Below are 72089 nucleotides of genomic sequence, written 5' to 3' on the forward strand. Positions count from 1 at the left end.
ATTGGGATGCTTGTATATCATTTTTAGATGATGTTATTTTATTTGACGCATTCCCTTATTATGATGTTTAGCATATGATTAGATGCTGTGAATTGTTGTATTAGCATATTTGTTGCTTATTGTTGTTTAGCATGTGATAGGTGATGTTATCTACTGTAGGATTATCTTATGCATTATCACTAGCATGTTAGATTTTCTTATGCTTATATTGTTACATATTTTAGTAGTGACATCCCTATTATGACAATACTGACGGTTTGGTTGGTGGCTTGGGATGTTACGCGTGGGGGATGGCTAGGACCCACGATGGTCTTATGATGCTATTGACAGTTGGGAGGAACCGCACAATTAATTGGTTGTTTTGTTCCTGAGATGTATTTCTGTTCATTTCGATGTTTCTTTTGTTCTCTTCGATGTTTATTTCAGTATGTTCTTTGCTGCTGTAGTTTTGTTGGTTAGATGTTCTTCTTCCTGTGTTGTTCTTGCACTCAAGTGTTCTTTCCTCGAGCCTTTGTGGATCCGGTACTCCCTGGTGTGGAGGTTCTTTGCTCTATTTTTGGTCCTTTTTGCTTCTGGGAGTGTTTTCGTGTTTCTATGGGTGACCTTTGTTCAGCATGGTGCGACACTTTAAAAAGTATCGCACGCCCATGCAAACTATGTTGTATGACACTGTAAAGTATCGTACGCCTTCTTGAGAAATGTCGTACGACACTGGAAGAGTGTCGCACGCCTTCTTGAGAAATATCGTACGATGCTAAAAAGTGTCACAAGCCTTCTTGAGAAATGTCGTACGACACTGGAAGAGTGTCGCACACCTTAAGGAGAAGTGTCGCCCTCCCTTAGTAAAAAGTGTCGCACGATTTTTGTGGAAAACTTGCGCGTGCTATCATCGGGCACTTTTCTTCGTGATTTGTTCTTTTTGAGAGTTGTTTTGGATACCCTTTTGGGCATTCTTCGACCCTATGTTGTTGCATTTTGAATTCTGTTGGTTTCTCTTGAATGCAGTTTTCGTGTTTTTGTTTTAGTCTCTTGGGGTTTAAAATATATCGTTCAAGTAATACTTAAGATATATTTTAATATATGCGACGAAATGTTTGAGATAGGTTTTAGACCTCTCAAAGATAAGTTATGGATTCTAGGAAATTTCAGGGCTTCAGAAATCCAGACTTAGCCAATTTTTAGGGCTTTAGGATTTCAGGCTTAGCCAAATTTCAGGTTCCTGCATTTTACCCCAGCTTGGTGTTTTGTTGATGAGTGGTTGTTTCTTGTGCCCTCATCTTGTTTGTGGTATTTGTTGGTTTTGTTTGGGTGTGTCAGTTTGGTAGTGGCGTTTGGAGATTCGTTGGTTGTCAGGATTGTGTTGAAGTCTTTCGTTGCGATCTTTGTGATCCCTATATGATGTTGTCATGTGCATTCATACTTGTAAAAAAAAAAAATCTTGGCTTGATTTGAATCCTTGTTTCCAAGGATCTTCGGGCGGGGCATTACACATCACATCTTTGAGCCCTGATTATTATTGATCATAGTGCATGATAGCATAAACCATGAGGATTTTGTGAGAGCATATGAAGATTGCTAGGTAGTTGATAGGATTTTGAAATTTCGTATGAGATGATTATGTTGCTAATTAATACTGACAAGGACATTCAACTAAGAAGCCTTAGTGAAGCTGATTCAATTATGTAGTAGACACATGACTAAGATTTTACGATCTAATAACATCTATGCAAAAAATTGAAAGGGAGTAAAGATTTAACACATCTTTTATAGGATTATAACAAATTTCAATAAATTAGGTTTGGAATGAGAGGACAAAATAGGGATGTAGGATTTAGCTAAATACAATTTTTACAGATGTATTGCATGTAGAATTAAATACATTTTTACACAGATGTAGTGCATGTAGATCTTAGTTAAGTAAAAGATGTTGTTATATTTATTTCTTATTAAAAAAAGGATTACAATAAAAATCCAATATAAATAATAAAATTAAGAAGGAAAAATTACCTTAAGAACTATAATGGCACCCAATTATACTGATTTGTAATTAAAAAAAAACATTAGTATGCAATCAATTCATCTTGGTAAAATTAACAACCATAAACTGCATTTCTCTAGCAGATGAAGCAATACAGAGTCCTAGTTTCTGTGAGATTGTAGAGGACTATGAAAATATATAAAAAATTCTTAATCAATAGGTTAGTTGACAAACCACTAGCTACTTTCATGGAGAGTGATAAATGTTAAGAACATAAACAGATTTTGTTAGATCTTCATTATTACAATTCATAATGTATTTAGGAAATAAAGTCACATAATAGATACAAATGTGAAGTTATGCATAAAATATTGTTTTTATGAAGAACATCTTTAAGCTACCATATCATGACAAAATTGAGAGCGAATTATTGCAAGCAATTCATGGAGTTGACATATAGTCTTTGTCTTGACCCTGTGCTCTATCTTGCAACATTTTCAAAGAAGCTAGGGTTGAAAGATATAAACAAATTAATTAATACATTTAGAAATTCCATCTTTAGAGGATTTTTTTCAAAATAGGAAACTTCAATATCTAATGGAAGCTTGAGAAAGGTGAGAAAATTAGAAATTTCTAACATCCATTTCTTTTTTGTTTCTATTTTAAAGATACCCACAAAGATTCTGATAGTATTGATTTTTTTTCAATTAATTATTATACATTTAAAAAACATAAGCATGTTTTTGCTGCTACAACTAGAAACATGCCAGTTTTAAAAGTAAATTAGAAAATGGTCATACAGTTAGAAACTTCAAATCACTTCAGTTTATAATTTATAAGAATAGAAAGTTATTTAAATGAAATAAAAAAGAAATGAAAGGAAATTAAAATAATCAGAAAACAATTCAAACTAATCTAAATTATATTTTACAGCAAGAGGTTGACAATTTTCAAGGAAATATTTATAAAATCTAGGAGCAAAGCTCCCACATATAAGCCTATTGGCTTAATGACTCCATAAAGATAAAGACATGCACATCTTTGAGTTGACTAAGGGCAAGTCCCCATACTAGTGCTTGGCTTATTTTTGCTGGCATCTACCACTTTTTTGCGGAACAATTTGTGGAGGAGGAGAATAAGAAATACATTAAAAATATATGATGAAAACATGCCTCATTTTTTTTCACAACTTGTTGTCAATTCCTAAACAATAGCTATTTCTAAGGGAGGGGAAGATTTCAAATAAATCCTTTTCTTCATATTAAAATCTTACATAGAAATAGTCCTTAAATTAAGGAAAAATTGCACTAAAGTAGCTATGTAGAAACATGGGGCAAGTGGTTGACACTCTTTTATTATGATAACTAAATAAATAACTAAACAAAAGAGCAAGACAAGGTTCCATGAGGGGGGCTTAGGCTCTATTCTTTTAGGAAATAGTGACCCCATGAGAATTTTTAGCCCTCTTAATTTTAATGGATGAAATGAGGTGGGGTTGGAAATAGCCCTGTCAGATTAGGAAAAATTTCTTCCACATGTCCAACTTTCTTAAATTCAAGGCTAAATTTTTTAATTGTAGTACACTAGAAGCTGCAAACTTTTCTGCTTACAACGATAAGTGTTTAATAATAAAACTACTAGTCATTTGTTTTTGTGCGTCCAACATGAACCGATAGGAATTTTGATTTTTTTTTAAAGGTAGAATGTGAATTGAAAAATTCCATCAATTCTAATACAATTTTTTTTCAAATATAGAAGTTACAAATTACTAATAGTTGAAATTCTCCTAAATTTTAAATAAGATATATACTTTCTATTTTTAAAATAAATGTTTCTATTTAAATATTATTATTATTATATTTTCTCTTGAGAATTAATATCAAACATCAAAATAAATATTTTTAATTATTTTTTCATAAATTTAAATTTTTCATTTATTAAAAAATATTTCTATTATAAAGCCTTAAAAAAATTAAGTATATATAACAATATATAAAAAAATGTTTCTATTGTAGTATATATAACAATGAAGATTGCTAACATAAATCTAATAGTTATTTATTTATTTATTTCATTTCTCTTGGATTCAATTTTTTAGTTAAGACTATTTATGTTAAATTTTTCTATAAGGATATGTCATTGCCATCAAAATTAAAAGTCTCAAACAATTATACGATGAAATAGATGATAAATTGTATATGAGCTTCAAATATTTATCTTTTTAGAATAATTTTATTTTCATTTAATTTTAATTTTAAATATAGTGAAAACAAAATTTATAGAATATATTTTATATGGTTATCAAGTTTATAAAAAAATTCCACCTTATTCAAAATTTATTAACATCTTGTTTAACATATTTAGCTCTCTATTTCTCAAAATTTCTAGGGGCTAAAACTGTTGCTTATAGTTCCAAAAAGTTGACCATGAACTAATGAAAAAAAAATTATTTCATTTTTAATAAAAAAAAACTTCAACTTTTTATTGTGAAGATATATTTTTAATATAAAATTATTTTTGTTTAACAAAAATTTCTAATTTATGAAAAAATGCTATAAATTTATAGAAAAATATATATTTTAGTTTCTTTTAATATTATGAATAATCTTTTTTTTTTCTTTATCGGTAAGAGGCTGAAGCCAAGATTAATTATTAATTATTATTATGTGTTGTGATTAATTATTCTTAGTATTTATTAAGCTCGAGTAGACTTGAACCCAAGACCTCCCAAATAAGAGGCTCACAATTTACCATTGTGTTATAAGCTCATGCCTTATTTTGAATAATCTTTTCAATCATATGAATCAAAAAAATAAAAATCTTTTCAATCATCAAATATAAGAAAGTGAAATATATTCTATCATAAAAAAAAAAATGCTAAATTTTGGTAAATTATTTTTAAAATAAAAATATATTTTCTTATTATAAAGCTATTTTTAAAAATATAGATCTATTAAAAATCTTTCAAAAATTTAAAGTTTCCTTTTTGTTAGATTTTCTAATTTTATACATATTGCTTCTATTATTAAAATATACAAAACATTAAGTTATATTAATGATCTTTCAAAATCTGAAGTTTCCTTTTTATTAAATTTTCAACATTTATAAAATTTGTTTTTATTATTGAAATATTAAAATATATAAACATAAAACACACTGTATTTAAAAATTAAAAAAAATTCAATTACCAAAATATATTCAAAATCTTCTATTTTATAAATTTTATAATATTTTTGTATATTCAAAATTATTTTCCAAACCTAAAAATTTGGAGAAACACTAATGAGAAACATCTTGATAATATATACATAGGTTTGAATCTATTGCATTTACTCCACTAAAGTCACCCCATATATTTTTAGGTATTTATGTAGCAATTTATAGTAACTAGATTGGTCATGTAATACATTTCAATTGACTATGGAGAAATTGTGAAACAATATATACAATAAAGTAAGGAAGATACAATCATTGAGACATGAAGACTAAATTAAATATACAACTTATTAGATATCACATTTGACATCAATAGGTCTACATGCCTAAAATATATAACTTATTAGATGCCAAAGATGTAATGAGAACCCCACTTTAAATTTCTAGTAACATTTGGAGCCTAAAAGACATAGACATTGTATATTTCACCAATAACTACGTATAATATCTTTAGTAGTTCATGCCTACACTAGGAAACTATAACATTCAATGCACTTTTACTTTTTAATTTGTTTGTCCAATTAGAACACTTTATTATTCAATTACTTTTTGAACTACAAAGTTCTCATATTTATTGTATTTAAAATAATTCAACACAATATATTTATTGACAATTTGAGTGGTTTCTTTGTGTTACAACAATAAGGAGTGCAACTTTTTCCTTTTTTTGTTTGTCCAATCAAAACAATTTATTATTCAATTACTTTTTGCAACTATAAAGTTTTCATCTATATTATATTCGAAATAATTCATAAAAATATATTTATTGTTGTTTTGTAGGGCTTTTATTTTTTTATACACAAAATGCAACAAATTATTTTAGAGTTACTATTGCATAAAATTTATATTATTTTCAAATTGTTTTAGAGACTTTATACATTTTACTATTGCATAAAATTCATATTATTTTTGGAACTAGATGCTTTGCGTCCTTGTTATGCTATGCGATAAGAAAACACATAATATTTAGTTTTCATAAATTTGATCAAAAAATATCAATCCTATAAAAATGCACAAAATATTAACATTACAAAAATGATTCAAAGATTCCATAAACAAACTCACAAAATTCATATAGGAGACTTACCTCGAGTTTTTGCATGAATTGTCTCATGTTGTCAACAATGTTGATCAAGGAAATGGATAGAGAAACCCTACCCACACCTCAAACAATTTTAATAAACACAAATAAAATATATTTGCAATAATTTTAAATTAACAACAATAATTTTGAATTGCTCTGCAACTTTCACTTATTTTCCCACTCCTTACGTAATTTGAATTTGGATGAGTGGGGATGGCCCCCAGGGGCTAGGCCTAGTTCTAGATCCCTGTCGAGACCTACAACTCGTATTAACCTCATTTGGGGTAACCCAAGGAAGTGTTGACACTGATCGCTCTAATGGTGGGGTACTAGTGGAGTCAACAATGGCACCAATAGTGGGCCAGGTGGATAATACAAGTCATGCTGTGGCTCTTGACTAGAAGGATGTAGTCATTGGGGAAAAGACGAATCATGCCTTGATAGAAGCCCCCAGGATGATTAGTGGTGATGAGGGAGTGGAAATTGTTGTTCCAGACAGCTTGGTTGACAATGTCTTGGCCAATCTAAAACTTTTCCTAATTGGCAGGTTTGTTGCCTTTCGCCCATTGATTGAGATGGTGAGGAAGTGGGTTGGCCAGAGATGGAAATTAAAGGGGAGTGTGACAGTTTTGGCCATGTCAGGGTGGGGGGGGCAGGTGTCCAGTTGTTATGTTTTAGATTCACGACTGCTGAAGACATGACAATGGTTATGGTTGAGTCTTGGTCTTATGGAATACATGGTCTGGTGGTGGCTAAGTGGCACCTAACATTAGATCCAGCGAAAGAACTGAATAGAATGACATCAGTCTAGGTAAGGCTCCTGGGACTCCCACTCAAGTTTTGGGATGAGAGGATCCTAAAATCTATCAAAAACTCTTTTGGTCATTTTTTAGTTGTAGATATAGTAACCATGTAGAGGTTTAGGTTGGTGTTTGCGAGATTTAGTGTGAATGTGGTTGTGAGTACTTCCCTACCTGAGTTAGTTACTTTGAGCTTGAAGTGGGGAAAGAAAGTGCAACCCATCATTTATGAAAATGCAGAACTATTTTGCTAGAAGTGCTCATCATTTGGGCATGTGATAGTTGATTGCAAAAAGATAAATAAGTCAGTTGAGGAGGAGAAAGTAGGGGAGAAGGAAGCAACATTTGTTCCTTTGGATAGAGGGAAGACAGAGTTGCGGCTCTAGAGAAAGGAGTAAGAGAACTAGAAAGGAAGGAGATGATTTCTTCAGCAAGGAAGGAGCTAGAAGATAAGAGAGTTACTCATCAAGGAGAGAAGGAGAGTGTTAGAACAATAGAGAAGGAGCCCATCAAAGCTGAGGGGGAGTCTAGTAGGACAATGGTTTCTATGAAGACCTCTAAACTAGAAAGGTAATAGGGAGAGTTTGAGGAGGGGAAATTGTCTATGAGGAAGTGAATCTTCCCTTTCTTCAAGGTATTGAAGAACTTCTCAGTACGCCTTCGAGAAACATGGTGATTGAGGAGGTACTTGGGAATGACATGAATAAAGGATTGAAGAGAGGAAAAGGGAAATAATCAAAGGGGGAGATAGTGAGAGTACTTTTTTGGAGTGATGAGGTGCCCCCAATTCCTAAGAAGGTGGAATTACTAGCCTTGATGGAAGAAGAGGAAGGGAAATTGTAAACATAGAGAAGACAGCCAAGAGTATCGAAGAAATCTGAGGTGGTTTTAGAATTAAAGATGGATGTAGGGAAGTCAAGGAAACAGAGTAGAAGAATGAAGCAAATGGCAATGGAGGTGGCTAGTGGTAGGTAGCCTACCTTGGAGTCCTTGGAAAAGGGTAGAAAATGATTATTTTATCATGGAATATGAGGGGGTTGAATAGCCCTCAAAAGCAATTTCCTCTTAAACAACAACTTTAAATATTGATATCCTTTTGATCCAAGAAGTTAAAATCACTATGTCCAACTTGAAAAATATAGCTAGTTATGTTTGGCCAGGGGCTAATTTTTGTTATAGTGAAGTGGAGGGGGCATCAAGAGGAGTGGCTACCTTCTAGAACCGAAGTGTTGGTAAAGGAAGGTTAATCCATTGTTCTATATACTATCTTATTACTGAGCACATGAAGGGTAATAAGATATGGAATATTATCAATGTGTATGCTCACAACACTAGGCAAGGTAGATATTTTCTCTGGGAGGAGATGTTTGTCTTTGTCTCCTACAATAAAAATACCTTTTGTATGGGTGATTTTAACTCACCTTTGTACCCATCAGAAAAGGTTGGAGGAATGGTGGATTTCAATGATAGTATGAAGGATCTGGTTGAATTCATTAATAAAAATGACTTAATGGACATGGAGATGCATGGAGTAAAGCTCACTTGGTCAAAAAATAGGAAGGGAGTTGACCTTATCCAAGTCAAATTAGATAGACTTTTGGTTCTTGTTGGTTGGGAGGACCTAACTTCCTCCTCTCTCACCGGATTACCCAAGACGGTCTCAGATCACACTCCCATCTTTTTTAACTAGAAAGAAGAGTCTCAGAGGGGCCTAAGACCTTTTAGATATGAGATTATGTGGCAATCCCACCCATATTTTAGCACTAGGGTGGCAAAGTGGTGGGGGATTTGAGTGTAAGGAACTACTACGTATAGACTTGCTGCTAAACTGAAAAATGTTAGAAGAAATGTGCAGCCATGGAAGAAAAGATATTTTGATGATATTTTTAAGACTAAAGTGAAGGTGGAAGAAAAGCTAGAAGAGCTTTAGAAAGCAATGGGGGAAGGCCTCACCTCGAAGAATATGATTCAAGAGGAGGATAAATATAGAAAATTCTGGAAGGAAATAATGATCAAAGAGGAGACCTTTTAGAAGTAGAGATCTAGGGTGTTATGGCTCAAGGTGGGTGATAGGAATACAACATTTTTTCATAGATTAGCCTCAATTCATAAAAGGAGGAATACGATTGATAATATCAAAAATAATAACAATGTAAAGCTCAATAAATTGAAGAGATAAGAAACTGGGCGACAAATTACTTCAAGAACTCTTATTTGGAAGAGCAAAGAAATATAAGGGAAGAGGATAGATGATGGTTGATTAATTCCATGCCTACTATGACCTTGGCTGAGGAAAATGAGGAACTTGCATAGTTGGTGACTGAGGAGGAAGTCCATAATGATGTCTTCTCTATGAAAACCTACAAATCCCTAGGACCCAATGGTTTCCCCACGACATTCTTCCAACATTTTTGGGATGTTATTAAATTGGATCTCCCTAGGGTAGCTCGTGACTTTTTTCAGAACTAGGAAGCTTCTCAAGCAACTTAATAAAATGTTTATTGCCTTGATCTTGAAGGTTAAAGACCCAAGGGTCCTCTTTGATTTTAGGTTGATTATTCTAAGCAACACTACTTATAAGATTTTCTCTAAAATTTTGGTGAACAAGCTAAAATCGATGCTGCATAAATTCATTAGGAAAACCCAGAATGAGTTTGTCCTAGGATGCCAAATTCTTGATGTTGCCATAATAACTCATGAAGTCTTGCACTCTATGGAGAAGAGTGGGAATCTAGGTATGCCTTTGAAACTTGATATATCTAAAGCCTATGATAGGATTAATTAGACTTTCCTGTATGAAATTATGGGTAAAATTGGTTTTAGTGAAAAGGTTATAAAGATGGTAAAATTGACAGTTGAAACTATCAACTACTCGGTGATGGTGAATGGTTCATCTTGGGGGAACTTTGGTGGGGAGAGGGGACTAAGACAAGGTGATCCTATGTCCCCCTATTTGTTTATCATAGTTGTTGAAGTTCATAGAAGGGCATTCTTGAGGAAAATAGAAGGGGGGTAATTAAAGGGGTCAAACTGGCATCCACACTTCCACTCAAGGTGATCCAACAGTTTGTGGACTACACCTCCCTTAGTAGGGAATCCTCAGTGAGTAAAGCCAGAGCTTGGAAGTCTGTGTTGGAGATATATGTAGCTAATGTGGGATAGAAAATTAATTTGGACAAAAGTAAAGTGTTCTTGTTTAACACCCCCTGGATATACAGAGAAGGATCGTTAATATTCTGGGGGGTAATACTGTTGTGTTGCCAGACACATATCTGGGCCTCCCCTTAATGGTGAAAGATGTAAGTAACAAATTTTGGAATAGAATTCTAGAGAGGATGGAAAAGAAGTTGATAGGGTAGAAAGGCAAAACATTGAGTAGTGTGGGTAAACGTCAAATTCTTGTTTCCTCCCTCTAGGGATTACATGTGTATTTCCTATTGCTATTCAAAATTACTTAGACTATGGTAGAGAAATTGGAGAAAATATAATGTAACTTCCTTTGGTTGGGAGGAAATGAGAAGAATAGGTCGAGTTTGGTGAATTGGGATACAGTTTGTAAACCTAAAAGAAGAGGAGGCCTAGGAGTAAGGAAGATATTTGATTTGAATAATGCACTACTCACCAAGGTGGGGTGGAACCTCATGAAGGGAGAAGCAAACTAGTGCAATATTTTGAAAGCAAAGTACTTAGGGAATCTAAAATTCTCTCACTACACCTGGAGGAATGATCTCCCTATGGGATGTAAAATATGGGGAATTATTGTGAAAATAGAACTCTGTTGAAGGAGGGTGTTAGGTGGTTGGTGGGTAATGGTAATCAGATTAACTTCTGGGAGGACTCGCGGCTGACTAATAAACCGTTAGCAAGAACAAAGTATAGGTCCCTTTGGAACCACCTCCAGGAGTATGGGGGCATGGTTGTTTATTTTATTGGCCTAGGGAGGAAGTGGAAAAAGGTGGAGTTGCAATAGAATGCTTCGATTGGAGGGGACCTGGTGGAAGAGCTAAATGCTTTGCTTGAAGGGTACAGAATCTCAGGGATGGTTTAGAATGATGAGTTCATTTGGAAGGCCATTTCAACAGGGGCATTCTCTGTTAAATCAGCTTACAAACTAATGTTTAATAAAACCTTGGAACCCAATGACTAGGGAAAGATATGGTTCAATCATTTAATCCCAAAGATTAATATATTCTAGTGGACCACCATCCATGGGAAAATTCTCACTATTGATAACCTAATGAAATGGGGTTTGTAATTATCCAATCGATGCTATTTGTGTAAGAAGGTGGAGGAGAATATTATTCACTTATTCCTTCATTGTAGTTATGCTTCTTGTGTTTGGAGGAGGTTTTTATAGAAGCTGGAGGTGAATTGGGTGTTTAACCAGGATTTGGTGCAATTTGTGGAGAATTCGCAAGGCCCCTTTGCCCACCCCCTCCTTGTCAATTTGTGGAAGGTTATCCCCCCACATTCAGTTGGGGTATCTGGAAAGAAATAAATAATAGAGTGTTCAGGAATAAAGAAAGAAGCAAGGAGGTTGTCATGCAGAAGATCTACAAGCTAATGGTTGAGAATATGAATTGTAGCAAGTGGAGAAAACTGGCATTTCCCCCTACCATATTGGATGCCAGAGTGGCCAAGTGCTAGAACTTGGAGGAGGGGATAATGGAAACTGATAATTCCAATTTGTTGGCTAGGAAAAGGACACGATGGAAACCCCTACTTGCAAATTGAGTTAAGCTCAATTTTGATGGTGCTACCAGAAAGGAGGATTTGGTAGGAGGAGCTATGGTCAGAGATAGTAAGGGAAGGATGTTGTTGGCATATTTCAGATAGCTAGGGAAAGTGTCTAATAACACTACAGAAGTGATGGCTCTTTTTTGGGGTTTAAAATTGGTAATAAGTGTGGGATGGAGAACTATGGAGATTGAAGGTGGCTCAAAAATCATTATAGAAACTATTAAAGGTAACATGAGGGAAGGATGAGCCATTAAACATTTTATAAAAGACATCAAACACTTATTAGCTAATTTGAACAAGTTTGATTTAAATCATATCTTTCGGGAGGGAAATAGTGTGGCAGATGGGATGGTGGTGTTAGGCCTAAAGCTGAAAGGACTAAGATGTTGGAGGGACTTAAATGCCTTGTTGAATTGGGTAAGTGATTTAGTAACTCAAGAAATTAACCATGATGAATCCTAGCTAGAGAATTAGTTTAAAATTTTGCGACTTGCTGTTGAGTTGGTGGATAGGACAAAGTTATGAAGGATAGATGGCAAGAAGGGATGAAATTTGTACTAGTAATGATAAATTTGCATGGCCTGAAGTTTTGAAGTTTGATATGAGGGGTTTTAAAATTATTATTTTAAGTGTGTTCTTGTACACTAGGATGAGAAAAGATTCAAATTTTAAATGTTTAGTATACATTGGGAATGATGGAAAAGATTGGGAGAAAGATAGAGGTGGTCAACATGTGACATTAATTTCTACAAGGGACACTATTATAATTACTAACAATAATGGTCATTATGTTCACTTAAGGGATATTAGATTTCTGCCTAAGTGTGAAGTCATTCTTAGTAAGCGTTTTTGGGTTTGGAAGGAGATGAGAGGTTTAGGGAAAATTGCAGAGATGGGAGGTGACCTGATGCGAATTGAGCCATCCATGATAGAGGAGAGTGCTAGGAAGCCATTAGTGTGGTATATGTTGAATAAGGGTGGTTTCATTTTGTTTATGGAAGCATTAAATGGGCATGATGAAAATGGTTCTTTGCAGTTTGTCAATTCCTAGGAGGACCGTAGAGTTACAATTAATGGTATCTCTTTTCACATCTCTAAGGAAATCATCTCCCTGGAGATGAGTTTGGCTATGAAGGGAAGAAAATGACAAAAGGTGACTAAGGTGGCTGACAAAGCGAGTTTGCAGTGCTTCTTTTTGGAGGGTGAGGAAACAATTCAGTACAGAGGTGGTTTTACGCAGGAGAAGCTCCCTAAGCCATGGAATGAGGTTTTTTTGACATTGATGAAGTACTTAACCCTAGAAGGGAGGTATGGTGTCTATTATTACTACCACTTTCCTCTCCTAAACCATTTTCGTCACCGTGATGTTATTTTCATTTCATTTTTGTTGTTGCATGATTTAGTGGGCTTGATAACTGATGTTAAGAAAAAAAATGAGGAAGAGTATTAATTTTACCATTTTACACCAAGGGTTAATGTTCCAGCTATATCAATTCCACCTGTCCCTAGTCCCCCTTAGGATTGTGGAGATTGATATTCTTGCCCATCCTAACCCCCAACCCCAATCGATTCCCCTTAGGATCATGGGCCCCAATGCCCCTACCACACAACGTTCTCCTAGCAGGTCCCCTATTGAGTTGAAGCCCACCCCCCTAGGAAAGAAAGGGAGAGAACCAGAGGAGTTAGTGGAAGAAGGGAGAGGGGGAAGGAGGAGGTCATGGAGGTTAGCAAAGTCTAATGCTAAGAGGAAGCTGGAAGTAGGGGCCTCACAAGAGGAGGATTCAAATTTAGAGGATACAGGTTGTCCCAAAAGAAGGATGAAAGAGAAGGCATCAAATTTCGGGAAGGGGAGAATGGAGGAGGAGGAGGAGGTTTTAGATTCATCATGGTCTGGTTTGGGAGGTGGGATGTGGGAGAAGAATGAGGTGTCACATGTTTCAGCCACCATTGGGTTGAGGTGTGTGGATTTAACCCGAGACCAATTCCCTGATATGATGGATAGTGTGCCCTCCCTCAGAATGATTTCCTCCCCTATTAAGGTTCCTCCCAAGGATATTGCTAACCCCTTGAATGTGTAGGATGTCACTTTGGTGCAAGCCGAGAGCAGTTCAGGTGACATGTAGGAGAGTAATGTAGACACCAAGAAGATGACTAGTGATGAGGTGTGGCAGAGAATTCATGCATTGGAAGAAAGGATGCATCTTTTGATGAAGTTCACTGTTAAAGTGACACATGTTGCTGCCACCACTCTTCACTTGCTGAAAGATATGGAGGGAGACTTGCCGAAGGAGGATTCTAGATTACTATTTGACTTCCTTGCGAAAGATTGGGCAAACATCCTCTTGGGGAGGAAAGAGGCCAAGAAGCCTTAACGGCTCCCTCCTTCTGTTTTTTAATGTTGTTTATATGTTGGTTCCTGAACTTGGCTGGATTTAAGGCTATTATGCCTTTGTTCATATATTTATGTAGCTTTTCTCGACTTAATACATGTAATGTTAGGCCTATTGATACTCTTTTAGTTATGTTTTCAAACTATATGTTTTTATTTTTTTAAAGTGGTAGGGGGTTGTTTTGGTTGTTGGTTATCTGCTGGTAGTCGACCAGTTTAACTGTTCATGGGCCAGCCCCCTAGTTTTGGCTGCTTTTAATTCAAAAACATGAAGAAAATATATTGAGCAAACCCTTCCTGCAACAAACTCCACCATTTCATTTTGAAAAAAAGAGTTTGATTTTATACACAAATATTCAAAAAATTGTTTAAATGAGGAATAGAAAATAGAACTTAGAGATTGAATTAGAAATAATAGACTTTTTTTTATTATAAAAAGAAGGCTAGAAAAAATCTCTTAATTGAATAGAAAATAGAAATTGATAAAAAGAAAAAATTGTTATTGAAAAATATAAAAACTGGTAAGGGTTAAGCAAAAAAATGTAAAAATTGGTAAAAAAGCTCCCACATATAAGTCTATCGGCTTAACTATTTTAAAAATATAATACAATGTGTATACATTAAATTATATTTTAAGTAAAATAATAAAAATAAATAAATTTTAAATTAGATAAAAATTAAATATTCAATTTGTCATATATAAATAAAATGATCATCTAAATATTAAAAAAAAATACAAATAAAGATTAAAGAATAAACTAAAATAATTATAAAAACTAAAAATTAAACTAATTAAGAAAAATAAATAAAATCACAACCTAATACAAAGCATTTTCTTAGTTTACTTACAAGATGTGAACTTTACTTATCAATAAAAAGTTATGGATTTTATCTAATGAGATCTTGGTTAAGATGAGTCATATTTTGCAGTGAGTTAGGGAAGGATTCTTATATAAGTGCAAAAGATTAGTATACAAGTAGATAAAACATCAAATCAAATAAGAGATTTAATAACATGTGAATCAATTGTATAAATCATTTAAATTTTAAAATATATTTTTTATTGAATAAACAATCACTGTATAAAGGAAGGCATGTCTTCCTAATCGATCCAATATGTATGGGAAGAATATGTAAAGGAGGGTATACACTTCAAAGATCTTTGACCTGCATTAAAGGTGAATGACAACAATGGAGGTTTTCATTATGTGTGTAAAAGTATGATCCTATTTCTATACATTCACTTTTAAAAAAACTGTGGCCTATTAGCTCAGTTGGTTAGAGCATTGTAGGGTTCAAATTCCACAGTCAACACTGTTAAATGTCTAAATTTTTTCTTTTTTGGTTCTTTTCTCTGAAAACTATTTTGAACCAGTTATTATTAATATAAATATAATGTTTCTTCCCATTCTTTTTTTCCCCACTGTGTTTCACTTTCCACAGAAAATAAACATTTATAAAACATTTATAAATTTTTTACTACACGATGCCTTTCACCCATTACCAAAAAATCAATTTCTTTTACCCATTACCAAAAAATCAATTAACTTAATTTCTGAAATCATATCATAATTAAAAAAAAACTTCTAAACATTTTTACTTATTAAATTAATTGAATATATTAAAATAAAAAGATTCATGTCTACTAGAGTAAACTCTATTATAAATATTTAATTTAAAAAACCTCTCCATAAGACCAGACCATACGTGTGTGTAACAAGATTCATTCTTTCTCCCCCAAAACAACAAAAATGTAAAGATATTCTCATGGGATACCGGATATAATGATGATTTAGAATGGCATATTCTTTATCCTCTCTCTCCAGTTTAAATTATTGATAACGCCCTTTGCTTCAGAAACACTCATTTTTCAATTCTCTTAAATTTCGAAATGAATACGTAAATATCTCTGTCAATTTCCTCTCTATATTCGACGGTTTTAATGAGATATGAGGGACGTAATATGAATTGTACATGATGGGAAGTCTATATTCGGCTGGAGCAACAACAAGATCATTGGGCCTTTTTCAGATCGACAACTCTCTGGATACCAAACAAGTGTACTGCAATAATACTTCTCTCAGTGCAGGCCTCAAGTCTAATGCGATATACAAAGAACCCACTTCTTCCAGTCAAAGAATATGGCGGTATTCTGGTCTGAAATGCTTCTCTCCAGGAAAACAGAGAGTAGCCTTAAAACATATTTGTATGAATTCTTCCCTGACTCTGGAGTCTGCTACGGGTCCTCCGGATGACTTTTTGGCCAAAGAAAGTCACCAGCCCCGCAGGATAGCCCTGTTTGTAGAGCCATCTCCATTCGCGTAAGTTTTTTTTTGTTCTTTTATGAAAAAATCTAATTTTTGATTTCCTGTAAAAATCTAATTGGCTTTTTCAATAACAGTCATTTGTTGATCTCACGTTGACTTGGGTATGGACAAGTTCGATAACATTACCTTTTGAGATCTAAATTCACGGCATTACGTTGATTAGCCATTTTTAATCCAGTATTGAAGAAATCTTGAAATAGTATTCGTTGTAGCACTTCTAATTTTGTACATCAAAATTGGCTCTCGTCAAATTTAAGCTTCAAAATGTTCCAGATATTTGTAAGTAAATTTCATACAATGGGATATCCAATTAGGGAGAATATTAGAGAAATCACTGTGAACAAATTGTATATAATAAGATATTGTACAGGTTATTTAATTATGTATATTCCTGCAGAGTTCTTAACTGTCACCAACTTTGATTGCTTCTGGGGAATGTATTCTCAAGTCATTGGGCAGCAGCCTGTCGCTCTTACAGTATTTTTAATTTTTAATTTCTTAAAAGGTTGAATTATTTGCTCTTACTAGTGTTCTGAAGACAATGGATTAAAACTGTTTTTAGCCCTAAGTTACAGCAAAATTTGTAAACATAGATAGATAGACAATGTAATTGGTTTCTCTTTGGATTGGTGGTAAATCATTGGGCATATCTGATGACCATCATTTCCTCATTGAGAATTAAAGTGACCATTCAATCTGTACTTAATCCAGGCTGGATATGATTCTTCTTTTTGCCGTGTTGCCTGTTGTCTAGTTTAGAGCATTTGACTATGGGAAATAACCATGCGGGGCTTGTGCTTATGTCCTTTTGTTTTTTTATCTGGGTATAGGATTTCCTTGAGAGCTTTAAAATATTCTTTTCTTGGTCTGTATCAGTTTGCTGTTCATAAGTACCTAGCGAGCAGGTCTGGGTCTAATTGAAAACTGTTGATGCTTAAATTTTAATCCAGTATGCAGGTAAGTGATAACACTGATAGAAGAGTATATAATAAGGTTACCAGAAATGACAAGTGGATAGCAACAAGATATTAGAAATACGGTTCACACATTCTGATGTCTTAATGATCATCAATCCTCTAGAACCAGGGTCCAGGGTCCTATGACACGGAAACTCAAGGATACCTCGACAGATGGAAAAATCTCTCTACTTATAGTGCCCAAATTTCTAGAAAACAAAAAATTAGAAATAAGATATGAGATGAAAGGGGGATGATATGGGGATGGCGTTGAAAGATTTCAGGCATATAGGAGGCCGCTGTTAAAAGATCTAAGGCTTTCTATAAAGCCCTCAAACAAAACATAATTCGATGTTTTCGGCTGGGTATAGACCATAGTCCAAAAAATTTGACAGCAGTTTGGTATAACCATAGCTCAGAATTAACTTACCCTCATCATTTGTGATAACTGACCATAGTCCAAAAAATTTGACAGCAATTTGGTATAACCATAGCTCAGAATTAACTTACCCTCATCATTTGTGATAACTCCTTTCAGGGCAAAATGGGCTAACCGAGGACTAGTTTCAAAAGACACATGAGAAGTTTATGAATTCCGCTTCTTAGTGGAAGCTCTAACTCATAGGCCACTAAATGTATCTGCTTCACAATTCTGTACAGTCCATTGCATCAAGATTTGAGCTTTTTAACTCCACCCTTCTTAATGGAATTGCCTTTATATGGCTACAATCTCAGGAAGACCAAATCTCCCACATCAAAGGATCTTTTTCGTTATTTTCCGATTTGCACATAAGTCTTCCGTCGGTTCTGTGCTTGCTGCAAATTATCCTTTAGTGCCCTCAATATCTCGTCTATAAAGCGTCAAGTCAACTCTGCATCTGAAAACAGTAGATCGGTATCATCATAACCACATGGAGCTGTGGAATGTGTAATCCCAATGGACATGTGGTGCAAGGTATTGTAGTAATATTCACCCAGGTGTAACCATTTGATCTGTGCAATTTGCTGATCTGGAACATAGTTTCTCAAGTACTCTCCATCTAATCATTCACCATTTTCCTTTGTCCATCAGTTTGGGATGGTAGTTGGTACTAGGTATGAGCTCTGTATTTGTCAACTGAAACAATTATTTCCAAAAGAATTGAGAAATCTTTTGCCGTCCTTGTTACTAGCAATATTCTTGGGCAAGCCATGTAGTCTAAATTGATAGGGAAGTTCCTTGACCGAGTCCCCTTTGACTCTTCTTGAGGTCACCTACTAGACCTTTTAGGGCTTCTTCTTTGTAAACCCTAATCCTTGGGAGAACTTAACTATTCCCATTCCACTCTGGGACCTCTCTACCAATAAAAGAAATCACACTTCCTTCTTAGATTCGCTATAGTAAATCCACTTCATAGGTTGTCACATCGACTCACCAACACTTTGCAGGAGTCCTTGGCTTCAATTCTTAGCATTGCACTTGCTTTGAATGTCATTTTGAAGGAACTAATCTAATCCTTCTTACTGATTCCACCAATTTCTTATTTCAGACCTACTAGATCTAGTAGCCCTCAATTAGGTCTCCTAATTGAGTTGTTCCTTGATAACTTGAAAACTTACCAAATGAAGCCCCAAACTAATCATCTCAGATACCCTTTTGGGAGAGTTAAAAGATTCATGAGCCATTTTGATTTTTCAATAGGTAGGCCCCCTCAATGACCTCAACTTCTACTATTCTCTTGTTCCAAGCTTCTTTAAGACTTCTTTGGTTCATCCAAGTCATTACATTGACTTGTTCAATCCATTGATGTCGTTATCTCCTATATGTCATTCATTGCTCCTAGCTGGGCTACCTCTGTGCTCGACTAGGGCATCATAGAAAAATTAGCAAACAACACTTTCTGGACCTGAGCAAAAAGGAGAATATGGTACATTGACCCTATTTTCATTCCACCAAAGGTCATTGAAATGGTTGGAATTCAAACTAGGGCCATTAGAACAACCACCCTGAAACTGGCAGTGAACAGGCTAGCAGGGTAGAAATTTTATTTATTTACACAAAACTATTCAAACTGCCACACCAAAACTAGGAAAGCAAGAAAATGAACTAATCTAATCATGCAAGGTGAAAAGAAGGCAAGTTCAATCCCTGGAAGTGGATTTTCCCGTACAACAAGACTCATTGTGGTAAATTGTCTACAAAATTGCTTCTATTCAAGTTGCTTGTTTTACAAAATGCTAACCAACTAGGCAAAAACCAATTGCAAGGCCTTATATTTACATCATTCACTTGCCCCAACTGAATTTGGGTCCTTATAACTAATTTTTTTCAAAGTTGCTTGTTCATGCAAAAAGGCAAAAGTTGTTATGACAACATTTGACAATATTGGATTTCTTGGGAACAACTTGACTCCAAACCCTGCAGTATGACCTAAAATCATGTTAGAAACATGTTTAGCACCAATTTGATCCATTTTGGGCCTTTAGGGGTCCTTACCCATATTATGCCAAAATTGGCCTAATTGACAACTATTTGCCACCTAATTGACAACATTTGGCCCATCTAAGGCAATGACTCACACAAACACAACAAAATCACCTAAACACATCTTGTGGACCCTCATATGGTCCTTATTTCATCCATGACTTGGCTAAGGTCGTTACAAGCCAAAAATTTGCATTGGGTTTTGTGCCAAACTCTAGGTGCTCCTGCACCATAAATATCTCCTTGAAGAATATCTCTTGTATTTGATGTGCCTTGAAATTTGAAGCAATAACAATTAAATGTGCATTCTTTGTCAGTCTACAGCATAAATGCAGTATCTAGCTTGTACCTTGGGTAAACTTGTGACAAAGTCCATGGATACATTCATTTATTTATTATTTCTGCTAAGGCATCAGCAGTTGTTATAGTGGGCTTGCTAGGAAAAATTGATCTCCTTTGTTTGGTTGGTAGGTTATGCATTCTGTGATATGCTTAAGGCCATCCTCCAAATCCTTCCATGTAAACCTTTCCCGGAGTTTCATGAATTTCTTATAATAGCCTTAATGTCCTATTGTTGGAGTATCATGAAGGATTTTAAAATCCTGGCTTTGATCTTAGACTCAAGCACCAAAAAGATTCTTCTTTTGTAGAGGACCGGCCCTTTCGTCACAACATACTGTAATCCTTCACAATCTCATCGAGGATGTCAAAAGTATATTTATTCTTGGCATGCTCAGCAATAACAGAAACCTTCTAATTAAAATAAAGGACAGATAATGAAAATTACATTCCTCTTGCCATTCTCCCGCTAGAAAAAGAAAGTTAAGTCACACCAGGTGACAACATAGCAATATCAATCCCAAACTTCTTGAAGTTACTCTTAGCTATCCAAGTGGCCCTAGAACTTTGTGTATTCACCTCAGTAAGTGGTCCTTTGTACTTGACTAGATCTTGCACATTGAAAACAAGAGATAATCTTCTAGTAAATCTTTTTTGTAAGAATTACTGCCATGCTTGGCCAGTATTTTGCAAGGCCTTATTCTTCTCATCTGTAACTTGGTTGACATCCCTGTTTGCAGTCTAGCTTTCTAGAGGTGAACCATGACAAGGTCCCCAACATCAAATTGGACTTCTTTGCTCCTTTTGGCAACTTTTTCTTGATCTTTTGACTAGTCTTTGCCAAGGTCCTACTCATGCACATCTTTCATTGATTGAGCAAAATCCTCTGCATATCCACTCCTAACCTCCATACTTCCAAGATCTCTCAATTCGCATACACCCTTGGATGTACCTAATAAACAACTTCAAATGGGCTCTTACTTGTGGTTCTATTCACACTGTCATTGTAGGAAAACTCTACTTGTGGTAGCACTTGAGCCCACATTTTTCCATATTCTTTTGTCAAACATCTCAATAAATTGTCTAAGGTCCTATTAACTACCTTTGTCTGCCCATTAGTTTGGGGATGGTAAGCAGACCCAAAGGAGAGGATTGTGCCTAGTCTTTTCCAAACTGTCTTCCAAAAGTGCCCCATAAACTTTGCATCCCTGTCTGAGACTATGTTGATCGAAAGCCATGAATCCTGACGACTTCTTTGAAAAACAACTTGTTAGAATATATAGTCCACCAATATAACTGATAGGGGGGCAGTGGGTGAATCAGTTATCCAATTATTATCACAAATATCAACCTTAATAAATCTTAACCATATGAACAATGTAATCAGAAACCATAACAAGATACTCATGCACATTAACACCAGATATGTTAACTAAGGAAACCCTTGATCAGAGGGAAAACCCCGGTGGGGATGGTACCCACAATATGATGTACTAATAAAAATATTCCTTGTTAGAGGATGGACCCTGTTAGGAGTTTATAACAACATTCAGTACATATCAGTCCCTATTAGGAGATTCCAACCTTGTTAGGAGTTGTGTTAACCCTATTAGAAGTTGTAGAAGGCAGATGGACCCATTGTCCAAACAGCTTTAGGGGCAAGACCAATGAACTCACTGTCCAAATGATCTTTGTATTATTCCTTGCAGAAGAATAGAAATGAATAGTACTACTCCTTCCTCTTTCTTTGTCATGTCAACTGGACTTCTGCTCCTTCTGATATTGGAACTAGATCACAAATCTCGCATCCAAAAGTCCCTTGGATTGCTTACTCGCATTCACCAAACACTCTGCTCCTTTTCGCGCTTCGCATAGAACATACACTTGATATGCTTTACAAACAAGGAAAACATCTTTCCTTTATACCATATCTTCAAAATAATTCCTTGAGTCGGCTTTGAGGCTTTTCCAATTAATTATAATAAGATAATTAATTAATTTGTAATTACAATAGCACTGTCGGGTCACAATCTATACAACTTCTCACATGTGCGATACTAGGGCTTGGGCACTCACTGACATCACCATAAGACTATCTTATGTCACTAACAAACCGCGCATCTCCAGATTATATCTCTATTAGAAGATATAATATACACATCAGAAACTGCTTCTTAGGTATTCTGTCTTTGTATTGCTCTTTGTAAATCAGGCATATCTTTCATAGATCTTCAACTTACTTATTGCGCATTGAACTTTAACATCAGGACATAGTGTAGAACATGCCCTTGATCGCACATCACCAGACAATCAAAACATTGTCTGTACAACTATGATCTTTGTCTCCTACTTTGTTAGTCTTCATAGACTTATTGCTATGTTGACATCAATGACAAACATAGTCATGAATGCAACACGTCAATACTCTCCAATGCTTAGGATGCTCCCCCAAAGGAATATCGTCAGCATTCATGCTAACACAACTGTGCTATATGACTTGCATCATGAGTTACCTTACATGGTATGAAATGGTCCATCTTGTTAAACCTGTCAACAACTACATAGATGCTATCATACGCAGTCTTGGTCTTTGGCAACCCAACAATGAATTCCATACGAATGCATTCCCATGGCCTATAGGGAATTGGTAATGATTGGTATAAACCAACATTTGATGCAGCACCTTTTGCTTTTTGACACACTATACATCATTCCACATATCTCCTAATATCTTTATGCATCCTAGGCTAGTAGTAGAATCTTTGAACAAGTTCAAGGGTCTTGTTAAGACCAAAATGACCACTAAGACTCCCATTATGCTTTTCTTGAATGAGATTTTCTCTCATTCAACCTCTTGGCAACACAACGGACCTCCCTAAAACAACAACCCATCTTGCAAAGTGTAGTCTGCATATTGACCATGGAAATGATTATTAAATTCTTTACATACCTTGTTAGCCGCTGCAAAATCTTCATCATCTGCATGTAAGTCTTTGAAACATTCAATTCCTACGCTCTTTAGTTGTACTTGTACAGTGAGAAGTCTCTTGCTTAAAGCATCAACCATGTTATTCATTTGACCTTTTTTATCTTAACAGTAAAGGTGTATGCCTATGAGAATTCCATCCACTTGATATGTCTTTTACATAGCTTATCTTGTGAGTTGATGAAACTTAATGGTTGGTTGTCTATATATATCGCAAATTCCCTTGGTAGTAAGTAATGTCTCCACTTCCCAAGAGCTTGGACTAATGCATAAAGTTCAAGGTCATATAAGGAGTACCTTTTCTTAGCCTCATTTAACTTCTCACTATAAAAAGTCACTAGTTTGTCATCTTGACTTAATACAACCCCTACTACTACACTACTTGCATCACACTCCAAAATGAACAATTTTTCAAAACTAGGCAAAACTAGTGTAGGTTGAATTGCTACCTTCTTCAACCATTCAAACCTCTTGTCTGCTTCCTTTGTCCACCTTAACTTAGTCTTGATACCTTCCTTAATTGTATCTAAGATTGGAGCACATATTTCACTAAAATTTCTAATGAATTTTCTATAAAATTGTGCAAGCCCATGGAAACTTCTTACCTCAATGCTTGTCATGGGAGTGGACCAGTTAAGTATGGCTTCAAATTTTCTAGGATCCATCTTCAAACTTCCTTGTGAGATCACAAATCCCAAATGAACCAAGTATTTCTTCATAAATTCACATTTTTCCAAGTTAATGGTTAATTGCTCTTCATGCAACCTCCTTAACACAATCTCCAAATGCTCAAGGTCTTTTTTCTAGTCTTTCTAAATATGAGTATATCATCAAGGTAAACAACTACAAACCTTCCTATGTAGTCTTTTAGCATTTCATTCATCAGCCTCATAAAGGTGCTAGGGGCACTAGTAAGCCCAAATGGCATGACAAGCCTTTCATACAACCCTATTGTGGTTTTGAAGGCTATTTTCCATTCATCTCCCTCCTTTATCCTAATTTGGTGACAACCGCTCTTCAAGTCTATTTTAGTAAAATATTGTGCTCCTCCAAGACAATCCATGAAGTCTTCAATCCTAGGAATTGGAAATCTATACTTGATTGTTATTCTATTTATTGTGCTTGAATCAGTATATAGTCTCCACTTACCTCCCTTCTTGGGTGCTAGTATCACTAGAACTGCACATGGGCTTATGCTCTTCCTCACCAATCCTTTATCAAGTAGCTCTTGCACTTGCTTAGCCACTTCTTTGTTTTGTTTAGGAGTCATTTTATAAGCAAATTTATTTGGTAATAAAGCTCTAGGGATGAAGTCTATTTGGTGACTAATTGTCCTTTGAGGAGGTAGGGTTGCAGTTGTTCCATCACTCACAATGTCTTTGAATAGATCAAGAAGTTTTTGGACCTCTGCAAGTATCTTTGTCTTCTTCGTTTTGTTTTCTTCACTAGGCTTTACTAACGAAACAAACCCTTCTCCACCTTCTTTCTTGAGAGCACTCGAAAACTCTTTACCTCCTAGCATGAGGACATTAGGACCAATGACCTTACTATCTTCTCCATCTACCAATGATTGTATCTTATATGTCACTCCATCCTTTTGGAATGAATATGAGTTCTTCTCCCCATTGTGTATGGCCTTTCTATCAAATTGCCATGGCCTGCCCAATAACAAATGGCATGCATCCATTGACAATACATCACATAGAATCTTATCAGTATAACCCCTTATTGCAAACTCCGCCCATGCTTGTTTATTGACTAAGACATGCTGCCCTTTGTTCAACGATGTAACCCTATAAGGATGATTGTGAGGTATCCTAGTCAATCCTAGCCTATTTACTACTTCCTCTAAGATTATATTATCAGTTGACTGCAAGTCTATGATTACTTTACATACCTTGTCAAGTCTCTTGCATTTGACTTTGAAAAGAGACCTTTGCTTTGGCTCCTCCTTAGCTGTTTACTTGATGAGGATTCTTCCCATCATCAAATTATCCCTAACTTTTGAATCAAGATTCACCTCTGGAGGCTTGTTCTTGCCCATAGTTCACTGTCTTGTCTGCTTGGGAAGAAGTTGCCTTTTCAAGGCACCTATAAGCAGGTTGACCCAATTGGTTACAACTATAGCACTACATATTGGCATAATGATATTTTCTGCTAGAGCCTCCAAATCTTCCCCTACTACTGCTATTAGGTCCTCTTCCTTTGCTATAATTCCCTCTACCTCTAGATTCACCACTTCGTTCTCTCAATTTAGTTTCTCCTTGGGATCTTGTGTCATTTCCTCTTCCACCATGGTTTCCTCTTGGTCTCTAGTATCTCTGCCACTACCTCTACCTCTGCTACTTGCCTCATGCTTCTTCTTGCTTTTCTCTTCCACCTTGAGGACAAGTTGATAACATTTGTATATGGTGGTAGGACTCAACAAACTTATTTCTTCTTGGATGTTCTACCTTAAACCATATAAATATCTAGCAACCTTGATAGTTTCATCCTCCACTACCTTGGATCTCAAACTCAACTTATGAAATCCCTCTATATAGGAGTTCACATCTAGGTCTATTTGTCTCAAATTTCGCCTCTTCCTATGAAGCTGAATTTCATAGTCCTTTGGCAAGTAGATCTCTCTAATTCTAGTCACCATACCCTTCCGAGTAGCCATCTGATTTTTACCCTCTTTCTCTCTCTGATTGCACAAAGTTCCACCAAGTTAAGGCAACACCCCTCATTCTAGTCTTTGCAACTTAAACTTTTTGGGTTTCAGTAACACGCTTAGACTCAAAGTGCTTCTCAAGACTGTCTATCCACTCCATAATTGAGTCTGGCTCCATCTTGCCCCTAAACAATGGTATACCCTCTAAAGCTTTGCCTCCTAATGCTTTTAATGCCTTCAAGAAAGGTTCTTTAGGCAATCTTGGGTCTGGTTTAGGGATCTTGTCTTCTTCTACAACTTATTTTCTTTTATCCTTTGTATCTTTCACCTTTTCACTAACCTCTTCAGACTTGACCATTACTTCACCAAGCTTGCTCTCCATTTGTGCCAATTTCTACTTGAGAAGTCTATTCTCCACCTCCTGCCCTTGGACCATTTTGGCCAACACCACATTTGTAACCATGTTGGTCTCACTTGTTGATTCTAAGGTTGACATATACCTGACTAGCCCAAATCTTTAGGGCTCTGATACCAATCTGATAGGGAGGTTCCTTGACAATTCTCCTTTGACTCTTCTTAAGGTCACCTACTAGACCTTCTAGGGCTTCTCCTCTGTAAACCTTAATCCTTGGGAGAACTTAACTATTCCCCTTCCACTCTAGGACCTCTTTTCTGATAAAAGAAATCACACTTCCTTCTTCGATTCACTATAGTAAATCCACTTCACAGGTTGTCACATCCACTCAGCAACACTTTGCAGGAGTCCTTGGCATCCATTCTTAGCATTACACTTTCTTTGAATGTCATTTTGTTAGAACTAATCTAATCTTTCTTACCGATCCCACCATTTGCTTGTTTTAGGCCTACTAGACCTAGTAGCCCTCAATGAGGTCTCCTAATTGAGTGCTTCCTTGATAACTTGAAAAATTCCCAAATGAAGCCCCAAACTAATCACCTTTTTAGATAGCATTTTGGGAGAGTTAAAAATTTCACGAGGTTTCAGGTTTTAGACCTGTCTGTACAATGACTAATCCTACTTTGGCAAATTTATAAAGGAAAGATCATTGTTTTTGAGTTTTCAATGGGTAGGCCCCCTCAATGACTTCAACTTCTGCTATTCTCTTGTTTAGAGCCTCTTTAAGACTTCTTTGGTTCATCCAAGTCATTACATTGACTTGTTTAATCCATTCTTGCCATTATCTCCTAACTGTTATTCATTGTTCCTAGTCAGGTTAGCTAAAATGAGCAAACAATACTTTTTGGACCAGAGCAAAAAGGAGAATATAGTACATTGACCCTATTTTCATTCCACCAAAGGTCTTTGAAATCCTACAGTTGGAATTCAAACTAGGGCCATTAGAACAACAAACACCTTGAAACTGGCAGTGAACAAGTCAATAGGGTAGATAATTATTTATTTACACAAAGATATTCAAACTACCACACCAAAACTAGGAAAGCAAAAAAATGAACTAATCTAACTGTGCAGGGTGAAAAGAAGGCAAGTTCAATCCATGGAACTGGATTTACAAGACTCACTTTAGTAAATTGTCTAGAAAATTGCTTATATTCAAGTTGCTTGTTTTACAAATTGCCAACCAACCAAACAAAAACCACTTGAAAGGCCTTATATTGACCTCATTCAACTGTCCCAACCAAGTTTGGGTCATTATAACTAATATTTTTCAAAGTTGGTCATTCATGCAAAAAGTTGTCATGCAACTTTGCAAAGTTGTCATGACAACTTTTAACAACATTTGACAATATTGCATTTCTTGTGAACAACTTGACTCCAAACCGTGCAATATGACCTAAAATCACGTTAGAAACATGTTTAGCACCAATTTGACCCATTTTGGGCCTTTTTGGGTCCTTACCCATATTATTTGAAAATTGGCCTATTTGACAACTATTTGCCACCTAATTGACAACATTTTTCCCATCTGAGGCAATGACTCACACAAACACAACAAAATCACCTAAATACATTTATTGGACTCTCGTATGGTCCTTATTTCACCCATGACCTGGCTAAGGTTGTTACAAGCCAAAAATTTGCATTGGGTTTTGTGCCAAACTCTAGGTGCTCCTGCACCATAAATATCTCCTTGAAGAATATCTCTTGTATTTGATGTGCCTTGAAATTTGAAGCAATAACAATTAAATGTGCATTCTTTGTCAGTCTACAGCATAAATGCAGTATCTAGCTTGTACCTTGGGTAAACTTGTGACAAAGTCCATGGATACATTCATTTATTTATTATTTCTGCTAAGGCATCAGCAGTTGTTATAGTGGGCTTGCTAGGAAAAATTGATCTCCTTTGTTTGGTTGGTAGGTTATGCATTCTGTGATATGCTTAAGGCCATCCTCCAAATCCTTCCATGTAAACCTTTCCCGGAATTTCATGAATTTCTTATAATAGCCTTAATGTCCTATTGTTGGAGTATCATGAAGGATTTTAAAATCCTGGCTTTGATCTTAGACTCAAGCACCAAAAAGATTCTTCTTTTGTAGAGGACCGGCCCTTTCGTCACAACATACTGTAATCCTTCACAATCTCATCAAGGATGTCAAAAGTATATTTATTCTTGGCATGCTCAGCAATAACAGAAACCTTCTAATTAAAATAAAGGACAGATAATGAAAATTACATTCCTCTTGCCCTTCATGTAATCTATCTGAACACCATAAGCTTGCAGCTTGCTCATCTATTTTTGCTTGCAATCATTCAGGTTTTCTTTTCATCTAAGAACTTCAAACTATTATTGTCAGTCTTCACAACAAAAACTTTTCTAGTGCATGCATGATTGCCAACATCTTCTTATCATAAATAAAATATTTCTTTTCTTAATTGCTTAATCTTTTGCTCTGAAAAGCTATTGGATGCCCTCTTTGACTTAAGACAGCTCCAGTACTTTCTTTATAAGCATCACCTTCAACAACAAAGGTTAGAGAAGAGTTAGGAATGGTAAGTATTGTGCATGAGCTCGTTGCCTCTCTCAGCCTGTCAAAAGTTTCTGGAGCATCTTCTGACCATATAAAAAGCTTCTCTCTGTCATATCAGGTGCAGTCAGTTGAGAAAATCCTTTCACAAATCTACTGTAACAACAACATTCCTAGAAACTCTTTCTGCTGAGCTGCATAGGTAGGTGGAGGCCAAACAAGGATTACCTTAATCCTTTGTTGATCTGGCTGGATAGCCTTGGAACTTATGACATGGCCCAAATTCAAATTCTTGAATAACCCGAACTCACATTTGGACAGCTTAGCATAGAAGTATTACTGCTCCAAAATGCCAGGAAATGTGTCTTGTTGTTCCAATTGTTCCTTTCAAGCCTTTTTGTGGACTGCTTATTGAATACTTGGTTCATGCATAACTAGAATGTAGCTGGAGCAATAGTGAGTTTGAAATGCATCACCATAAACTTAAAATGTCCATAATGACATTGGAAGGTTGTCTTCTCAATATCTTTCTTCCCTCATATGGATTCAATTGTATGTTGATCTCAAATCAATCTTGGAGAAATAAGCAACTCCATGCAACTCATCTATGAGCTCATCAATCCTTGGAATAGGATATCTAGTCTTGATGGTGTTCTTGTTCAAGGCTCTATAGTCAATACACATCCTCATAATACCACCCTTCTTCATAAAAACTATTGAACATGACAATGGATTGAAGCTAGGTGTTATGATTCCCATGCCAAGAAGCTCTGTGATAGCCTTCTCTATCTTCTGTTCATACCCATTTGCATGGTGGTATGGTGCAGTGATAAATTGTTTAGCTCCTTCTTACACTATAGCATGTTGAAACCCTCTATTTAGTGGTTGTCTCAAAGGCTTGTCATTAAAAGCTACACAATGCTTGTCTAGAAGTTTTTGAATATCAATATGATGAGTACCTTCCTTACTTGATGTGGACTTTGTGGGAAGAATCAAACAACTTACTGCCCACACTACTTGGCTTCAATGAAAGATTCTGCCCATCTTCTTGGCCATCACCACCAGTGGAGCTCTTTGAGATCCCTATAAGGGCAATCTTCTTTCCATCTGTTGTGAACTTAGGTTCCATAGATGAGCAGTTCTGCAAATGCTCTCCTAAGGAGTGCAACCATTGCACTCCCAAAATCATATTAGCATCTACCAAGCCAACCACATGAAAGTCATTGCATACCTCATGGTCTCTAGAATGATATTAAGTTGCTTGATTACTTGGTTGCATGGAATGGTAGATCCATCAGCTACTGTGACATTGAGTCCTTCAAATTCTTATGCCTTCAGTCCTCTTTATAAGCAAATCTTTGTTGATAAGTTTTCGATGACCCCACTATAAATGAGAATGGTTATCCTTTGTCCTGCTAGCACTCAAGGAACTTTGAAGAGAAAAATATTTAAGGGCTCCAAAGAGAGTAGCAAGTGTAATTTCCCTTGTGGCTATGTGATCTTTAGCAATACAATTGCTAGATACTTAAAATAGCTTTGGTTTGTTCTCTGAAATTAAACCTTTATTTGAATCTCTTGTATATATTGTAATTGTCTTTTACCCCAGCATCTATGTCCTAGAGTCATATCTCTTTATAAGGAAACACTTCTTCCTCTTGAGTTCATTCTTTGTCTCATCCATCTTGCTCGATTTTTGGGTAATGCCATAGGCCGAGGAATGCTCTTAGAAGGAGGCTTATGTTGTGGCATAGTTGTGCACTCTTGGGTTAAGATTTTGTTTTGGTCACCGAAACCTCCAAACTCAAAGCTTTTTTTGATGGCCTCTTGTAGGGGGTTTGGATCAAGCACTCTTACCAAACCCTTGAGTGATTCAAAGAGGTCTTCTGCAAAAATTACTATGTCTCCTTTATGTCACATCAAGAACCAGTTGACCATAAATACACAGATATTAAAGACTCTTGAAGCTATGATACAAAATGTTAGAGAGAATTTATGATGCCAGCAATGAGGATTGCCAACTATGTAGTCACATGGACACCACATATGCCCAGCAAAGATGGAGTCAAAAGCATAACATGTGTAGAGTCCAAATATGCACAAATGGAACCTATCGCCAAGCTGGAAACAAATGATGACAAGTTTGCAACACACAAACATAGGCAAGAGAGAAGGATAATGATCAACAAAATTTCTACAGCAGCTCCCGAATAAAGAGGTATATACAGCAACATGAATAAAGAAAATGGATAGCTGACACATCAAGAACCATCAGTAATAGTCTCTGAAATTCTGCCACATGGTGCTCAACTACACCCTCTTGCCTTGATTATGTTAGCTCCTTAAAGTAAATCTCCAGATCCTTCCCATCGAATATCAATCCTTAACTACTAAACTCTTCTATGATAGTGATTGAATGTATCCAACTTCTGCTACTATGCCTTGGTTAATCAACTAATCCATCATATGGGTATATTGATGTTTCACAAGCAATGTTGAATGTCCTTATGAGGCTGCTCATTATTCTATTTCCTCCTATGTCCATTTCTTGTCATCATTTTCTAATACTCAACAAAAGACAAGTCTTGATAGATGGAAAAACCGAAGGCATTGTATTCCACATGATACTTTGCTATTCCTTTTGGTGTGTGTATGTTGCTCTTCTTCTAGGTGTCCTATCTCATTTCTTTTTAGAATTTGGCTTTAAGCGTGTTTACAGTTGGGTTAATTGATATATTTTGCATTAGATTTACCAACAACAGCTTGTTAATTCTTTTTTAATAAATTCCTTACCATCTTTGCCATTGTCTCTCTCAGGGTAGAGGGAAATTCTCTGGCCAGTTTTTTTGTTTTCAGTCTCAAGAATCTCCTTGAAGTGGGCTTACTCATATTTATTACCCCTAGCTTTCGCTTTCCTCTTTTCCCTTTGCAAGTGCCTGATTTCCCTATCACTTGTTTGCATGAACCTGCATCACCACACACCGATAGGATGGCAGGAAAGATGATTTGGTACCATTATAATGCCCCTTTTCATAATTTCTAATAAAAATAATAGATTTGGAACATAACTAACAATTATCACCAATCTATATCCAAACAAATCAATTAATTATACTCGAGCAACACAAATACATTGACCAATGGCATAGATGGATTAAAAATTCCCATAGCTATTATATTGATGTAATTCTAATTTCCATAGCAAGAGGGATTGTTATGATTTTCATTACAACAATAGAAAACAACAACTATAAATATCCAAGAATGATGTAATCACTAAAATGTTGAACTATATTGTGAACCTGGATGCTCCAATGCACTCTGGGAGCGAGAATGCCCTCAAGATCCATTAGCTTTTGTCCTTTGATTTTAGTCTCCTATGCATTTTTGTCCACAAAAGATCGCTAGAATACAATGTCCGAAAGGTAATTTAACATAACTTGGATGTGTACACAATTGAAATGTTTGGCTAGTTTTCTATGCTATCTCTTAAAAAAATACTAGTCAACCTAGAAACCAAATGGCAACAAGCTGGTAATAGCTCTGATCTTTGATCCTCACTGTGTTGTTGAGTCTATGCTATCCTTTCACTCTAGCATGTATGATTGATTTTAATTAACTTTTTAATTTTGATTTTCAAGTAAGTTACTGAGATCCATTTTGCCTCTGACAAAATTGTCTAAAGATGACTTGTGAAGGTTTATGGAAGCAATCTAGTAGTACAAGAACAACAAATATTAGAAGGGTTGTCCTAGATGAAATTTGATGGGATCATGTTGAATATATCCTTAGTTTCACCGAGCACATATTGAGTATGATCCATTATACTGACATGGATAAGCCTTGTTTTAGAGAGATATATGATGGCATCAGCTCACTAATTGAGAACATGAAGACCATCATCAATTAGAAAGAGCAAGATCTTAAAGAAACTTTCTTTAAACAACTACACAAAATTATTGGAGAGAGATGGAACAAATGAACACTTTCCTACATCTTGCCTTTGCATTGGGTCTCAAAATAGTGTACTGAGATCCTTTTTGTTTTGACTGGGGTTGTCCTATAAAAGATGATGAAGTCAGCCAAAGGTACAAGGTAGCACTTTGTAGAGTATATATATATATATATATATGTATGTATATGTATATGTATATGTATGTTATTGTGTGTTTGTAGAAACCTAGAACAAACCCATCCCACAATATTTTTTAATTGAATCTATGAACTCGCACTTAAACCATTACTAGGACCAACAACTTACTTTAAGATTTTAGTTTTAGTCAGCTATCAGTAAATCAATGCAATTTTGTAAAAGAAAAATATTGCATAAATGAGAGTAAAAAAGGGCTTTTGAATGGTGTCAACCAACTATTGTCTTTGAATAGCCAAATTGGACGATGAAGAAAATGACCAAATCTGATTGTTTTAATGGGTGCATTAGTCTTCTTTTCCCAATGAGCTTTTGGTAAACTTTCAACTTATTTTGTCAAATTGCCACAATAACTTGTTGACAAGTAACTTGCTAACCCAATTTGTCCCATAAGCACTCATGAGATGGTGCTTTACTCATTGAGTATTTATACATAGGTTAGCCCCCACACACATATTGGTCCAGTCTATGGTTGGGTTGGGAATTGGTTCACCATTGGATTCACCCTTGCTCCCACTTGAGATACCCTAGGCATTCTTGGGGTGAACTTGTAGGATCCTAGGGTGACTTGTGATGTCTGAGTCAAAAACTTAAAAAAACCACTCTATTTTTATTTTTTAAAACAAAATAATTTCATCCTAAAGGGAGGGCTGAATGTCTTGTAATATGTTATTTTTATAAAACTTATGGTGTGTTAAGAAGTAAGTGTACTAAAGCAGAAAACAGTAGTGCTTAGTTTCAGTGTAATTTTGAAGATGTAGTTTGGTGTTTTATGCATGTATAAGTTGTGTGTTGCTCCTCAAGATACTTAGAGACTCCAGACTAAAATAATCTTTATATAATGAACTTAAGGATGACCATTGACATTGAATTTCCAGAGAGAGAAATACTGCATATTTATTTCACTAAGAAGGATAAAATCTTGCATATAAATAAATTTAATGAGAAACCAAACAAGAGTATCAAAGGAGAGTAAAATACTGTACAAAAGGATCATAAAGATATTGTGCATTGTGCAAATTATATATGCATAAAATACTAAATTCCATGTACAATGTAATCTTTGCAACCATTAAAGATATTATGCAAAAAGATAATAAAGATATTGAAGATATGTATTCCTATCATGTAAAGTTCTATCCACAAGCTATAATTTTGTGAAAGAGTTTTGGTTGTCTTCTATATGAAATGAAGATCATTGGTAATATTATGAATGTATTGGTTGCAGATACATTTCAGGTTATAAAAATCGCTTTCAGAATTTTATCAAATATCTACGGGAAATGGGTGATGAGGTATTTTGATACTAATGCACTACTCAAATTTGATTCTTACCTTATCCTAAATAAAAATTTTCAGCTAGTTGGTTTTATTTAAATGAAATATGTGCATACAGCAGTGTCATCTTCAATATGTTTTATTATTTGTATAATATATTCACAAGTACTTTTTTAGCTGAGTAATAATGTCTGATTTAACATATCTTCCAGGTTATTGTCGTGACAACTCATAAGGGAGTACCACAGGAATTCTACGGAGCAAAAGTCATAGGGTCATGGAGGTGTTTTTTCTCATATCTTCTCTCCCATTTCCCCCCACCCATTTGTGGACATGCAAATGTGTACTAATTATTCCTTGTAAACAATAAGCATGAAAAAGTGGGAGTATTTAAAAGGAATTAAATTTTGATTTGATGCTCTGTATAAGTTTTTCACTCTTGCTGAATCATATTTTCCCTCATGAGAGATTTTCAAGTTCCAAACACATTTCTTTAACTTATCTTCATTTGTTAACTAGTTGACCATGCAAGAGGATAACAACTGTTTGCAGAAGTGATATCTTATGGACCATGACAATCATAGTAAGAAGAAGCATTTCTGAGTGTGAAATATCCTAATATGTTAGATTTGTCAGTTCCAAAAACAAAACTTACCAGGAGAAGTCACATTTCACCGTCATCAACTTTGATATGGGGAGCAATAATATGTATTGGCTATATCAACCTTGATGAATGAGTCTTTTTCTTCTTTGTTTCTCTATGCTACTTGAGCAGAAAATATTGTCAACCATCTACTGAACCACCCATTTTACAGAGATTAACTAAGGAGGGATTTCGATCTAACTTGCATCTTGGAGGTAACTACTTTTATTGTGAACAGAGACTGGCTTCATCTCTCCAGAATGCTTGAAATTTTCTCATTAAGAATGAGAGCTAGTAATTTAAAATTTACTGAACAGTCAATTATATTTTAATATTGGTCCACAGCTTCAGATAGGCTTAACTCTGTACATTTTAAATGACCTTTAGAAAGCCAATCTGAAAGTCTTTCTGTCTGGGGAATTTCCCTTCATGAGGAAGATCAATGCATCTACGATAAATCTTACAAGGGGATTGTAACAATTTGTATCTCTGCAGAAAGTGATGAAATGACATAAGCATATAAGACTTGAGTTATCCTTCAGGAATGTATTTTCTTATCAAGTAGATTTTGAAGAAATATCCAGTAACTTATGAATACATGTCTACCTTGGTCCCACATTACTTTTGACATTCAAGTCTAAGATTCTAGTTCAGTTTCTGCAAAATCTGAATTTGAAAACAATTTTTAGTTTGCTACCTCGATTTCAGTCTCCAATATCTATTTCTGTCGACAGTTCTTTCAAAGGCTTTCTGTTAGGATACTTCTATGGCAAAAGAGTCATCTTTCATTACCCTTTGTGATGTATCTTCCTTTAGGTCATCTAACTACAGTTTTGAAGTTGTCTTGACCCTTTCTCAGTCAAGACTTTTAAGGTTCTGTTTTACATAAATTATTTTTCCTTCAACATCCTGTATTGCATTGTTGGAAGAGGGAATTTCTGATGATCATCTTGGCAGAAGGAACTTACTTTCACAACTAGATCATGTTATAAATCGCCCTTTAGTATCACTGGTGGAGGTTAGGTACAATTGGCCAGGGTTCTTGATTTCTATACAGAAAGGTCCATTAATAAAATGTAACATCAGGATTTCTTATAACTACTTTTAACTTTTAACTAACTGAATTGTTTTCGTTTCATTCCCAATCAAATTTCATAATCAGCTGAAAATAAGTCTAGTCTAAATTGTTGAGATTAAATTTAAACTAAAAACTGAAATTATACCTAATCAATTTACTGATATTCAGACTTAATCTAATTACTGAAATTGATCCTAATCTAAATGTTGAAATTTAATTCTAGGCTAAACACTGGAATGAAAGGATGCATTTAATCACAAGGAACAGGCATACGCTTTAATTTATTCAAACAGTTGGATATTATTGACCTTTGACTTACACAGCAGAGAATTTAATCTTTATGCTACTTACATGGATAGATATCACAAGCCTTAAGAAGGACTAAGACTATTCAAGTAATTACAGAGAGGAATTCGACTTGCTATAATTGTAATAAGAAAGACATAACAAAAGAGATATCAGCTTTTGATGCTGACTCAGGTAGACGTGGTAATAGAAAAGAGATTTAAATAAATCACAACTATTCCTTACGTGACACAGCTATGAAGATGGTTGCTCTTTCTGTAATCAAACTTCCTTTCCAGACTTCCGCGGCTTCCAAGATGTAATGTTACAATCACAAAGGGTACATAGGTTCTGCCGTCTACTTAGAAACTCAAGAGGTAATGTTGGGAGTTTGTATGGAGTCGGGTTCATATGTTAAAGGTTCTGAAACTAAACAGAATGATAGACATGAGCAAGGCAATGAGTAGGTAATGGCAGAATGGATGTGAGTTGGCTAACCAAGGTTGCCCGATAGACGACAAGGCCAGTCTATTTATCTTTTTGAACCTGGCCTTACGGCTTCCTCCGTTACAAGATCATTTTTGACTTATGAAATTGAAAAGAAAGAATAGGAAGAAGAAAATGAAAGGAAGAGGAAAGATGAAGGGTCAATTTTAATAATATTATTTTATGTTATTTTATTGTCTCAGTTAGGTTTATAAATATGTACGCATAAGGTGGCTATGTTAGATTAGAAAAATTTAATGTAAAGGTGCCATTTTATGTTTATATATAATCTTAATTAAGAGAGTAAAATAATATCAAATGATATTATTTTTTGATAAATTTATTTAAGGTAATAATTTTTTTTTGTTTATATTTATTATTTAATTAAATTTTAGCTTTAGTTCTAGCTCATGCGGATTCACCAAGAAAATTTGTTGTCAAGCCCTAATAAACTTGCCAAGGCGGTTTTAGGTCAAACTTGTCATTTCTTATGACTGAATCTTATGACCATCCCATTCTGATGACCTCATTTCGTAATGCTTCCCCTCTTTCTTTGATCTTCCTCCTGCAACCTTTAAGAACAACAATCTCGCCAAAACATCCTTTCATGTCTCATAATTTGTTATATAATATTGTTAGGTGAATTCATCATAAATACTAACTGATTCATAAGAAAATAAGCTGTCTTCATTTTCACATAATTACAACGGCTAACTTTAATTGACTCAATTTCACATGATCGATGCAACGGCGAAAGATAACTGCTTCAATTTCACATAAACAAAAATAAGTAAAACAATGGCTATAACTTTAACTGACTCAATTTCACACGATCGATGCAACGGCTAAAGATAACTGCTTCAATTTCACATGAACAAGAATAAGTAAAACAACAGCTATAACTTTAACTAACTCAATTTCACATGATTGATACAATGGCTAAAGATAACTGCTTCAATTTCATATGAACAAGAATAAGTAAAACAGCGGCTATAACTTTAACTGACTCAATTTCACATGATTGATGCAACGGCTAAAGATAATTGCTTCAATTTCACATGAACAAGAATAAGTAAAACAACGGCTATAACTTCCATGATAAAACAATGACTAATTTCAACTGAGCACGAGAAATTATTTTGGTTCAACGACTATATTAGCTTAAAAAAAATAATTTTGAGGCAAAAATTGGGATGTAACATACCCACCCCCTTAGGTTTTTCATCGTCCACGATGAAATAATGTCAAGTTTTTTTTAAAGTTTAAAATAAAAGAAAAAGAGTATTCAGTTTCCAGTTTCGTAAAATAGATAGGGGTATTTTTGAAAAATATCATGGTAGTCTTGCCACGTAGCATAATCCTCTGTATATTGGTCCCACTGGACCTTGCATTGAGTTACTTCTCGATTTCGGAAGCGCAGCTTACGTACCTCGAGTATTCTGAGTGGCTTTACCTCTACCACCCTTGGCTCTATCACCTGCAATAGTTTCCAATCAATCAAGTGTTCATGGTGACTAACAAACTTCTTAAGATAAGACACGTGGAAGACGTTATGCACCCTCACAAGGGTTGGCGGTAAAGCAATCCTGTAGGCCACTGGGTTGATAACCTCCAAAACTTCGAAAGGTCCTACATATCTGGGGGCCAATTTAGCATTCTTGCCGAACTTAATAGTACTTTTCTGAGGTTTAACTCTTAATAACACCTTGTCTCCTATTGCAAATACCCTGGGTGTTCTTTTCGCATCAACATAACTTTTTTGCCTGTCATTAGCTTCCTTCAACCTCTGACGAATCTGGAGTACCTGTTCTTCCATTTCTCGAAGCATTTTTGGTCCAATAATGATTTTGTCCTCTAATCGATTCCAACTTATTGGGGTTTTGCATTTATGGCCATATAAGGCTTCAAAAGGTGCCATTTTAATTGAAGACTAGTATGAGTTATTGTATGCAAATTCAGCCAAGGGCAAGTACGTTTCCCATTGATATTGCCGATCCATGCAATAAACCCTTAGAATGTCTTCTAATACCTGATTCACTCGCTCTGTTTGACCATCTGTTTCAGGATGATAAGCTGAACTTATATTCAATTTAGTACCAAAGGCTGAAAATAATGTCTGCCAAAATTTGGAAGTTATTCTTGTATCTCGATCTGAAATAATTTTTTCTGGAACCCCGTGTAATCTGAAAATTTCTTTCATGAACTTGTGGGCTATTTCAAGTGCTCTGTCGGATAACTTCCCTGGAATAAAATGTGCAACCTTAGTCAATCTATCAACCGCAATCAAAATAGTGTTATGCTGATTCTTGGTCATAGGCAACCCTTGTACAAAGTCCATGGATATTACTTGCCATTTCCATTCGAGTACTTCATTTGGGTGCAACAATCCTGCTGGCTATCGATGTTTTGCTTTCACTCTGACATTCTAAACAACTTGCTACAAACTCAATTATCTCTTTTTTCATTCCTTTCCAAAAGTATAAAGATTTTATGTCAGATAACATTTTCGTTACTCCTGGGTGTCCTGAATATGGAGTTGCATGGTACTCCCCTAGAATTAATCTTCGTAACTCAGGATGATTGGGTACATAGATCCTGTGGTGATATCTCAACAATCCATCTCCCTCTAAGTTAAAATCTGAATACTTGGGGTCCTGTGGGTCTCTAATAAGCGCCAAACTGATTTCTGCATAAAAATCATCATGCTCCAATTGCTGTAAGATCTGATCCTTTAATTGAAATTTTACCTTGGTCATGGCTGAAATATGTCTTCTCTGACTTAAGGCATTAGCTACTTTATTTTCTTTTCCCTTAATGTAGTTTATGTCAAATTCATAATTTGATAAGAACTCTAACCATCTCCTTTGTCCAGCATTCAGATTTTGTTGAGTGAAAATGTATTTTAGGCCTTGATGATCAGATCGGAGCTCAAAGGGTTTTCCAATTGAATAATGCCTCCACATTTGTAAAGTGTGAACTATGGCTGCTAATTCTAGATTGTGTGGTGCATAATTTTGTTCATAATTCTTCAATTTCCTAGACTCATAGGCGATGACTTGTCCTTCTTGCATTAATACACCCCCTAACCCTTCACCCGAAGCATCAGTGATTACCACAAAAGTTTTTTGCGGATCAGGTACCCTTAAAATAGGTGCAGTAGTTAGTTTTTCCTTCAGATACTCAAAAGTTATTTGACATTTTTCTGACCAAAAAAATTTCTTTCCCTTTCTCGGAAGTGATGTGATTGGATAAACTATTTTTGAGAAGTTCCTAACAAATTTTCTGTAAAATCCAGCTAACCCCATGAAACTTCTGACTTCTGATACGTTTTTGGGTATGGGCCATTCTTTAATTGCTTTGATTTTAGATGGATCAATTGCTATGCCTTGTGCTGAAATTATATGCCCTAGATACTGAATTTCTTTCTGGTAAAAGGCACATTTTGATAATTTTTTGTATAATTTATGTTCTCTAAGTCTTTGTAATACTACATCTAAATGCCTCTGACGTTCTTCTTCATTTCTAGAATAAATGAGGATATCATCTATGAATACCAACACAAATTTGTCCAAGCAATCGTGAAATATACTGTTCATTAAGTGCATGAAGGCTGCAGGGGCATTAGTTAATCCAAATGGTAGCACTGTAAACTCATAATGTCCATACCTAGTCTTCAAGGCAGTTTTGTGTATGTCCTCTTCCTTAATTCGCAACTGATGATACCCTGATCTTAGATCAATTTTTGAGAATACAGTCGCACCTTCATTTGGTCAAAAAGATCATCTATCCTTGGTAACGGATATCAATTTTTGATGGTGACCTTATTAAGCATTCGGTAGTCTATACATAGCCTCATAGTTCTGTCCTTCTTTCTTACGAATAATACGGGGGCTCCCCATGGTGAGACACTGGGTCAAATCATTTTCTTATCCAACATATCCTGTAATCGAATCTGCAATTCCATAAGTTCCGTGATGGTCATCCTGTACAGAGCTTTGGATATAGGTTCTGCTCTTGGTAATAAATCTAAAGAAAAATCAAATATTCAGGAAGGAGGTAATCCTAGAAGTTCCTCAGGAAATACATCTTGATCGTTCTTTAGATAGGGATATTTTTCTTCAAATGATTCCTTTAGTTTTTGCTTAATTTTTCCATCTTCATAAATATAATCATCCCCATATGTGGTTTCCCTTAAATCTTCAATTTTTACTGCGAATATTTCACAGCCCTTTCTTCCATACCTCTTAAGCTGCATTGCTGAAATCTGTTGGGCTCTTATTTCATGTCTGACCCCTGAAATGCTTGTGGGCTTGCCTTGGTTATTTACACAATTTACTGTTTTGGCAAGGCAATCTACCTTAGCCTTGTGTTCGCTAAGCCAATTTATTCCTATAATAATGTCATAAGATCCTAATGGTGTCACATATAAATTTAGTTTTGTGGAGAAGTTTGGAAAATCAACTTGGGCTTCGAACAAGCATTGCTCTACCTTGGCTCTTGTTTGATTTGCATATTCGATTGTCCACGGTTTTGCCATAAAACCAGATCTTTTTTTGAAATTTACTTAATAATCTAGGTAAAATAAAACATTTTTTTGCTCCAGTATATATAAGAATAGTTACGGGGTTACCATAAATCTTATCTGGTGTTTCGATGGGACCTAACTGCTGTTCTGCTTGTCTGTTATCCAAGGCTGCATGAATTCTTTGTTGAAAAACCTGTTGTCGCTGTGGTAGGGAAGGGCGTTGTTGCTGATTGAGGTTAGGGAATTGTCTTCTAAAGTGGTTTCCTTTGCAAATGAAACAACCTCCCGGTGGTCCTCTTTTCTTTTTATTCTTGTCGTTTTTGTTTATGTAAAAATTCCCTTGATTGTCTCTGGTTCCATTACTTTTGTTTTCAGGTTTGTTGTTCTTTAAGTCCTTAAACTGTTTCTTTGGTGGTCCAGATTCAACGCCTTCTGAATTCCAATTGGTCTTTTTTTTGTTGTCCTTAATAGAATCATCCTTTTTAACCTTATGCTCTTGGCGAACAACTTTTTCCAAAGCTTCTTCCATGGTTCGTGGAGCTAGGACATCTATGGCTCCCCCTATTCTGTTATTCAATCCCATGATAAACTTTCTTACTTTTAGATTGGTATCCTGCTGGTAGGGTGGTACGTACTTAAGGAGCTTGATAAATTTCTCCTAGTATTTATGAACTGATAATTCCCCCTGTTTCAGATTTTGAAACTCAATTAGTTTCTAGTCATAGAAAGTTTGAGGCAACCATCTTGTTCTAAATATGTTTACAAACTTTTCCCATGTAATATCACTAGATCTAATGTTCAATTCCACCTTGGTGTTTCCCCACCAAGTTGCTGCTTCCCCAGTGAATTGGTATATGCCCCAAACTGGCTTTGAGGTCTCAGAGAAGTTTCGGATCTCAAAGTATTGTTCCATCTCTGTTAGCCATGCTTTGGCTTCCTCTCCAGAATCAGTACCCGAGAATTTAGGAGGTTTAATTGTCTTAATATCAGCTGATAAGTCAGCCACAATTTCGTTTTTCTTCTGTTTATCAATTTGCTTAGGGGAGGGGGTTCTATTATGTTCTGAGACTTCAGTCTCGGCTCTAGGTGTTTATTGCATTTCTTCGCGATGTTGTCCCATTTGAGCTGCCATCTTGCTCATTCTTCTGTCCAAAGCTTCTAATTTTAGTTGTTTCTTGCAGAATTTGAAGTAATAGCTCGTTAGAGGTTTGATGGTTCTCTCGAACTATCTCTCGGTTTTCCATATTGTCGTTGTTACTCATGTTGTATTTTCAGGAATTGTACCTGTTAGTTTACATAGTTAAGTTTATTATATATATATATATATATATATATATAGATATATATATATTGTTGCTTAACTAAGAAAAAGGAAAAATCATTCTACAAAACAATATTGATTTTCTTTGCACATCTATGCTGATCATTAATATCCATTACTTGACAAAGAAAATTTGCAAAATTTATATCCATTGCTCAACAAAGCAAAATTTACATATCCATTGCTTGACAAAGCAAAATTACATAATTTATTTCCATTGATCAACAATTTTTTTAATTTTTAATTTATTTTAATATTCATTGCTCAACAAAGCAAAACTTTTAATTAAAATTGCTCAACAAAGCAATCTTTTATTTACAAAATTCCTCTAATGAGGTTGTTTATATTCATATAATATGTTTATTTTTTGTTTGCAACTTCTGGCTCTGTTTGGTACATGTCTCGTACCATCCATGATCTATGAAAATGAAGAAGGAAATTGCTCCGCTGAGCATTCCAAATCTGAATCAGTTTATTCCTGTACGCTGCCTTATTGGCAGGGGTCCATCGAATCCTTTCCTTCTTCATTCGTCATATGGCTTGGTTCAAGGTCTCATCATCCCGAGGCTCGGAACAGCAAGAATAGTTGTACTTTGTCATATTCTTAATGAGGTATGGGAAAATAGGATGTCGTGTTTTCTTGCGGGGCGTTCTACGTACTAACATCTTGTATCTGTTTTCAACTAGTTAGTTTTCAAGAACGTGATGTGCCCTAGGTTCAGTGTTGAACCCAGCGCTCTGATACCATATGTAACATCAGGATTTCTTATAACTACATTTAACTTTTAACTAACTGAATTGTTTTCATTTCATTCCCAATCAAATTTCATATTCAGCTGAAAATAAGTCAAGTCTAAATTGTTGAGATTAAATTTAAACTAAAAACTGAAATTATACCTAATCAATTTACTGATATTCAGACTTAATCTAATTACTGAAATTGATCCTAATCTAAATGTTGAAATTTAATTCTAGGCTAAACACTGGAATGAAAGGATGCATTTAACATGTTACAAAAGCTAACAACTATCTATTCCAAAGAAAAATCTTTCAGCTAAAAAAAATTACAAACTCTTAAGTTAAGAAACATACTGATTTACTTGAGAGACTTTTTCCAATTAATTGTTCAAGCTTGACTTTGGTGAGAGGAGAAATGTTATCATTGGCTTAACCTCCCAACTGCAGAGCTTTTACTTATCCCCACATGTTCTAATTTAATAGAATGGCCCTCCCTACCTTGAGGTCGAGCATGGGACGTTCATTGATCCAGCCATCGGAGTATTCAGGTGGGTTGAGGTCCCAACAGCTATCGAATGAATAATTGAAGCATTAGGACAACAACGTGATCCATTTGTTGTGGCAAGTTTGCTTATTATCGCCTTGGCCAAGGATTTTAGAAGTGGGTTTAGAAACCCGATCTCCACCACTCAACTTGACAACTAATTTTCAAAGTAAAAACCGCATGAGCTAAATGTATTTAATCTGTTTATGTAATTTTTAAGTTACTGATTTTCTTCTTGTTTTCAACTGATAACAGGTTCATTAACTCCTTATCACCATTTTTCGGGCCATCAGCTGGTGACTCACTGGTACATGAACCTACATTTGTTATTGTAAGAAATGCACCTACATCACCTTTTCTGGCATTGGCCAAATGATTTTCTTGATGATCTTTTACAGTTATTTGTAAAAGATGCTCCTTATCAGACTTTAATCACAAGGAACAGGCATACGTTTTAATTTATTCAAACAGTTGGATATTATTGACCTTTGACTTACACAACAAAGAATTTAATCTTTATGCTACTTACATGGATAGATATCACAAATCTTAAGAAGGACTAAGACTATTCAAGTAATTACAGAGAGGAATTCGACTTGCTATAATTGTAATAAGAAAGACATAACAAAAGAGATATCAGCTTTTGATGTCGACTCAGCTAGACGTGGTAATAGAAAAGAGATTTAAATAAATCACAACTATTCCTTACGTGACACAACTATGAAGATGGTTGCTCTTTCTGTAATCAAACTTCCTTTCTAGACTTCCGCGGCTTCCAAGATGTAATGTTACAATCACAAAGGGTACATAGGTTCTGCCGTCTACTTAGAAACTTGAGGTAACGTTGGGAGTTTGTATGGAGTCAGGTTTCAGATGTTAAAGGTTCTCAAACTAAACAGAATGATAGACATGAGCAAGGCAATGAGCGGGTAATTGCAGAATGGATGTGAGTCAGCTAACCAAGGTTGCCCGATAGACGACAAGGCTAGTCTATTTATCTTTTTGAACCCGGCCTTACGGCTTCCTCTGTTACAAGATCATTTTCGACTTATGAAATTGAAAAGAAAGAATAGGAAAAAAAAACGAAAGGAAGAGGAAAGATGAAGGGTCAATTTTAATAATATTATTTTATGTTATTTTATTGTCTTAGTTAGGTTTATAAATATGTACGCATAAGGTGGCTATGTTTGATTAGAAAAAATTAATGTAAAGGTGCCATTTTATGTTTATATATTTATAATCTTAATTAAGAGAGTAAAATAATATCAAATGATATTATTTTTTTGATAAATTTATTTAAGGTAATAATTTTTTTTGTTTATATTTATTATTTAATTAATTTTTAGCTTTAGTTTTAGCTCATGCGGATTCACCAAGAAAATTTGTTGTCAAGCCCTAATAAACTTGCCAAGGCAGTTTTAGGTCAAACCTGTCAGTTCTGATGATTGAATCTTATGACCATCCCATTCTGATGACCTTATTTCATAATGCTTCCCCTCTTTCTCCGATCTTCCTCCTGCAACCTTTAAGAACAAAAATCTCGCGAAAACATCCTTTCATGTCTCATAATTTGTTATATAATATCATTAGGAGAATTCATCATAAATACTAACTGATTCATAAGAAAACAAACTGTCTTCATTTTCACATAATTACAATGGCTAACTTTAACTGACTCAATTTCACATGATTAATGCAACGGCTAAAGATAATTGCTTCAATTTCACATGAACAAGAATAAGTAAAACAACGGCTATAACTTTAACTGACTCAATTTCACATGATCGATGCAACGGCTAAAGATAACTGCTTCAATTTCACATGAACAAGAATAAGTAAAACAACGGCTATAACTTTGACTGACTCAATTTCACATGATCGATGCAACGGCTAAAGATAACTGCTTCAGTTTCATATGAACAAGAATAAGTAAAACAATGGCTATAACTTTAACTGACTCAATTTCACATGATTAATGCAACGGCTAAAGATAACTGCTTCAATTTCACATGAACAAGAATAAGTAAAACAACGGCTATAACTACCATGATAAAACAATGACTAATTTCAACTGAGCACAAGAAATTATTTTGGTTCAACGGCTATATTAGCTTAAAAAATAAATTTTGAGGCAAAAATTGGGATGTAACATAAAAAGTCAAACCCTCAGATTGAAAGGATTAGACAAGAAATCTGCTAATATATTTTTAAAACTCCTTGAGTAAATAAAGGAAATAAATCTAACCAATAAATTACTTACTGATGATTCTTCTTGTTCTCCCTGTATGGGTCTTTATTATAAGTTTTTGCGCCAAAATTTCATCCAAAGATAAGAGCAGGTTAAAGTTGTTAAAGTTTGTAGCTGCGATAGAGATTTTTATCTCTCAAAATTTGGATGTTATTACTGTTATTGTCATCTTCAGCTGAAAAGGTCACTTAAGTTTAATTTGTAAATGACATGTGTCATTCACATGCATTGGGGAATGAATATTTGAAGAGTTATAATTTATTATAGGAGTTATGGGAATCTCAAGAAACCTTCAGTTATAATGTGAAGAGTCTCTCCTATTGTTATGTATTCGCATTATGCAAAGGATATTGTACACTTGAACTTTTCATTATCAATAAAGATATATTTGTGTTGTGTTGCTGGGTTTTTCCCTTCATTCTTGAAGTGTTTTCCCATGATAATTCTGGTCTTCTTTGTTTCAGTTTTTTCTCTTTCTTATTGCTGGTTATCTTCATAGTTTTCTGGGCTCTAGTTTTAGCATGGTATCAGAGCCTAGTTTTGATAACAACATTAAAGGAAATTTTCTTTTCTTTCTTCTCATTTGTGTTTTCAGATTATTTACAGTTGAAAAGTGTAAATGATTTGTTCAATGGAGGAGTTGTCAATTCATTATATCATTATTTTATGAAGCGTAGAAATTCTGGTATTTGAACTTCTTGTTGTAACTTCGCTTGTTATATTTTTCAGTAATATTTCTTGGTCGGTTTCCAGATCATATGTTGATGTAGGTGTTGCCATTTTGGTACTGTTTTTTTAATCTCCGTCATTAGCTTTATTGTCATCTCCTCTTTAGAATCTCAATTCATATGAGAAGTCAAGGATCTCCAGTATATTTGTGGATGGTATTTGATTCTGGTTTATAGGAGAAATTGCAAGGAAGCACATGCATACCTGTTCCCTATTGAAATCAAGGATCGAAAAATACAAATTCCATTCATCCCTCCCAATATCAATAGCTGAGATTTCTTTGTCTTGAGGAGATTCTGAGATCAATCCTCGTGCCTATTAGGTTGTGCCATTCTCCCTCTCTATCTTTTAACTCAAAACCCTCCTTTTTGAACTTTCCAATTTGTTTCAAAGGTTGCGGATTCAATTCTTGAAGGTTTCGCATGGCAATACTTTATGCCCTGGTGGCCCGTGGCTTTGTGGTTCTTGCGGCATTCAATGCTACTCCTACAAATGTAAGTGCAATTGTGTGTCAAATACTGGAGAAAATAACTGCCGATTGCCACGTCTCGTATTCTCAGGATTGCTATTTTTTATATCTTGGGTCCATTCTTGCAACGAGTTTAGTTTTCATTCCTTATCTTTGTGCTTTGGCATGAAGTTGCATGAATTGACTGGAATAATATATCTTTTTTGATTCGACTATTTGATTTCCACATTCATATGTGTGATTTGCTGTGGTCATTTTTCCTTCTTGTTTTTGTGGATCGTGTTTATTGAAGAGAATATTTCATGAGACGTATTGAAGACATTGACTTATGAATTGTTACATTGTGTAACTGTCATCGGGTGCATGATTATTGTCTCATTGTATTCATCTTTTGCTAGAGTTTGTCTAAATGTTACCCGAGTTGCCTAAATCATGCCCGTTAAGGGATTCAGCTAGAGTGTTAGAGGCATAGTTCTATTATGGTATTAATAGAAAATTAATAGAATTTACTTTTGAATTATCGAAGAAAGGAAAAGTATAGATTGGTCTTAGCCGTGAGTAGTTCTGTGAGGCTGGAAATTGTTCCAATCAGTAGTATAGTATGGTGAGAGATTCAGGCAATGGACGCGTCTGGTTAAAAGATAGTGATAAATTTATGAACACTTGGGTTGTGTATCAAGCTAGAAAGACCACCCGGACTAGAGTCAATCAAAAGGCTATTATGGGTATTTTTAAAAGTATATCATCTTGAGCTCTTAAGTCGGTCTCTTGTTGGGTATAGATCATAAAAGAGATAAGTATTTATTTTTATTGCTCAGAAATCAGTATAATGTTAGTTTATTTTATATTTTATTATGGTTGCATACATTATTCTAGTGCTATATATGGTTGCATGCATGATCAAGAGGATTATTTTTCAAATAGATAAATATTTTGAGTTTTATATTTGGGAAGTATATTTAAATTTTTGATTGCAGGTTGCATCAAGATATGAATTATAGCTCGAGGGGAGATGCAGAGCTTTAGAGGGAGATTTAAGATTCAGAGGGAGGCTTCATAATTAAGAAGGAGTGCTTATGGAATCTCCATCATTTTCATGCTTGTGGTATTTGTAAGATTTGAGACTTAAGTGGAACTAAGTCTTATTTTGTTATGCCTGTTTTATTCTTGTGTGAATAAATAAGATTGTAAGATCTACAATGATAACTTTTTCATTATGTGATAGTGAACATCATGTTGAGAGAGTCCATGATGTCATCATGTTGAGAGATTCCGTGATGAGAGTTGGATGTCATGTTGAGAGATTCCATGACAATTCATGTTGAGAGAGTCGGTGATTAAAGGCTTAGCTGTGAAGAAATCTGTCATGTTGAGTGATTCCATGATTATTAACAATGAGTAATGGTTATTGGTTTTCATGTTGAGTAAATCCATGAATTATGTTTTGAATTTGTATGATCATAATTTATCATTGACATTTTTTTGGTTGCAGTTTTGTGTGACTATTCAGCTAAAGATCTCTCTCTTGCTAAGAGGGAGTGTTAAAGTTTGTAGCTGCGATAGAGATCTTTATCTCTCAAAATCTGGATGTTATTACCATTATTGTCATCTTCAGTTGAAAAGGTCACTTTAGTTTAATTTGTAAATGACATGTGTCATTCACATGCATTGAGGAATGAATATATGAAGAGTTATAATTTATCATAGGAGTTATGGGAATCTCAAGAGACCTTCGGTTATAATGTGAAGAGTCTCTCCTATTGTTATATATTCGCATCACGCAAATGATATTGTACACTTGAACTTTTCATTATCAATAAAGATATATTTGTGTTGTGTTGCTGGGTTTTCCCTTTCATTCTCGAAGGATTTTCACAGGATAATTGTGGTGTTTTTTGTTTCAGTTTTCTCTCAATCTTATTGCTGGTTATCTTCATAGTTTTCTGGGCTCTAGTTTTAACAAAAGTTGCCTATAATAATTAGGTTTGTGGAAAGGTATATCAGCTTCCATTGAATTTGAGAACTAGATCTTTTAAAAATTTGGGTCAAAAACATTTTTGAGGTGAGAAGTTGGAGCAATAATTCTGACTGCAAAGGTCATTGCATAACCAAATTACTCCTTATCTATGCTACCAAAAATTAAGAGAATTTGAATTCCAAAGAATGGCTCAACAACTAGATTGACTGAAACCTTTACTTAATTACAAGAAGACTAATGAAAAAATTTAGTTTAAACTCAAGGCTGCCAGAGTGAATACCTGATTAAATTTGGGGCTCACCTGAAATGTACCTGCATGTGGTATATGAGCGTGCTTGCAAAATGTACCCAAATGAAAACATCACCTGTTTAAATGTTCTATTATGACCATAAAAACATGTACATCATCTATTCTCATGGCATTTACAGTTTGGTCTGTTAATTCTTACAATTCATAAAAATTGTATTAATAGCTTAGTTTCGAACTCTGATACCGATTCGTGGCCCTGCCCCCTGGCTTCCGCATCCGATATGGACGGATGCGGGAAGCCTTCGGATGCCTGCGAGTGGCTTCCGGGCAGCATCCGCAGGGAATCCGGGAGCATCCGGACGCATCCGCGGGAGTTAGGCGGAAAACTAATAAAATAAAGTATATTTTAACTTAAAACTATGAAACAACATGTGACTAAAAGCATTTTTTCACAATAAAACCCTAAAACAACCCTAGAAGACAACATAGAAGCATTCACAAGAGTCATTTTAGAGTTTTGTTTGCACCTACAGCCACTCCTTCATTGTGAAGCTAAGTTCAGCATTTTCGAAGAGGATCGATCGAAGAGGGAGAGATAGCTTTTTCAAAGAAGTTTAAACCATTCAAGGTAAGTGATCAATCCTTTTCTTGAGTATTTAGATGAATTTTTTTGAGTTTTTGATGATTTTTTTAAGTTCTTGAAGATTTTTTTAAAGTTTTTTTTCAAATTTTTTTTTTTGAAAGATATGTAAAAGCAACTTTGGGTATCTATTTTAGTAGTTTTTCTCACTTCTTTCCACTTGTATGCATGATCATTGATGTTCATCGTTGTTAGGAACTAATTAAAATTTATTTATTTTCTTATAAAATAGGTTGCAAAAAACTAGGCAAGAATGGATACCGGTGGTAGTGCTAGTCAAAGTTCAGTGGGGGGCCAAGGAGGGGAAGGGACTGATAATTTCAAAATTGATGTAGGTTCTCCTTCGTGGAGACATACAACACGGATATCACAAGTTTCAGGAGGTGGCTCATACTATTGGAAGTGATATTATTGTCAAAGTAACAAAGGAAAACCTTTCAATAGCTCATATTCTCGAGTGAAGCTTCATTTTATGGGCCCTGCTGGCAAAGGATTTGGAATGTGCAAAGGCAAAAATGGTACTGGGATGACTAGCGCGGAAATACTTTCATTTGTAAGAGAACAAGAAGCTGCTGATGCATTGATCAATAGATCAAAAAAAAGCTACTATTAAGGTCCTTCCTCAAAGAGCAAGCCAAAGACACCCACTAAACCAATGACATCCTCCCAACACCCATTCTTGCAGGTACCTGTGCCAGAAGAGGATGAGGAAGAAGTGGAAATTTCAACCCGTAAAAGAGGCCCATTGGACACCGCATTTAAAATGGGGGCAAGAGATCGCGCTGATGAAGCTATTGCACGTTGCCTCTATGCGAATGGGCTTTCTTTCAACTTGGTGAGATCACCATATTGGAAGGAAATGGTGGCAGCAATCAAAGAATCACCAACTGACTACACAAGCCCGGGCTATGAAAAGGTGCGTACAACTTTATTGCAACAAGAGAGGGCACATATAGAGAGAGACCTTCAACCAATCAAAAATTTTTGGAAAACTTCGGGTCTAACTATTGTGTCAGATGGTTGGAAGGATACAAGAAACCGGCCACTGATTAATGTGATTGCAATTTCCCCCAAAGGGGCAATGTTTTTGAAGGCCATTGATTGTGAAGGGCAAGTGAAGGATTCGGAATTCATTTCTAGAATTCTCATTGAGGCCATTGAGATGGTGGGTAGTGAGAATGTGGTACAGGTGGTCACTGACAATGCCAAAAATTGCAGGGGTGCGGGTGCTTTAGTTGAGAGTCGGTACGACCATATTTTTTGGACTCCATGCACTGTTCACTCCCTTAACTTGATCATGCAGAGGATTGGCACTGAAGTAGATTGGGTGAAGAAAATATATGAAGAGGGGGAGGACATACAGATGTTTGTGACCAACCATCACATGTCACAATCCATTTTTAGAGCATACTCCAAATTGGAGTTGCTGAAGGTAAATTAATTTTTTTAAATTACCAAGTTTGATGGTTTTGTAATTTAGTTAAAAATTAAAATTTTTAATTATATTGTCAATTGACATATTGTTAATTTGCTTAGGTTGTTGAGACCCGTTTTGCATCTCATACAATCGTTATGAGACGACTCAAGGTAAAAGATGCATTAAGTCAAATGGTCATCGGTCATCAATGGGGTGTATGGAAGATCTCAAATTCAGAAAGAGCACAAAGGATCAGGAATTTGATCTTGAATGAGAGTTGGTGGGCTCGTGTGGCATATGTATTGGATTTCACCGAGCCCATCATGACTATGCTCCGTTTTGCTGATACAGATACACCTTGCTTAGGGGATGTGTATGATGACATGGACACCATGGTTGAGAAGGTAAAACATTCTATACAAGCACATGAGAGTGACCCCACACAATGTGAAGCCTTATGCAAACAAGTGCAAGCAATTATCAACCATCGCTGGAATAAGATGACTACCCCATTGCACCTCCTTGCATATGCCTTATCTCCTAGGTACTATAGTGAGGAGATGGCTGGTATGCCGGGTAGAGTTGCACCATTTGCGGATGAGGAGGTTGCTGAGGGGTGCCACAAAGCCCTTTCAAGACTCTTCCCACTGGAAGAAATGCATGAAAAAGTGAGGGAAGAATTTGGGTTGTTTGCTTCGGGGTTAAAGCATTCTCCATTTGCACTAAAGGACCAAAATAGAATGGGAGCTATCACATGGTGGTACATGTATGGTCAACCTTTCAAGCATCTTCAACCTCTTGCAATCAAAGTCCTATCACAAGTAAGTTTTTTATTTTGTTTTGTAAATTTGTTTTAAAATTTTATGTTTACACTTGCATTATAGACTTTAGTGTTTCACACATTCTATAAAATTAATTTGCTTTTCATTTGTATGTTTTGTGACAACTATATAGGTTGCTAGTTCTTCTGCTGCTGAAAGGAATTGGAGTACATACTCCTTTATCCATTCGGTGAAGCGCAACCGGTTAGGCTCCAAGAAAGCTGAGGACTTGGTCTTTGTCCACACCAACTTGCGTCTTTTGTCACGTAAGAATGATCATTACAAGGAAGGGGCAACAAAGCTTTGGGATATAGCCCCTGAGTGTGCAGATTTGGATGCAACACTTCATGATCTTGTTACAGTTGGAGACGGTGATGATGTTAGTGTGGCACGTGGTGCATCTAGCATAAGTGGAACCATGCTTGGTTCAAATGATCTTTCAGCAGTTGGAGATGACAATGAGAATGTGGATTTTCTTGCAAATCCCTATGATTCAGAGCCAGACTCTGATTGATTGAATCTTCAGACTTCAATCATTTACCATGTTTTTAAATATTTTGTTGGAATCTTGAACATGACCTATTTGAACTTATTGTTTAAGAGTCAAGACTAAACGCTAATGTTGGACAAGCACATATTGATATTGATAAATGAATATCATATGAATTTTGAAATATCTTGAATTTTGTTTAAGGGTTCAATTAATTGTTAAGTATCATAGATTCATAGTCATATTATGCTTTATCAAATGATTTTTTTTGGTATATTTCTTGCATTTCGTTGCATATGTTAATATTATAATATTATATATATATATATATATATATATATATATATATATATATATATATATATATATATATATATATATATATATATACGTTTCCTCCCGCATCCGCATCCAAAAAAAAAAAAAAACCCCGCATCCCGTATCCGCTTCCGGAATCCGCTTCGGAATCCGCATCCGAATCGGTAACTTAGGTTTTGAATATTAGCGGCTGCATTCCTTGAGAATACCTGTGGTTGAAAGAAGGTAAGTTTCTCACTGTTTACCGCAGTTGCTGCTAAATATTTAAAATGTGAAATTCAAAAGCCTGCTTAATTGGATAGGATTAGATCACCAGTCTTAATCAAAATCTGGCAAACTTTTTTCAGGTAGTTTTCTAAGCTAGTCTTTACTTGCTCTGGAGAGTCTTTTTTATGCATTTATAATTTTATTGCATTTTGATTTGGGTATAATTTATTTAAAAAAAAATGGGTTCTTAATTTTTTTGTTAGATTTGTTAGCTCTAGAAGCTGCTTTTCTTACTAGATTTGCAATAAAAAGTTTAAAGGCAAACTTATACAAGTTTTCTTTGAGTTGCCCTATCTAAAATCAAAAAATAAACATACATGATTTTTCACCTGCTTTACTGGACTGCCTCACTTCACAAATTGACATAGATATCTCCGTTCATATCCTTTCATAGTTTCCACTATCTATGTCATGTTATCAATCTTTCTTTTCTTTTAACTGTTGGGTTTCATCAAGAGCTATTGATATTTCTTTAGGGATAATCAAACTTTCTTACAATGCCAATTTCTTGAAGTTTGAAATTAATGATATTTATATGTTTTTTGGTGTGCAGTTTTCCGTGTCCTTGGTATTCAAAAGTTCCCCTATCCTTGGCATTGAGCCCCCGTATTATTTGTGAAATTGCAAAATTTAAACCTGACATTATACACTGTACATCTCCAGGAATTATGGTGAGCATTATTTAGTACTGTAATATGATATTAACTACTTGGTACTTCCTTGTTGGATACATTCATTTTCAAAAACAGATCATTTGAGTTGTTTTCAGGTATTTGGCGCCCTTATAATTGCAAAGCTATTGTGTGTTCCTCTTGTTATGTCTTATCATACTCACGTTCCAATGTAAGTTCTTTCAACATTGTGTTATTTTTGCATTTGTTTTCCGTTTTTGTTCCTGGAAAATTTTCACAAAAGAAAACAAATTTGATGAACTTTAGCATCCAAGCTTTCTAACTTTGGAGGGTTCTATTTATTTTCATTCATCTTTTATCACAAAAATTGAGTAGAACCTCTAGAAATTGATTTCCAATAGGAAAAATATAAGTAGACATAAGATTTTTGCAATTTGTTAACTTGAAAATCTGAGTTTTTGTAGATTCTACTGATGAAGGGTACTCCCCTTCATAACGCAAACACAAAACCAATAGAGAAATAAACAACAAATTGCAAGAATCAAACATTTGTTCAAGAACAAAAACACTTGCTTTCTATTATCTTAAATGGAACAACATTACAATATTCAGAAATATAACATGCTATAGCTACATGGGCATTTTAATTACATTAATCTGCAAACCAAAGGCACCATATGCACCATTGGAACTGCCCTAGATAATCCTATTTGTCTACTTTATATTTAGAAGTTTAACCGCCCTAGAAAGTTTTGGAGGCCGTCATCCATTATATTATTATTTTGCCATTGGAATATGCTGAGAATGTGCTCCAAACTATTTTCAGAACTCAAATGAGTGTTTGAAGGGATTGTAATTTTCCTCCCAAAGTAGCACATCTTGTGAACAATTGACCTGATTGTCTATTATTATCCCATTTCAGAACCATTACAAAGGTTTCTACAACCCAAGGCTTGTGAAGCACTAGCTGATCAAAATTTGACATCCTTTCAGAGCATCTAAAGCCTTCAATACTGAGTTCAAATTTTTTAAAATTACCCTGCCAAAACTGAAAATTCACTATCTTCAAAATCAAATTTAATCTTGCCATGGAACTTTACCAAGAAGCTTCTATATTGAAAATGAACTTCTGGAGAAGCAATTGGAACAATATGTGCTAAGATGAACGACTTATCAAAAAAGTAAACTTGCCTAAAATAGTAACCCTGCCCGAGATAGCCCTTATTGAAAGCCTAGACAATATTTTTGGGTGATGCAAGATTGCTCTTGCACCATCGATGTTCTTGCATCATTTACTCTGCATGCTGTAGATGTTCTGGTGACTTATGGTGTATGGTGCTTCTTCTGAAAAGTAAATATGTACCTTGATTGTGATAAATTATCATGTTGACCAAGTGCATGCAAATGTAGAGAGCCTGAATTCATTCCTCTTAAGGGTTCATTTGTCATGATTTGTAAATACATTTCAAGACTAGATTGAGCCATTTTTGGGTGGGTCTTTGAATCTAATTTGTTAAGCATCAAGCACTGGATATCTAATCCTGACTGAAATTTACATTCAAAGAAAAATTATAGGCTGTTAGAATTTATTCCTGTTTCTAGTTATTTAATTAGTTATTAAAATTAGTGGAGACTGTTTTATGAGTGACTTTTATAGGTATTTATTTGCTGGATATACATTTGCTCAAATATATTTTTGGGTAAACCTGCTGTTACAACTAAACGATATATTATTTTAAATTTAGCATATACCATTCTGGCAAACTTGCAGGTGAAAAGGCTTGTAACAATTTCTCCACTGATGCAATTGCTGTAAATCTAAATTACCTGTTGTGCAATAGCTTGACCCGTTGGCTGTATCCATGTCTGCATCTCTCACAACTACCTATCCAAAAAATCGTGGTCGTACCCTTACCTCTTTGAATCAATGAACCTTTGTCTGTGGTTCTCTGGGTTGAGGGCTCTCACAGAGTTCTTCCTCACAAGCTGAGTATGCATGTGCGTACACAGAACTGAAGTCTGAATTATGAGTCTGCCATCTATCTATGGTTGGGTATTCACTGTATGACCTATTTTTGGACCAAAAATAACTGTGAACAGTTTACAGAGTAGAATGCAAAGGAAATAAACTGTAACATTTCCCAAATCAATCCTAATTTGCATATGCTTGAGGTTATTTTTGTAGATTCCCATGAAGGATGGATTTAGTACTTGTAATCTCCTGTCTTCCCTCTGCAGGGGTTACATAAGTGAAGTCTGATGCTTTGGAAACTATAATAGGGAGAGCACTACAGTTGCATTTGTTTGTTTTGTTTACAAAGTCAGTTGCATGATACCAGTTGCAATATTTGAATATCAAAGATACAATTCGTATGTTTGCACAATGTCAGGAAATATAGTTGCCTGGTTAACTTTGGAAAACTGCTTAAATGATACTGCAATAATCAACTCAAATTATTTGTACCTTCATTTATTGACTTGAGAAATTTTAATTTGCTTTGAAAAATAGAACGTGAAAACATAGAATTGCAGGTTATGATCATTATGGGTTATTGTTTTCTCTTTGGCTACAGATACATTCCCAAATACACATTCAGCTGGCTTGTCAAGCCCATGTGGTTGGTAATCAGTAAGTATGCCTACATTTCGTGATGTCACTGGCAAATTTGCAATTCAAATGTGTCTTGATAATGTAGAAATGGATTATTTGTAGAATTGCTGCACAGAGCTGCTGATCTCACTTTGGTTACATCAACTGTTCTTGCTACGGAGCTCAAAGCTGCAAGAGTAGCTGCAGGTAAGTAAACAATCATCTGTATAAAATGATATCTTAAGGTTGGTTATTATGTAACTTCGTATGTTCATGATAAGTAGGATGCATTTTTATAAAACCACTGGGAACATGGTTGAATGGGCATATTTCCAACTGATGGGCTGTCTCTCAAGTTTAAGACATTAATGAAATTTTCATAAATTGTATTTATTTGCAGCATATAAGATCCGTCTTTGGCACAAGGGTGTTGATTCTGAGAGTTTTCATCCACGTTACAGAAGTCACAAAATGAGAGTTCATCTCACGTATGTTATCCCTTATCATTCATCCCTGTTAATGGAGGTGAATATTTAGCATACACAATTTCACGACATAATAATAAATAATAGAATGAGTGAGGATTTACAAGTACTTGTTTTGAACTATGACAGGAATGGTGAACCACAGAAGCCACTGATTATACATGTAGGACGCCTTGGAGTTGAAAAGAATTTGGGTTTTCTCAAAATGTAAAATTTTCTTGGTCCAAAGTAGTTGAAATTGAAACCAAGGTCCAGTATGTTGTAGGGAAAAATCTAAGGAATATGCGAGTTTAGAACTAGAAGTTTGGAGAGCTTGGCAACTCATTTTCAATATTGAATTTTCAATTTTTGTTTGTTTGGCATAACTGATAAATCCAGATATATATTTTAGTTCCTTTTATTTTTTATTAATTACTAGTTTACAAAGATGAATTCTCAAAAAGAAATGAAGTCACTTTTATGTTCTCATTCTCAATTCATAAGTGGTTTTTTGATCTGTAGGCTCATGGATAGACTACCTAATGTGCGACTTGCATTTATAGGAGATGGACCCTATAGGTAAAATCATGCATACTGCAGGCCTGGAATTTCAGAACGTTGGTGGTATAACTTACGAAACTAATGTGTCTGTTTGAAATAATTGGGCTTTTCTCACAGGATGGAACTGGAAGAAATGTTTGCTGGGATGCCTGTTGTATTTATGGGTATGCTGCATGGGGAGGAACTTTCCCAGGCATATGCTAGTGGGGATATTTTTGTCACTCCTTCAGAATCGGAAACGCTAGGTTTTGTTGTTCTTGAAGCCATGTCTTCAGGCGTTCCTGTTGTAGCAGCACGTGCAGGTGGAATTCCTGACATTGTATCTGCTGAGGAAGAGGGAAAAACAGGCTTTCTTTTTACTCCAGGAGACATTGATGATTGTTTGCATAAAATTAAATTACTTCTTAACTCCCCTGAGCTTCAATTGAGTGTTGGTAAGGCTGGTAGAGCAGAGGTTGAGAAGCACGATTGGCGGGCTGCTACTAAAAAGGTACGTAATGAGCAATATAATGCTGCAATCTGGTTCTGGAGGAAAAAGCGCTTTCAGATCTTTCGGCGAATTAGCTGGTTGCTACGACACACACCCTTAAGAGCCCATGTATGTTTGTCCTAACTATGGTGGCTAGTCTAATGGTTAAGGCACACAATCCTTGTATAATCTAGGTTAGCTGAATGATTAAGATATGCTCATTGTATAATCCAAGTAATTGCCTATCAAGGAAGTTTGTTATTTCTTTGTTCTTTTCAGTGGTTTGTACAGGTAAAATTATTTGTAATTTGGCATTCATTTCAGATCACCATATATGAAAATATTGATGTTGTACTGTCTAATGAGTTTCCAATCATTTTTAGATATTTAGATCAATGAAAATCAAATATTTATTGATTTTGCATCCTTGATCTATTTTTATCAATTTTGAGATCTAGCAACCAAACCTGTAAGGTTAAGTAGCTACAGAACTTTCGAATTAATCTAGAAATATGTATTGGTGGACTGCTTTTTATGTTCAACCTTGTTGGGATAGAGAAATTCTGCGAGGGTAGTTTTCGATTGTTTATTTTCAGTATAAATTTTATGATTGAAGGAAGTCATAGAAGACTCCATTTCCAAGTGGATTATAGTCTGGAGGAACATAATTTCACTAGTAGATTTATTTTTTAAATATATTAAGCATCTCATGTGTGATGTGGGGGTTCAAGGTGGCAAATGCAAATTCTATAGTGCAATATGATGAATAAAGTACTTTTATATGCTGGTAAATACACATTTGTTGGTCTTTTGGCCCTCCATTCACTTTTGCAATCAACACTATGTTACGTTATTGTTCAATACTTCTTGTATTTTCCTTTTCAAAGATAAGCAAATACGTAATTCAACAGGGAATATTCAAATCCATTTTGATAGGATGATTTGAGTTTCTCCTTGAAAAATTCTATCACCTATTTTTGCTTTAATTGTTTACGTTAAGTGGTCATTAATAAATAAGAGAGATTTTTTAAAGCAAGTTAAATTATGATATTATTATCAGGTTTCAATTGCATAGTTTGGAGGCAAACTCATCTCCCCATGTTTCCAACTCATTAAATATGGGTTAATGAGTTTGGCTCAAAAACTACATAATTGATGAAACAAACATGGATCAATGAGTTTGACTCAAAAACTATAGAGATGATGACACACAAGTCAAGGAATTTGACTTGAAGACTAAACAATTGAATCTTGATAGTGAATTCTACTTCACTTCTTTCACCATTTGACATACTCGGCACTTAATAATTTGCAAGACAGGTTGCAAACTATCACCTAGAGCTGTTTTAGACAATGTTCGGGCCTTTCTTAAATAGGTAGTTTTATGCCGCCTTAGAAGGTTCTAGACGCTCAAACATAATACCTAGGGCCAACAGACCCTAACAAAACATATAGAGTCGGTCAAATACATATTTGACAATTATTTTAGAAATTTTGGGTAGCCCAATTTCAGAAGGTCATAACTCACAAACCGTTGCTCCGATTGGCTATTATAACCACTTTTCGAAAACGTCAGCTTGTGATCTACAAGCTCAAAAGTGTGCTAGTGCCCTTTCCTCGAGTGTTTAGATCTCATCCGCGCACTCTAAGGCCTTCAATGGTGAGCCTGAAGATTTTTCTGCAATTTTTCAATTAAAAATCTGCAAAAACTTCTCCAATAATTAAGCTAGAGTAATGAGATTTTTATGGTAAGCTTATATCTCTAAAATGAGCCTTCATGTAGAAAGTGAGAACATTCTGAGTTCATATAACAAACTTACTAAAAATAGCAAGTTCCCATAAATAGTAACTACCTTGTCTACTAGCCCTTATTAAAATAGAAAAGATTGAAAATAAAATATTTTTAGGCGATGCAAGATTGCCCTTACACACAAGATGCTTCTGCATCAAGATGATCGAAGTGATGATGGTTCTGATGGAAATAATGATGATGGAGAATAGTGTTTGTTGTAGTAAAGGAAGAGTAACCTACGTGTGAAGGAGGAACTAGTGAAGAAAAGTCATTGATATCAAGCATGTACAAAAAATATGATTGGATTATTGACAATGAATGCACACACCATATGACCAGAGACGAGAAAATTCATTACAATGGAAGAATGTAATAAAGGCGTAGTCATATTTGGTAATGGATCACCTTGTTTCATAAGAGGTAAAGGTTCTATTGCCCTTAATGAAAACATAACTTGTGATGATGTCTATTGGGTTGATGGTTTGAATTATAACCTGTTGAGTATATCTTAGCTAAGTAACAAAGGTCTAAAATTTGAGATTAGTAATGGTATCTATGAGATCTTAGGAAAGTATGGTGCTTTTATTGCTATTGGTGAACAAACAAGAGATAATATTTTTAAAAATTGAGTAGTTCTAATGGACATTGTTTGATTGCTAAAGTAGAGGAATGTTGGTTATGACAAAAAAAAATTCTATGTGAATTTTGAGAATATGATAAAAGTTTGTAAGAAGAAATTTGTGAGAGGTATTTCTAATTTAGTTAAACCCAAGAGCTACTATGGTGATAAATACTTCATATTATTTTTTGATGACTATTCAAGGATGATGCCAATCATATTTATGAATAAATATGATGTTTTTCGTATGTTCAAGATGTATACGACAAGAGTTGAGAAGGAGACATGTAAGACTATTTAATGTCTTAGATATGATTGAGGAGGTGAATTTACTTCACAAGTTCAATATATTCTGTGATGAACATTGAATCAAGAGGAAAAAAATGATGCCTAGAGCACCACATCAAAATGGAATTGCAGAAAAGAGAAATAGATCCATTGTCGAATGTGCCATGACATTGCTAAAGCAAAAAATATTGGCACAACAATTTTGGAGAGGCAATAAGTACCACAATCTACACATTGAATAAAGTACAACTCAAGAAAGGTACAAACAATACACCCTATGAACTTTGGTACAATCATACACCTAAATGTTAGGATTAATGAGACAAAAATAACAATTACATGCAAATGTAACCAATAAAAAAAAAAAAATAGATCGCACAAAAGAGAACACAAGACACAAAGATTTAAAGTGGTTCACCTAATGCCTAAGCTACATCCACCAAACAATGAGTTTAATATTCTTATTATCCAGTGATTACAACCTGATTACAATCCGTAATCCTTTACAACTCAATATTGCTGCAAGAAGCTACAATATCATCATATATTATGAAATCCCTAAACTTAAGCCATTTTATACAATATTTTTGTTGCTTCCAAAATTAGGGCTAGAATAAGTCATCTAATACAAAAATAGTAGTTGACGCCTTTTACTATAATAAAGTCAATTGAGGTTTTAGGAGCATTGTCCCTAAAAATCCCCACAATAAAATCTAGGGGGGAATTGCACTAAACAAAGTGGGGAAAAATTAACCTTTGAGTTTGATTAGGCTCCAAATCACAACAATTTTCCACTTAGAGACCGATCAAACACCACAACAATAACATCTCACTTGGAGATTGATCATAGCACCACTAAACCTGTAGCTCCCATTGTAATGAAAACTGTCTAGACTCTACTACTCTTTATTATGTTCAATCTAGAAGACCAACTGAAGCTGAAGAGGAGTTGAACTTCTCTTGTCATTTCCTTTGTAAACATATTTGGTAAATTATCATCTATATGTATCTTTTCCATCTTTAACTATCCATCATCCAAAAATGACCAAATGAAATGGTACTACAACTGTATGTGCTTCGTCTTTGAATGTGGAGCATAATTCTTCGCAAGATGAATAACACTCTAGCTAGTTGTAAACAAATAATTATCCCTCTATGGATGTGTTGATTCTCCCATGAAGAATTGAAACCATATCATCTCCTTGGTTGCCTCTGTTGCAGTAACATACTCTGCCTCTATAGTGTATAAAGCATTAACCTTCTACGATCGAGAAATCCAACTCATTGAACCACCAACAAAAAATACAAAACATGTAGTACTCTACTTGGTATCAAGAATCCCCTTCCAAATCTGAATCAACGTAGCCTTGTAAATCAACAGCAGAGCCCCTAAGATGTAAACACTTTCTGGATGTTCCTCTCAAATATCAAAGAATCCATTTGACTACATTCTAATGCTCAATCCCAAGATGACTCATATACCTGCTAACAACTCCCACTACATGTGCAATATTTGGCCTAGTACATATTATAGCATACATTAAATTTCCTACAACTAAAGCATAAGGTACTTGGAAATCTTAGCCTCCTCTTCATGTGTTTGGACATATCTCCTTTGTCAATTTTAAGTCACCAGGCAGAGGTGTGCTCATAGCTTTGACAATCTCGATAGAGAAACATTGCAACACTTTCCCAATATAATCAATGCTAGATAATGTCATATTTTTTTGCTTCCTATCTTTGCAAATTTTTATACTAAGGATTTTTTTGGCTGTCCCCAATTCCTTCATAGCAAATGGATGTGCTAACTATTGTTTTAACCCCTTAATGTGATCCATCTTAGACTCAACTACAAGCATATCATCAACATATAAACATAAAATAATGTAATTGTCATCATCCAACCTCTTAAAATAAATATAATGATATGAATAAAACGTAGTGTATCATGCTCATGCAAAAAATATCAAATTTGAGATACCATTGCCGAGGTGCTTACTTCAAGCCATATAAACTTTTCTTCAATCTGCACACTAAATTATCCTTACCTCTGACCTCAAATCCCTATGGGTGTGCCATTTATATCTCTTCATCCAAATCACTATTAAGAAAATTGTTTTAACATCAAGTTGCTCCATATGCAAATCTTCAATAGCCACAATACTTAAAACAATGCAAATAGAAGTGATTTTAACAATACGAGAAAACATCTCATCAAAATCAATGCACCTTTTCTATGAAAATCCTTTTACAACTAACATGACTTTAAATATTTTCTTACCTCCATCCTCTTCTTTTAGCCTATAAACCATTTATTTAGTAAAGCCCATTTTCCTGCATATAACTTACATAAATCACAAGTCTTATTTTTCAGCAAGCACCCCATTTCCTCTTTCATTGCAAACTCCCACTGAATCTTTGTATCCATCTGCACAACTTCATCATAACATTCAGGTTCACCAACATCTATTAATAAAATAAAATATAAAAAGGGAGAAGATCTTTCTAGAGGTCTCTTTAGCCTTGTTGACCATCTAACATTCACCAGGGTTTGTTGTATTTGTTGTTGCTATTGTTGCAGATCATATGGAACTACTAGAAGATCATCTAGTACTACATAACTATTGTCACACAAGCTTGGACCCTTGTCCAAAGTTTTTACCTAACGACAACCTTGTGAAACATGGAAACAACCTCCAAGCTATGAGACTTGAACTATGAGGCCGAGTCTTCGGAGAAGGCCGACTTCCTTTACTATCAGAGTACACTTAACTACTCTTAGAGAGGAAAAGGGGAGAAGACATGCATAAAACATTAACCTGATCTATCCTAAGGAAGTGATGCACCAAAATAGAGTGTTCAAACCAATCTTACGCAAACATGCACACTTAAATTGTTATGACACCCTAGATATACAGATTCAGGCTTGTTTAAATCCAACAACCATATGTAGATTAGACAACCAAAATGAATAACACAAGGAAGAAGAGAGTTCACTTATATATTATTCATAGGTCAAAAGTGATACAATCATGCAAGTTGCAGATAGTCACAAGACACTGAAAAAAGTCAAATAGATCTTGCACAACACATCAATGGCTAAAAGAGATAAGACAAAATGTCATTAGGTCCAAAGGAAAAGGGATTTTATAGTGAATTGTAGAGAAATGTCAGAGAAACATAGAAGAATCGATCTAAACAAAAGATTACAACTTTGCTTTTATAGTTCAAGAATAACTAAGATGTTTCTCCTTGAAAGTTACTCTACAACCACTATTGCAAATCTGAAAAATATCTAATGAGTACCAATCTGGATGCTAGAAATTCACTTGTTCACCATGCCAAAGTCTAAGAGGTCAGGAAACAATGATCATTAACTTCTGACTAAGTGGATGGATCAATAGGTGGCATTGGAGATTCACTTTGCATTTAATTAGACCTAGGAATCGATGAAAAGTGGTTGAAGGAGATCGGAAAGATCAGATCCACCATTGAAGAGTCGTTTCCTCTGTCATTGATACACCAAATCAGCCACGTCATCGATAATGCAAACATAATGCCATCACGCCTTCGCCACTTGAACCCTAGTTAATGCTTAATCTACTGCGACTGTGTGAACCAAAGGGTGATTGCATGGTCACAACTTGAAATAGTTCAAAGTGATAACATGAAAATAGGGCCACGAGACTTGGGATAAAAAGATATGGCCAAAGTTTTAAATAGATCCTTATATAACATTTGATCATTTGAATATTTGAAAAAGTATGGCCGTTGGACATGTTTGACATGGAAACTCAAATTTTGGTGGGAGGGAAAATATAGCTAACAATTTTGGTGACTCATAGGGGATGCAAGCCTGCTATGCATAGACTAGTAGCCTCTGCATTCATTGGGTAATAGAGTCATAGAAACCACGGAAATCCACCCAACAAAACCTCAAAACTACTCTTTGCAACTACAAAACAAGAACCAGACTCTGCACAACAAAACATGTGCTCGTGCATTTCTGAAAAATAGGAATAAACAGAAAACAAACAAACAAACTATATACATGAAACATTCATTTCTATTAGAAAACAAGGCTTGAGGTATATTGCATTGATTGGAATAGGCAAGACTTCTCCATCAGGCCTGCTTAACTGAAAAACATCAACCTGCTTGCAACTAATAATCACATAGGGACCACTCCATAGTGCATCAAATTTTGAATGCCTCCCTACTTTTGCTCTGTCTGCATCCCATTTCAGCACAAGATCACCTTCTCTGAAAGTTCTGAACTTAGCCTTCTTATCAAAGCTCTTCATCTGTTGTTGGTGTGCTTCCAAAGTTTGCATCGCCTGAATTCTTTTTTCCTCTAGCTCCACCAACTCTACTATTCTTACAGACATAGTATTATTTTCAATTAGTTCCAATTGATGAACTAATTCCAAGGATGGAAACTCCAATGAGATAGGAAGTCTTGCTTCTCTACCATACACCAACATGAAAAGTGAGTTTCCAATAGCCCTTTTAGGTGTTATTCTGTCAACCCAAAGGGTAGTTCTCAATTTATGGTGCCAACACCTTTGATTATCTACAATAGTCCTCTTAATGATTTTGATCAAATTCTTATTGGAGGACTCAACCAAGCCATTACCTTGGAGGTAGTAATTGGAAGAAGTGCTCAAGTATATGCCATGATCTACTGCCCATGCACAAATTTAAGCTCCTACAAATGATTTTGCATTGTCTGAAATTATGGTGGAAGGAGCACCAAACCTTGTAACAATCCCATCCAAGAATTCATCAATTGGATTCTCAGTAGCATCTTTTAATGCAATTGCCTTTGTCCACCTGGTAAAGTAAGTTGTAGTAGCTAGAATCCATTTATGACTAGAACTAGAAGGAGGATTGATAGGGCCAATAAAATCTAATCCCCATTGAATAAAGGGCTGATCCATTTGAATGGGATGAAGTGGAAGGGTTGCAAGCCTTTGCTTACCCAAAAAGAAAGCACATTTTTCACATTTCTTGACATACCTATGGCAATAATATCCTTCCCTCATTATCTTCATAATAGTTGTTCTTGTTGAAAAGTGGCCACCATCAGGGCCATCATGAAGCTCCTTAATCATTCTCTTTGCTTGATCTATATCAATGCATCTTAAAAAAGCTCCATTAAAGTCTTTCCTAAAGAGAATACCATCAACTATAGCATAAGGAATGGATTGCAATTTGAACTATCTTCTTTTTGCCCTATCTAATCCTTGAGGATATCCATTGCCTGACAAGAAGATCATTATGTCATCTACCCAATTCCTTGGATTCTCATCTCTTGCTTCCTACTATTCTGTCAATACCATAACAACTTCCTCATTAGATTTCTGAGATGAAATCATCTACTTGCACAGTCCTTTCCCCCTTACCAACTTGGTGATCTGAATGTCCACGTCATACTCCATTACTTTAGTAATCTAGCATGCTCTTTTCTCACTAATATCCTTGCTCAAAAGGAAATCCTTTACACTTTCATAAGGCACCAACAAATGAATCTTGCTATGGGATAGAAGGTGCCTAAACTTCTTCAAAGCTCTTATGACTGCAAGGGCCTGCTTCTCCACATAACTATACTTGTCTTCATACTCTCTAAGCCCTACACTAAAGAAAGCTATAGGCTACTCTTCATTCTTGTCATTTGATTGAGTCAAGACAACATAAATACTTGACTCACCTCCTAAGCTATTAAAAATGAATTCCTTCTCAAAATTTGGGTTGATGAGAGTAGAGGCTGAGGTTATGGCTTCGTTGATCTCTTCAAACTTGCTTTCCCTTCCTTGGTCCATGAAAAGACCATATTCTTTTTTAGCATAGCTGTAAGAGGTTTCACCATGGTGGCTAAATTATGAATGAATCCCCTCACAAAATTAATCCTACTAAGGAAACTTTGCAACCCTTTCTTGTGGTTAGGAAGAGAGAGAGAGAGAGCAAGTATTGCTTTTGTTCTCTCTGGATCAATAGTCAGACCATCCTTAGATACAATGTGTCTTAACAATTTTCCTTGATTAGTAGAAAAGATACACTTTCTTGGATTCAATGATAATCCATACTCTCTACATCTTATGAATACTTGTTTGAGATGACCAAAATGATCTGCTACATTCTTTGAATACATTGTGATATCTGTTAGAAACAATAGTCCACCCAGATAACTAGCGGGGGGGGGGGGAGGTGAATCAATTATCCAACAATTAAAACATTTATCATCTTTAAACAAACTTAACCATTCAACCAAAGTAAACAACAACCATAATAACATGCATATAGATAGTTACACAAGAAATGTTAACTAGGGAAACCTTTGATTAGAGGGAAAACCCCGGTGGGAATGATGCCCACAAGATGATGTACTAATATAAATATTCATTGTTAGAGGATGGACCATGTTAGGAGTCTATTGGAACATTCAGTACATGAGTCCCTATTAGGAGACTTTGAATCCCTGTTAGGAGATTCCAACCTTGTTAGGAGTTGTGCAAACCCTATTAGGAGTTGTAGTACAATGTATGCAAGAAGAGCCCATTGCCCAAACATGCAATTTCAACTACAAGAAGAGCTCACTGCTCAAACACACAATTTAGTGTTATGTTCTTCTTTCCTTTATTCTTTCAACTAAACCAAACACTGTCAGACCTTGTAGACTAGGTTACAAACCTCAGATCCAAATATCAAACTTTGGATCACACAATCAAACCTCGATAATGAATTTCCTTCACTTCTGCTCTGTTCTGCTCAACTTTGTATTTCACTCTCTGCTACTTACAATCACTTCTTTCATTATGCTTATTGATAAAGGAAAATTTCCTTCTTTTATATCGAATCCATAAAACAATTTCCTGAGTCGACTATTAAACCTTCTTAATTAATCATTATAGGACCACATTACAAACACGTTACACTTAGCGATAACATTAATCTTTCGCCTTGCAACTTGGATAACTTTTTGTACACGTAATATTATGACAAGAGAATTTAGCCACATTATCACCAACACGTCTTCTTCATATCCTCAACCTCAATTCTCAGAATAACAATTCTGCTAAGAGATATAACAAGTTTACTAGAACATGCCTCTATAAACTCTATCTTAGAATAGACATCACCAAAACTTACATAACTTCTTTCAAACTTTTCATTTCTTCATCTGATGTTAACTACATATACTAGATACTCAGAAGTATCTCTCACAATCTTGGATAGTGAGAATAATGAACTAGTCATCCATACCAACTTGATTTTTCTGCTGTTCTTCTGTCAAATACCACAGAAAACTGCTATGTTGACATCAATGAAAAAATCAATCATGAATGTAACATATCTTCATAGTAACATATCTATAGTACTCCTTCATAGGATATCATCAGTATTCATGCTTCCAACAATATCCCTCTTTGGCATTGATGCCAACATAGATGAAAAATATCTAGTTCCAAGAATACCAACAAAAGACTATTAATCTTTCTTTTCAAATCCTCTTCATCAATCATTCTCCCCCATTGATATACCTCAAATGTGCTTTCCATCAAACTGCCATTCTATGCTGCTCATATGATGTTTTTCATGTTGTACTTCTCCCCCATTGACATCAATGTCAAAGGTTTTAGCAACCATCAACCTCAACAACAACTGATTCTTACTAGCTCAAGTATCCAAAGATACTATTCAAAACAAAATCCAACAAGAGTCCTAGATGACTCTGTCCATCATAGATACTCCCCCATATAGGAAGCATCAACATTCAATCCAGACAAATAGTGGTGCTATGTTACACTAGAATGATGCACTCTTGCATCTTATACTCTGATGTAGGAAGGGGCATAACCCCTAGCATACCTTGCAAATACTCAAAAGTCTCTTTGGGAAGAAGCTTAGTGAATATATCTGCAATCTTCTCTTTAGTGCTCACATATTCCAATCTAATTTCCTTTTTTGCAACTTTCTCTTTCAACATGTGATACTTAATAGAAATGTGCTTAGTCCTCAATGCAATATTGGATTCTTAGACATATTTACTGTGCTTATATTGTCACAATGTATGACAACATGTTCACTGATTTCTATCCTTATATCCTTCAACATTTGCTTCATCAAAACAACTTGATTACAATTTTTTACTGCTGCAATATATTCTACTTCTATTGTACTTTGTGAGGTACAATCATGTTTCTTGCTTAGCCAAGAAATTAATCTTCCTCCAAGAAAGAAGGCTCCACCACTGGTGCTCTTTTTGTCATCCATACTGCCTAATCAATCAACATTAGCATAAGTACTTAGAGTAAAATCATTAGATCTGTCATACCATAATCAGAATTGTGATGTTCCTTTTAGATATCTAAATATCCTTTTGACTGCTTCATAATATGCTTCTCTGGGATTGGCTTGGAATCTTGCAACAATTCCAATTGCATTTTCTATATTCGGCTTTGTGTGAGTCAGATATTGCAAACCTCCAATCACAGATCTATACTTCTGCTCAACAATATGTGTCTCATCCTTTGCAGATAACTTGTGTCCAGTTACCATAGGTGTTCCAATGGGTTTACATGTTTCCAAACTAAATTTTTTCGATAAATCTTTCAAATACTTAGTCTGAGAAATAAAGATTCTTTCTTTATTCTGTACAATCTGTAATCCTAGAAAATATTTCATTTCTCCTATCATACTCATCTCAAATTCTTTCTTCATCTCTTCAGCAAATTTGTCACTTTCATCATCATTTCCTCCATACATGATACCATCAACAAATATTACCAAAATCATCAAACCATCATCAATTTCTTTCCAATATAGATTACTATCTGCCATACCTTTACTATATCCAAGCTTTGTCAAATGCTTATCTAACCTTGCATACCAAGTTCTAAGTGCTTGCTTCAGGCCATATAATGCTTTCTTCAATCTGCATACTATGTCCTTATTATCTATCAAAGGACAACCTTCAGGTTGCTCTATGTACACCTCTTCTTCGAGTTCTCCATTCAAAAATTTTGACGTGACATCCATCTGATACACTTTGAATTTCTTTTGTGCTGCATAGGCTAAGAATAATCTTACTACTTCTATTCTAGCTACTGGAGCATAAGTCTCATCATTGTCTATTCCTTCTTGCTGTGAGTAATCTTTACATACCAATCTTGCCTTGTTCCTTACAACATCACCTTGTTCATTCATTTTGTTCCTAAATACCCATTTAGTTCCTATCACATTCTTGTCTGTTGGTTTGGGGACCAATTCCCATGTCTCATTTTTTCACTATTTGATCCAATTCATCTTTCATAACTTGTTTCCAATGATCATATTTACATGCTTCATCTACATTATTAGGTTCAACTTGAGATATCAAACATAGTTCTTCATTGACTTTTCTTCTTGTCATCATACCCTTATCTCTACTTTCGATGATCTGCTCAGATGGATGATTCTTTATCATATTCTTTCTCGAAGTAGGAGTTTCTATCCCAACTCTTAGCTCTATTGAAGGTTCCAAGCTTTGTTCCTTCCTTGGCTCTCATTCATTATGAAAATCATTTTCAATCTCAAGAAATACTTCATCATTCCTTGGTTTAGTAACAACATCATCATTTGAATTGTAATAAACTATTCTCTCTTGTATCCTGAATTTCTCGTCAATTCTCACATTTGTACTTTCCATAATAGTCTTAGTTCTTAGATTATAGCATCTATAAGCCTTTTTTTTCAATGAATAACCAAGAAACATACCTTCATCACTTCTAGCATCAAACTTACCAATATTATCATCTCTTTTGATATAACACTTACTGCCAAAAATTCTGAAATATTTAATTGAGGGTGAGTGACCAAACTACAGTTCCTAAGGGGTCTTGTTTGTGTCTTTCCTGACTTGCAATTTGTTCATGGTGTAGACTGTTGTATTCATAGTTTCTCTCCAAAGCATCTTTGATACTTCATTCTTAGCTAACATAGCTCTTGCTACTTCTGTAACTAACTTGTTCCTTCTCTCTATGATGCCATTCTATTTAGGGGTTCTCGGAGCTAATAACTATCTTTTGATTTTATTTTCTTTACAAAACATGTTTAACTCATTTGAAGTAAATTCTCCCCCTCTATCTGATCTTAAACATTCAATCTTCATACCAAATTCATTCTCAAATCTATTCTTGAATATCTTGAGCTTATCAAATGCCTCATATTTCTCTTTAAGAAATGCAACCCACATCATTCTATTAAAGTCATCAACTAGAATCATAAAATACCTTTCACCATATAAATATTTAGTCTTTGTAGGACCACTGAGATCTGTGTGTACAATCTCCAATTTCATTGTAGTAGTAAACTTCTTGCTGGGAAAAAATGTTCTATATGCTTTTCCAAAACAAACTCATTGCAAATTGTGTTAGAAGGTTTTACAATCTTAGGAAAATCTCTAACTGCAAACATACTACTAGTCTTCACAATATTGTCAAAGTTTATATGACAAAATTTCTTATGCCATAACCAAATGTCATCTACCTTTGCAACCAAACATGTTATTTCAATAGGATTCAATTGAAATACATTACCTCTAGATTTGGTTCCTATTCCAACTATCTTTCTATTTTTGTCTTTGATCATGTATGTCTTCTCTATTAATTACAACTGATAATCTTTGTCCACTGGTTGTCCAACACTCCAAAGATTGTGCTTCAAACCATCAAAAATTTTTACATCCTAAGTATTAGTTTTACCATCAAGAGTTATAGATCTAATGCCTTTAACTTGTCATGCTACATTGTTTCCAACTCTGACAATGCCTCCATCCTGACTTTTGAAGTCAAAAAACTTGTATGATGTGAACAACCACTATCAATTATCCAATCAGATTCCTTTTTAATCTATGATACCAAAGCTACTTTCTCTAGACTTTCTTGTTTAATTGCTACAAATCCAATTTCATCATCACTAGCACTTACTGCTTGTTCATCAGAATCATTTTATTCATTTGCATAGAAACACTCTCTATTTCTTCTAGGTTTTTAATTTCCTTTATACTTTTTTTTCTCTTTTAGGACTTAGATACATAATGACCATATTCATCACAAGTCTAAAATTTACAAATTTTCTTGCCATCT

At 35.1% G+C, this 72089-nt stretch overlaps 1 protein-coding gene across 2 annotated transcripts; it reads left to right on the forward strand.

The window, feature by feature from the left end:
- Positions 1–16064: 16064 nt before the first annotated feature.
- SQD2 (sulfoquinovosyldiacylglycerol 2) lies at positions 16065–58626 on the forward strand. 2 transcript variants are annotated; one of them, XM_089795167.1, is made up of 11 exons: positions 16065–16528; positions 34252–34318; positions 34514–34584; positions 54102–54219; positions 54318–54391; positions 56754–56809; positions 56894–56977; positions 57171–57258; positions 57385–57462; positions 57757–57813; positions 57913–58626. In XM_089795167.1, the coding sequence occupies exons 1-11, from the start codon at positions 16182–16184 to the stop codon at positions 58406–58408; spliced, it is 1536 nt and encodes a 511-aa protein (XP_089651293.1). In that variant the 5' UTR covers positions 16065–16181; the 3' UTR covers positions 58409–58626. The 2 variants fall into 2 exon arrangements, with proteins under 2 accessions (XP_089651293.1, XP_089651295.1); XM_089795169.1 differs by lacking the exons at positions 54102–54219; positions 54318–54391.
- The last annotated feature ends 13463 nt before the right edge of the window (positions 58627–72089 follow it).

This window comes from Cupressus sempervirens, chromosome 8 (assembly GCF_028749045.1).
Source record: "Cupressus sempervirens isolate cs-2001-9-10 chromosome 8, ASM2874904v1, whole genome shotgun sequence".
In the NCBI taxonomy this organism is placed as follows: domain Eukaryota; kingdom Viridiplantae; phylum Streptophyta; class Pinopsida; order Cupressales; family Cupressaceae; genus Cupressus; species Cupressus sempervirens.

Coding starts and splice junctions, on each gene's coding strand:
- SQD2 (XM_089795167.1), top strand. CDS start 16,182: ATGATGGGAAGTCTATATTCGGCTGGAGCAACAACAAGATCATTGGGC. Junction 16,529..34,251: donor GTAGAGCCATCTCCATTCGC/GTAAGTTTTTTT, acceptor TATTGGTTGCAG/ATACATTTCAGGTTATAAAA. Junction 57,463..57,756: donor AATTTGGGTTTTCTCAAAAT/GTAAAATTTTCT, acceptor TTTGATCTGTAG/GCTCATGGATAGACTACCTA.